Raw genomic sequence first — 72,089 nt, forward strand, 5'->3', positions numbered from 1 at the left:
ATGCATTGAAAGAAATAGAAATTAGAAAAAGAACCCACTAACTAGCTAAAAGAGTAGAGGGGATTGGAAAGGAAAGGAAAGGAAAAGAAAGGAAGGGAGAGGAGAGGCTGGCCCCCATTGTATCACAGGGAGAATGTGACCCTTCACTCACCCCTCCCTAATCGCAGCCCCTTATGACAAGAGACATGTACATCCAAACACACCTTTGTAAGCTTCCATCTATGAATAAAATATGTAATTAAATATTACTAAATTAAAATCATAATTTATTAAAATTTAATTCTACTTAAATTATAATTAATTTAGTATAATTATATTATAAATATTGTGTTGATGGTATCTAATATTTTTGTCATTTCGACTAAAAAAGAGTTGATTTAATGGAGGGGACCATGCTTAAGCATTAGCCATTAAGGTGAAGATTAGGGCAAATGATTAAGTGAGATAATAGTGGCATCATAGAAAAATTTTTCATAGTGGTAGGGTAGGCTGCCCTTACCACTGTTTGAGTATTTATTTAATATTATTTTTAACATATGTTCTCATTATATAAACATTAAAATAATAAATATTTTTTATAATAAAAATATTATTTTTTTAATGAAGAAAATGCTAATAAATTCCACAGCAAGAAAAAGACCTAAAAGGGCCTTGACAAGAGTGCCCTTGGACTGTCCATTACAAGAAAGTAACGTTACCTTGTTATTCCATTAGCCATTAGCCATTAGCCATTAGCCATTAGTCATTAGTCATTAGCCATTAGCTTACCCAAGAAACTAAATCAGACCCCATTAATTATTGATTATTCAAGATATGACCCCTAATTAATTATACCCTTAATCCATAATTAAGGGGTTAGTCAATACCTCTACTGTGGAATCAGTAAAACCAAATCTCTCTCCTCTCTTCTTGTTTAGTACACTCCCTCTCTCTCTCTCTCTCTCTCTCTCTCTTTCTTCCCTTCTCTTCTCTATTCTACGGGGAGGGATGATGAGCGATGACCCTCTCCTTTAAAACCCGTAACGGACTTTCCTTAAACGCCGTTACTCTCTGCCCCTTTTTGACTCACGTGCCTTCTAAAAATATTCCCTTTTCATTTAATTATGGTTTTAGTGCAGCCCGTAACCTTGTCAACAAATACCGTTCACGGCGAGCCCAGTAACGGCGTTGACAACCGCCCGGCCTCCATCGACGGCGGAGATGACGGCAGTAAAGCTCCTAGACTCCCTCGCTGGACTAGGCAAGAGATTCTTGTCCTCATACAAGGGAAGAAAGTGGCCGAGAATCGAGTCAGGAGAGGCCGGACTGCCGGTATGGCTTTTGGCTCCGGTCAGGTTGAACCCAAGTGGGCATCGGTTTCATCGTACTGTAAAAGGCATGGGGTGAACCGAGGACCTGTTCAGTGCCGCAAGAGGTGGAGCAATTTAGCGGGTGATTATAAGAAGATAAAAGAATGGGAAACTCAGATACGCGAGGAAACGGAGTCGTTTTGGGTGATGAGGAATGACTTGAGGAGGGAAAGGAAATTGCCGGGCTTTTTTGATAGGGAGGTTTACGATATTCTTGATGGAGTTGGGGGTGTTTCACCGGCCACGCCGGGGCTCTCTCTGGCTCTGGCTCCGTCGACGGAGCCGGCGGAGGACGTGGAAACGGTTTTCGATAGCGGGAGGAGCGCGGCGGCTGAAGATGGACTATTTTCAGACTTTGAGCAGGAGGAGGCCGGTGGGAGCCCGGACAAGGAGGCGACTGCTGCTAAGGAGGTTCCACCAATTAAGGCGGCAGCGGTGGGAGTTGCTGCTCCTGTACCAATTTCAGGTAATTGGACTGGGAGGCCTCTTGGATATTTGTTTATGATTTTGGGCTGTTTGGCTTTTTTGCTTTGTTTTTTCTCCTTTTAAAAGAAGAAGAAGAATTTATCTGGGGTTAATGCAATAATTGTGGTTGGTATCAAATCCCAATTCCTTATAGGGATTATCTTACAATTTCTTTTTTTGGCATTTTAGCAGAGATTTTAGGTTTTTTTAGGGATGAATGATATTGTAAAGTTGTTGGTGGGGCTCTAATTACTGAATGGTGGGAGTTGGCTCCAACTTTCTACTTCGTCTGGGTTTAAAGGAACACACTACATCGTTGTTCTTATCCATCTCCCATCATTTACTATCTCTAATTTTTTGGGGGGTTTGGCAAATTTTGCTTTTTGTTAGCCTCCGATTCAGATAAAAATTGCACCTTTGTAAAAAATTCTTGCTAATAATTGATTCTTTTTATGTTTAAATTTTCTTTTGATATTCAGAGCAGCAGTACCAACCAGAACCAGCTCTACAAGCAGATCAAACTCAAGGTAACATGATTGTGACACGTGTACGTTGTTTCTGATTGTTTCCATATTTGATTAAGAACTATATGCTTTCTGGTTATGACTAGAACTAATAGTTCATATGGTCAAACATTTTGACAGTGCAAATTTTAATCAAATGTAAATTGCATTTCAGAATTGGCAATGACAATTGTTTCCGTGAAAGCCAAGTGAAGCACATAAATGAATGTAGCAAATTGAAAAGTAATAGTAATCTAACTATGGATATATTGATCAAGTGTCATGACTGGTCTGTAACTCCATGATCTATGATCCCCTTTGTAGATTTTGAGTAGAGCCTTCAATCCAGCATGTCATGGTCATTTTCAACCAATTCAACATCTTTTTCTAGGTTTGTGTAGACTCTTGGAAACCGACTCTCATCTATGCATATCACAACTATTGCATGATACATTTCTGTAGTCTTACTTGTACTTTATCTGATGGTTAAATGTTAAAAATCAATACAAAAGTTTGATGTTTGAGGGACATGCGAGCATGTGACTGAGACTACGTGCACTTTTCATACTGCTAACAGTACCTTTCAATGTCAATCATGGTTAAAGTCCATAAATTGACTCAGTGCTTCTAGGGACTAAACCACTCTTGTAATTCTGCTGTTCTGATGGATCAACTGTGCCAATTGAGCTTAGCGTGAGATGGGTTCTAGAAGTCCTTAGGTCTTTGAGCTTTCTCCTTCCCAGCTGCATAAAAAGCCAATGCCAATGCTGTTTTTGGTGCCATTGAAACTTGACCTGCTGTTGCTTCACATTGCATTGAAATGTAATTTTCTCAATATTGATCCATGGTTGCACGAATCCTAGCTCAACTTCTTCCCAAGCTTAAGGTGCTGTTGTCTGCATCCTGAATAATAAAGTGCTGAACACGTGTTGATTATTGATAATGCCAAACTTCTTTTTATTATTGTTAATGACAAAAGCGTTTTTCAGACCCATTTTTGCTCTCTGCAGGTACAGCAAATGAGAAACAGCCGGCTCCCAATACTGTGGAGGGTTCTGCTTCACATGAGAATCGAAAACGGAAAAGGCTTCCAACAGACAGTGATGAAGAAACAACCAATATCCAGAATCAGTTGATTGATGTCTTAGAAAAGAATGGTAAGATGCTGAATGCTCAACTTGAAGCACAGAACAATAATTTCCAGCTGGACCGGGAGCAGCGGAAGAACCACGGAGATAGCTTGGTTGCTGTTCTTAATAAGCTTGCAGATGCTCTTGGAAAAATTGCTGATAAGTTGTAGCAGAAGGCAATCTGAAGACTGTACATAATGGAGTTCATAGTTGAGGTTGAAGATTTGTGTAGGAACACATTCAAGATGGCTGGAGATCTCATCTTTCTTTTTGTTTTATTCCCATTCTCTGAATATTTTTCTTTAAATTTCGACACTGTGGCTTTGCGCTGCCCATAGGATTCATACACAGAATAAAGTTTATATTTCTTAAGGTACACACCACATTCTGTTTTAGTGTTAATTATGCAGAGATTTTATTTTATATTGGATCTTAATTCCCTGTTTGATGTGCGGGAGAGTTGTACAGGTTACTAATTAATATTATCTTTTATTTGCCGTCTCATAAATTGTTATGAAATCTATACTGCAACTTGTATTTTTCAGTAAATTACTTTTTATATATTTTAATAAATTATCAATAAAAAATTATTTTTAATAGAACAATATCAAAATGACTTTTTTAAAAAATATATATATTTTGAATTTTAAAAATTATTAATACTATAAATTTTTTTATACATAAATTGTTAAAAGCTTTTTTAATATTACAATCAAATGACAAATAAATTATTTTCTTCAAAATAATATTTTTAAGAACTCATCCTGGCAAACCAAACAAAACAAAAAAAACCATCCAACAAACGTTGAAATTTCTTCTCGTCTTTAATAATATGATTTTTTTTTTATCCCATCAGCCTATGATATTTGGGGCAATGTGTTGGGCGTTGAATCAGCCTGTATGAGTAGCTTGGTCCAATGAATGCTTTTCTTTCTTAAGCGACGTTTGGGCTTTCATAATCCCAAGTATTATTTGATAAGCTTATCTATGTAAATGGCACTGCAGATTGCACAATCTCAGGAAACTACAACTTGAATTTTGCTAATGCACCATCAAATCAAGCCTGAATATCATCATCCTACATAAAATGCAGCAAACCAAATGGGAAGACGCACTTCTACTTTGTGCACAACCCTGTTCAAGGGGGAAAAAGGAGCTGACCAGTGAACACAAACATGTTGAAATAACAATGAGAAAATAATATGAGATTTTGAGTAGAGATCTATTGACCAGAATCACACAATCTTCACAGAGCATCAAGGATCAGATTCATCTGAGCCTGACTTTGTTCGATACTTGCGACTAGCCTTTTGGGCACCTTCGCTTTTGTTGATGGCATCTGCTTCTGTCTTGTCCTCCTCCACTATATCAGCTTCAGATCCTTGCGATTCCCCAGCTGCAATACCGACAGGTAAGACTCTCTGCTGCAAGGATTGATTACCATCTTCTTCCTCATCTTGCTTAACCTTGCTGCTGAAATTTCCTGCTTTGAGTTCACCTGCTTTTTTCTTGGGAATAAAAGTCACTGATTTTGGAATTGGAAGGTCACCTGAAACATCCTTCAATGCTGATTCTGATCCTGTGGATTTTAGATCTTCGACCAGCTCAAGAAAACCCACCAGTGTATTGGATTTCCCTTCAACCTCACTGGATGAATTAAAACTATAATGGGTATACTTAGAAGAATTCTGTAAATAATCTGGAATGCCATATCTCTTCTGGCTTGGCATGTATTCATCATCTGATATCATACTGTTTAGTGACGAAGTGTCCACAGAATTTGCTTGAATTTTTTGGGATGCTTCTTCCTTGCAAACAATTTTACAACCAGGTTCAAACCTGACACGTTTAGAAACTGATTTGTTGTCTTCCTGCTTAAATTCTTTCCTTTTCAATATAGACCTCAATTGCCTGCCACCTTCATTAGATGCTTTGTCATGGGGCTCTTTAACTTCTGTATCACAATTGTGGTTAAAATTCAATTTCTGAGCTTCAGCTTCATCTTCTTGCAGCCTAATTTTTGCTGCCATGTGATTAGCACGTGGGTCTTTGCCATGCAATGACTTGGGAAGTACATTATGAATGTTAAAATAAGACTCTTGATCAGTAACATTCTTCATATACAGACGCTCCCCAGCATTTTCTCTACCTGAAGCCACTTTATCATATTGATCTTCCTCCTCCTGCATCCAGTTGTAACCAAAATCATCAAACTCTGTTAACGGTACAAGAAGAAGGAGGAGCAGGAGGTAATAGAGAAACATAATCCAAGAATGAAGTATCTAAAATTTTAGTTGAAAAAGGTACTTCAGTATGTCAGTTTGCAAATCTGAACTAATATGCATTACTTTTTTCCATTTCATGCATCTCCTTGTGTGAATATATGTGTAATCGTTTGAAAAATAAATTATTAAACACCTAACATGCCACCATAATGTCTAGACATAAGCTCTTCTCCATCCCCATCAAGTAAAATCCTTAGATCACACATGTATCACATTTCAATGTCTGATCTTGGGACATTAACATTAAATTGTCTAATTTGGATGCTGTGTTAACGAGAAGTAGTGGTAGCTTCCTGACTTAATGGTGCCACAGTGGGTGCCTGAAATTTCTAGTTCATACAATGACTAAGAAAGAAAATAGATTTTTTTTCCCCATCTAGAGGTTAAACAATAACACCTTCAAATACAAGGAGCTAGTTGTCCTAAATATAAAGGCTTCAAGATTTTTCATTCCAAAGAAATGTGTTCATTTTCTGCTATCATAGACATATTTAAACGTAATTTAGTTACTTTCACCAAACACTTAACAAACTTTCATCAATCGACGATTACTACTTGAAAATTCTAGATACTTTTCCACAGAAAATCAATCAAAAAGCATAATTTAGCATATCGAACAAAACGATATCTAATCAAGAAATAGAGAAAACGCGACTATACCTCATTATCGAGAGTACGGTCCAATCCAATCGATGATCTGATATCCCATTCATCTAAACCATCAGTGCCCATTCTTCTGCTACGCAACGTATTGGACTCGTGTTCACCATCATCGAGGTCGTGTTGGAGCTCTCTACGAAAACTCCTCCGCCGATCCCTTATCAGCTCATCAAACGACGAAGAGCACGGTATTTCGTCCCTATCAGAGGAGCCGGTGTCTCCTCTCCTCCATTCTCTTCTCTCGACCTCGTCGTCGGTGAGAGACCATAGAGTCGATTGAAGGGAGGAAGGACGCTGGGAGGATGAAGACGTCAGCGATCCGAAAATCTTTTTCACTCTGACTCTGAAGCTATCGTCGCTGGCTTCTGAGGCTGCCATTCACGATTGTTTGATCTTTCCGATTTGGTGGACAATAGCATTAACCATTGCGGGTTTTTTTCCTTCCCCTCTGTGGGGGCCGTTGTGGTAATTTGAAATTCGGGCCAATGAGCCCGAAATTCGGCCCACCATATACCTGCCCAAATGAGTCAATGACACCCAGAAGATTTTTGAATTAAAATATTTTGGCATTTCAAATTAAGCATAATTAGTAAATCAAAAGGCAACATGTATTAAGATTGTAAGAGGAAAAGCAAGAACTGAAATTGTTTACTTTAGGTCTCCTTGTTCATATGAGGTGTCGTTGTCTGTGGGTCATTTTGGCCCCTTTTCCTAATTTTTGTTCTACTTTACAGTTAATTAATGTGGACTACAATTAGTTATCATTTTGCTTTTCTAGTCTAATCTACACATTCCATGTTTAGGTCTTGGTTGCCGCTTACTTCCCTCCACATGTTTCCTCCCTTTCTCTTCTTTGCATTTTGATAAAAATAATTAAATCACTTAAATTATAATAAAATAATTCTTAATTTAAATAAATTACTCTGTTTTATTTTTAATTATTAATGCAAAAAAATAATTTATATTTAAAATAATATTTTTCAACAAAATAATTTATTTTTATTGTTTAATTTTAAATTAAAAAATAAAATTTATTATTAAATTTTTAAATAATTCTTTTTAAAAAATTGTTTACTTTCTCATTTCAGCAGAAAACAATTTTTTTTTTAAAATGGCTTACTTTCTCGTTTGACCATAGTTGGAATACTGACACTCAAACTACAGTCTAGTCCTTACAGGAGAGCCGAACTCAAAACCTATCAGAGCTCATTATGCAAGTTGGACTATTAGCACGCAATCTAGCCCGCAATCGAGCAGATCAAACTGACCGGGATCCAGACTCATCAGAAAAGAACCTAACTTATCTTACGTGATCGAAAATAGGGGACAGGTCTATACCGTGATCCTATCGGTACGAGTGCCGAAAGAGAATTAAATAGTCGTCTGATGATGGAGAAAAGGCAAGTACATTCGTACCTATGACTTTTTCTGACAGTGATAGATGTCACTGTAATAGAGTAACGGTTCTGTATTATCAAAAAATAAAGAAGAAAAATGAAATAAAAGAGGGAGGCGCTGAACCATTTAAATTAAATTTACTCATATACACCTAAACTCTACTTTTTTCTAAATCTCAAATTATCAATTATGAAAATATTTTTTTATTGATTAAATTTTTTAAATGTCTCAAACGTTAGAAAATATAAAAAATATTTTTCTAAAAATATAAAAAAATATTTTCTATAGAACAAACAGAATTTAAATATATAAACTTTTATGTGATTATTGCAACAAAAATGTGGAGGGTAGGGGGAGAGATTCTCTTTGATGATAGATGGAAGAGGAAAATTATGAATGAGAAGAGTAACACAAGAAAAAAAAAAAAGAAATGCAAATGGTCAAAAAGTAAACAACATTAGGCCATAGTTGTCATGATCATGTTAATTTTTTTTTTCCCCTTTATTTTTCACTTTTCAAATAGTCTCTACAAAACCCTTAGATCATGATTTAATTCCATTATTTTTCTTATTTTTTCTAATTAAAGTTGCCTCCTCCATGTGCAAAAGGAACTAATTCTTTTTTTCCTTTTTCTTATTTTGAAATGAAGAGAAAAACTATTGGAGTCCATAGGTGGAATATCTCTTTAAGATTTCTTTTTTCAAATTAATTAGCTTTAATTTAATAATACTATATTTTTTTAAATTCTAAATTTAAACATTATCAAATTAATGAAAAGTAATTTTTTTTAATAAATGATGCCTTTGATATAAATGAGGAAAAAATAATTAAATCAGTAATTCAAATGAAAAAAAATCTTAAAAATGATTTAGAGGTGTTTGGTCTAAATAGCTTATAATTTAAGATTATAAGTATTTTTATATTTTAAATAATTATGCGTTGATATTAGGGGCGAGCAGTATTCGGTTCAAATCGAAAAAATCGACCGAACCGAATCGATTTGAAAATTTAATTCGGTTTTTTATACATTTTGGTTTGGTTCGGTTTTTAATTTCAGAAATTTCAGTTATTTCGGTTCGATTCGGTTTTGATCAGAAAAAACTAAAAAAACCAAACCGATCCGATTAGTGATAATAATATGTTTTTTCAATAATATAGAGAAATTAAATCATATTAAGATTAAAATATTTTAATTAAATTTTAAAATATTAAAAATAAAGTGTAAAAAATAAAAAATTTATTAAAAATTGAAACCGATCAAACCGAACCGAATCGAACTGAATCAGATCGGTTCAGTTCGATTCGGTTTTTGACCAAAATCGATTCGGTTCGATTTTTATAAATACTAAAATTTCAATTTTCGATTTATTCGGTTCAGTTCGATTTTGAACCGAACCAACCGAATGCTCACTCCTAATTGATATAGGTGTTTATAAATGATAAATAAAAATTGATAATTTGACTAAAAATAATTTATAAGCACAATTATTATAAAAATAATTAAAAAATTATATATTTTTTTAATTAAATGAATATATATATTATAATTTTAAATTTTTAATAAAAATATTTAAATAATTTAATTGGTCAAATTAATTTATATATAGAATATTTATAAATATCAAAATAAAAAGCTGGTTTGACTAGCTTAAACAAGGCCAAACACCTTTAGATAACTACAGAGGTGGAGCTATGTTTGGGCTGAAATTTTTTAATTTACTTGGAGGTATTTAGATAATTTTTTTAAAATTATAATAAAAAAATTATTATTAAATTTTTTAATTTTTAAAAAATTTATTAGTTAATTTTTATTTAAAAATCATCTAATTAAAAGAAATTTATATTTTATAAATTTAAATTCTTTAATTTTTTAATAAAAATTAACTAATAAATTTTTATTAAAAAATTAAAGAATTTAAATTTATAAAATATAAATTTCAATTTGTTTTAAATACTTACATTATTTAATTCATATAATTTTTAAAAATTAATTAGTTAATTTTTATTTAAAAATCATCTAATTAAAAAAAATTATATTTTATAAAATTAAATTTTTTTATTTTTTTTATAAATTTTTTTATTAATTTATCTTGAATATTTTTATTATTTAATTCATATAATTTTAATTATACATATTATTTGGATTTTATAATTTTAGTATTTATACTATTTAAACAATTTTTTTAAAAATATCAAAATCTAAAATAAATTGATTAAAATAGATTAAATAATTTAATTTTTATAAAATATAAAAATATTTTAATAAAGTGATTTTAATATAAAAATAAACTAATAAATTTTTTAAAAATTCAGACAAATTATAATACTTCGCTTATAAATAACTCCTAATTCTATTTTTATTAGAACTACTTTCACCCATATGTTTTTCTCCATTTCTTTTTTTTTCATCTAAAAAAATTTTTTTACCCTTTAAAATTTTAACTCTAAGTGTTTTATTTATTTATTTTTTAAATATTTATAAAATAAATTATTCACTTCTCATTTAATTTATTTCTACACATTGTTTTATTATTAAAAAGTGATTTTTTCCATAATTTTATTTTAATTTAAATATCAACTTAAAAATTACCGTTAATAAACGTACGAACAAAAATTTTATTAAGATAAACGGAATTAAAAGTATTGCTAAAAAATAAAATTGAACTCCAACTTAAATTTATACATCCACTACTGAATAACTTAATTACTATAAAAAATATACTCATTAACGAAAGAAAAATTTATTATTAAATAAAAAAGAAGATTTACAATTTAGTTCTTGAGTATTATCATTATTAACAAGTCAGTCCCTATATTTTCAAAAACTTATTACAACGTCATTATTTTTTCTCTTCGTCAATAAAATAGTCTTTCCATATATTTCTGCCATTAAAAATATAGCAAAAAACTAAATCACCTCCTCATTTTCCTCATCCTCCTTTTTCTTCTTCTTCTTTTTTTTCTTCTTCTTCATTGATTCTTCCTCCTCTTCTTCTTCTTCTTCTTCATCGATTCTTCCTCCTCTTATTCTTCTTTGGTTCTTCTTTTTCTTCTTCTTCTTCTTTGATTCTGTAACGACTCGGAAACCGGACCACTACCGGCGCTAGAATCCAGATCGGCTTAAGGCCGCCGGGACCCGTAGCAAGCCTAACATATATCCTGTATAGCTGGTATAATCCCACACATGATCAAACATTCCATAAAAACTTTAAAACATTTACCATACTAAGCTTGACCTGAACATACAACATACTATAAACATATAACCCACACCAGAGCCCTCATCAAAACCCTAGTGTGGTCAACATTACATAAGTCAAGCCTAGTTTCTTATATGATATTATTAAAAACATAACATACTGATCATGTATAAGAAAGGATTAACCATACATTAGGGCCAAGTACACAACTAATCCTCAAGTCACTACATTAAATCATTCTTACAACATATCTCTACCTTACATTACTTTACATCAATTTACATCACATATCCACTACTAATTTATTACATAGCCATAACCTTTACCCTTGACGTCTTCTTGGACTACCTCTGACCTGCAAACCTGGGGTTAGGGGAGAGGGGTGAGCTAGAAAGCCCAGTGAGCAGAACAAGAAAAACAGTTTAATAAATCATATGCTATCATGGAATGCGTCACAGCACAAACATTTCACATCACGGATGGACATGACCCAAAACTCCCTCTAATCTATGCCCGGCCCTCGAAGGAGCTCCTCAGGACTTCATTATCATCATGGTGCTCGGCCCTCGGTGGGGCTCCTCAGGACTTCATTAACATATCATAATTAGGGCTAGTGGGTCGCCTCGGTCCATCCACATCAACAACAAATTATGCAATGCAGCATCTTCGTGAAATCTAATGCAAGCAACCTAATACATATACCTGGTATTCATGATGCGTGAACATGCTTAAAACATCTGATTAGTTAATTCTACTCACCTCTGGCAGACGCTGGACTGACTCTGCAATAGCTAACACTGCTGGCCTCCTCGGTTCCTTAGGTCCGATCCTACACAGGTGGACTCAAATGAGGGACCAAACACACTCTAACAAGACTCAAAACAACTCATAAATAACTCCCCAAAAATATTACCAAAACATGCATAGAAAACTCCCAAGAAAGGGCTGGATAGGGCACTTTCGGTGACACCTTCGGCGGCCGAAAGTCCCTTCCAGAGCCGAAAGCCATGCACCTTCGGGGGCAGGTTCGGCGGCCGAAGGTTCTCCCAGATCCGAAAGTCAGGCACTTTCGGGGGCACTTTCGGCGGCCGAAACCCCACAACAGATCCGAAAGTCCTAGCCTTCGGGGGCATGTTAGGCAGCCAAAGGCTGCCTTTCATGCAGGTTCGGCGGCCGAACCTAGTTCCCTCCGAACGGCAGGTCCGAATCTGTCAGAAGCAAAACTAACCCCAAAACAACCCAAGACCTCACATGCTCTCTCCCAAACATGCATACACACTCCCACATGCATATAGGGCATAAACTAGCTTAAACTCCCAACAGAAACATCACATAAACATACATTGGGTACGAAAATCCACATAAACCCTAACATGCACATCTACCCATACACAAGCATCAAAACTTCTTAAAACTTCATTAAAACATACAGGAAGGCAAGGATCTACACTTACTTCTTGAAGATCGAGAGTTGGTGCGACCCGAATGTGGAGATGTGGAGGACAAGAGCTCCGAAGGTCTCCAAGTTTCAAAATCTTAATCTAAACTTAAAACTCTTCAAAACAACGATAAAACTCATAAAAACTTTGGAGGTTGAAGGAAAAACATGAAATCAACCAAAGGAGGGCATGAACTCACCTTAGCTCGAGAACGGGGAGAAAACTCGCCCATTTTCGGTCTGGAGGCCTTTTATAAGTGGCTAAGCAGAACACCTTCGGAAGCCAAACTAGCTCCCAAAACACCCCCATGTTCGGCGGCCGAACTTGAGGTTCGGCGGCCGAACTTGAGGTTCAGCGGCCGAACCTGGGTTCCGCCTCCATGGCCTTTTCTTTCAAAACTTCGATCTCTTCAAAACTCAATTTCTTTTGCATTAAAACCATAAAATCATATGAAAACATTTTAGAAAACACCTTTCACCCTTCTAGAAGGCTCCGGCATCTTTGAATTCCAGATTCCGATGGAGATTCCGCCGGAAAGTAGGGATTTCGATGCCGAAATCTAGCCGGGTATTACAGATTCTTTTTCGAATATTCTGTTTATTCTTCTTCTTTAAGGAGGAGGAGGAGGAGGATGAGGCGATTCTTCTTCTTCTTCTTCTTCTTCTTCTTCTTCTTCTTCTTCTTCTTCTTCTTCTTCTTCTTCTTCTTTGAGGAGGAGGGACTATTTCGTTGATGAAAAAAAATGATAAGAACGTTTTAATAGATATGAGAAAAGATAAGGATATTTTAATAGATTTCTGAAAATGTAGAGACTAACTTGTTAATAGTAGCAATATCCAATAACTAAATAAGGGACTGATTTTTTCTTCTTTTTTCTTCTTTTTCTTCTTCTTCTCCTACATCATCATTGATGACTGCTGGGCCTCATCCACCCTGGGTGAGGCCAGGCCAAGTGAATTAGCTGGTCCAAAACCCATAAAACCCCTTAGGCTGACCAACTCAGCATCTCAGGCCTCGATCCAGACACGCCGGGCTGGATGGGTCACTTGCGAGCCCGGATCCAGCAAGAAGAAGCCCAACCCGGTGATGTGACGTGAGGGAGAGGAGCTAGTCCAGTCACTTTGTAGCCCTGCCCGCACGCACGTCGGGGAAATTAAATGGCCGCCTAGCATAGAGAGGGGGTCTAACACGTCCGTACGTACGGGCCTGAGTGACATAGACAGGTAGCACAATAGCAGGGAGACCGGTAGATGTCACGAGCAGGTAAAAAGGAGAAGGGATCTTCTTTTTTGGGGGTCTGCTTCTTCCTCGGCTCCATATTTTTTTTATTTTTCTCTGCAACTCTGGCCTATCCATACTATACTAGTCTATGAACCTGACTTGAACGTCGGAGGGTCTCCACCGGGGCATCCCCGATAGACCCCTGACTATCTTTCCTTATTTTGCAGGTCCTTTCATCAAATCCAGCATTGAGGGATCCATATGATGGAGCAAGAACAAAACCAGATCTATCATGGAGTAAGAGGAAAATCAGATATATCAATTGGCGCCGTCTGTGGGGACGAAAGAGATTTTACCATCTCTAAAGTTCCTAAATTCACCCATTGAAATCCACATAAGGTATGAAAGTTTGTGCGAAAAGGAAGCTGGAGGCTTACAGTAACCCAGCTAAAAAGAAAAATTCATTATGTTCGAGAATATTTTGATAGTCTTTCAAGAAGTTTGTTTTAATGTTTATTGGATTTTATTACTACTAACTTTTTCTTTGAAACCCGGTGAAGTGAAACTTCATATCGAAATATTTATCTATGAGTATAAAATTTTAATCCTCTCTGTAAAAAGAAAAAAGAATGAGTGATGTATATATTTATTGAAATCGTGAGGTCAGCCGTGTATATGTTGTAAAGGTGAGATAGGTCAGCTATAAAGTCCCAGATTAGCAAGTTAGAGAGAAAATTAATAAATAAAAAATAGGCGAGGTCGGACTAGCATTTCAGATCGGATAGGGCACGATTCATGGCCATCCAACTTGGTTGCACAGCAGCGCCCCTCAAGTATCGGGGCAACATGGAGACAATAAGAAATGATCAAATGTCCAGGCTGACCGAGGTGGATGAACTCAGACTCTATATGTCGTCCAGCTTGAAGACGAGGTGAACTGAGATACCCCTGGTCGGCATGGTCGGCATTAGTCCGTCTGACCGGCGAAAGGGCGACTGATCAAGCACCACTAGTAGGACCACTAATGGTTTCGCTGGTCGGAGCATCGAAAGGATGCTTGATCAGAGCATCGAGGGATCTGCATGGTCAAGCCCGTAGGTCGGACACTCAAGAGCTGGATAGGTTGGTTGGGTTACCAGGTCGGCAAGCCTTCAACCTCTGATTGAATAAGCCAGCTCTAGCACCAGGACGCTTGATCGGAGCATCGAGGGATCTGCATGGTCAAGCCAGTAGGTCGGACAATCAAGAGCTCGATAGGTCGGTTAGGTTACCAGGTCGGCAAGCCTTCAACCTCAGATTGTACAGGCTGACAATGCCACCCGATTGGCAGATCTCAAGAGAGGGCTAAACAGGTTGGGTTCACAACAACCTTTTTGCTAAGGCACTAAAAAGAGAGAGAGAGAGAGAGAGAGAGAGAGAGAGAGAGAGAAATGGAAGAAAACTAAAACTAGCCAAACCCACCATCCCAACTTCTACACACAGAGAGAGAGCAAGCAAGAGCGAACAACAATATACCATTACCTGATTACCACATATATTGGACACAAAGAGAGAGAATCAGATGGAAAAGTGTACATTTAGAGAGATGGAGGGGAAATGAGCGTATGCCTTGTCGGCAAGGAGAACTTTTAGAGCAGGGTTTACAGGACTTTGGATTGTCACTTTGCCATTGGTCCGTACTTCTAATGGGTTGAATTCTGAGGGGCAATACCTCCCAGATCTAAAGAATGGCCTTCATGATGAACTTGGTCTTTTGAATAACTGGAAATCCACTGATCAGACACCATGTGGGTGGATTGGCGTGAACCCGCACTCACCCAATTTTCGAGAACCCGCACTCATTCGAGGCGGTGCTCGTCACACTTTGGACAATCATGCCAATTGATATTGAAATAAGGAACACATAAGATTGCCACATGTTTGTTACTTGTCATTAGCATAATCATTGTTAGAGAAATTTATAAGGCCTTAATCACTTATTTTAAATACCCATGGTATATATATGCTCCGGTCACTCAAACTGCATCTTGTTGTGTATGCTCATTATTTTGCTTTAGAATTCCGAGACTATCTTTGATTACTGCAATTGCTTTTGATTAATTATTATTGAATGCAAAGAATTTCATAGATTATTAAAGATATGCTTTGTATGTAAATAATAACGTTAAATTTAATTAAAGTATACTTACTTGAGTTTAGATATCTTGACAATTGCTTATATAACATTAAAATTCAAGTATTGTCATGAAAATTTTATTAATTAATGTTAGCATAGACATCCCTAAGAGAAAGATCATGTATTTTATAGACTGAAAAATCTTGGAGAAATTTACACATTCAAAATATTATTTATTGAATCTCTGAATTGCATGAGTTAATATTGTTAGTGAAAACTAATATTTGCATTCATCTTAAATATGAAGCTAAGTGCCATGTGCGGCATATTATTTATTGATGAACATTATTGAATTAACAACGAGCATTCTCATTATATATGCTCTGTGCAACCTCTTATTTTGCAAAAAAAATTCAGAAGAAAGAGTAAGGCCAATGAGCCTGAATCTTGCGCAAGACCTCAGTGAGGTAGGTGACCGGCCTCAAAAAATGACCCCTGGCACCACAAAACCGGCTGAGATGATGAAGCGACAGTAAGGCCAATGAGCCTGAATCCCATGCAAGGCTAGAGAGCCTGGCAGCGACAGTAAGGCCAATGAGCCTGAATCTTGCACAAGACCTCAGTGAGGTAGGTGACCGGCCTCAGAAAATGACTCCGGCACCACAAAACTGGCTGAGATGATGAAGCGACAGTAAGGCTGCACAAGACCTCAGTGAGGTAGGTGACCGGCCTCAAAAAATGACTCTGGCACCATAAAATCAGCTGAGATGATGAAGCGACAGTAAGGCCAATGAGCCTGAATCCTATGCAAGGCTAGAGAGCCTGGAAGCGATAATAAGGCCAAAGAGCCTGAATCTTGCGCAAGACCTCAGTGAGGTAGGTGATCGGGCTCAGAAAATGACCCTGGCACCACAAAACCGGCTGAGATGATGAAGCGACAGTAAGGCCAATGAGCCTAAATCCCATGCAAGGCTAGAGAGCCTGAAAGCGACAGTAAGACCAAAGAGCCTGAATCTTGCGCAATACCTTAGTGAGGTAGGTGATCGGGCTCAGAAAATGACCCTGGCACCACAAAACCGGCTGAGATGATGAAGCGACAATAAGGCCAAAGAGCCTGAATCTTGCACAAGACCTCAGTGAGGTAGGTGATCGGGCTTAGAAAATGACCCCGGTACCACAAAACTGGCTGAGATGATGAAGCGACAATAAGGCCAAAGAGCCTAAATCTTGCGCAAGACCTCAGTGAGGTAGGTGACCAGGCTCAGAAAATGACCCCGGCACCACAAAACCGGTTAAGATGATGAAGCGACAGTAATGCCAAAGAGCCTGAATCTTGAGCAACCCATTAGTGAGGTAGGTGACTGACCTCGGAAAAAGACTGCCCGCACCACAAAAACAAGCTGAGAGGACGAACTATTCTTTCGCCTTTTATCAAAAAATACCGTATGCTCACAGCAAACAGTGACATATGATAACAACGCACAAAAACAACACATAAGAACACAGTTCCAATCTCACATAAAAGATTGGGGCACTAGACCACAAATGAAAAGTTAAAATCCGACCTCCCAAAGGAGCTCGGGTCATAAGGTAAAGAGACTTTGATCTCACACAACAGCCAAAAGCGCCAAAGCGTCATGTTGACCTCAAGAGGGTGCTGGAATAAAAAATATGAATCTGACCTCTCAAAAGGGCTCGGATTATAGGCTAATAAGATCTCGATCTCGCAAAATAGCCAGCGTATAAAGAAATTAAACTAAAGTGCCCCAACGCCCGTATCATGTAGCAATGCGGCCTACTAAAAGCCAATACAAGGCTCACGGACCCAAAACGCCAAAGCGCCATGCCGATCTCAAGAAAATGAGCTCGATACTGGTAAAGTCAATAGGCAGACTAAATTAAGGCGAAGCGAATCCTAAGCAAAATACATACCGAGATAGAGAACCAAACAAAAGACCAAGGGCAATCATGAGAGGCACTGGCCTTGAGAATTGACCGCTGGCACTAAACCAGCTCGGCTAGCTAGAGAAAAGTCTAAGCAGCAAAGAGCCTGCAAAACGCTTGAGGGCAGATAGCCCGAAAAACACTCAAAGGTAAAAAACCCAAACAACCGAGACATACCCGATAACCAAATACTCAGATAAAGAATCAAGGGAACAGGAGTAATGTAAAAGGCTGAGTAAACCATTCTAAATGATCGGACAGGGCAGCAGAAAGCCTTGACTCATTGGATACAAAAGAATCGAACCCTAGTATGGTCAAGCCCAAAACAGATAGTCTAACCTCTTTGACCCGGGGTCGATCTCCCTAAAAGCCCAGAGGGGCCAGACATATCTCCATGCTGAGCCTTATGTCTGTACCAGCGAGACTATAAGCTTATAAAAGAAAAGTTAAAGCTGAACCAACAAGCAGACAGGCTGAAACATAACCTGTATAAGGCTAGACAAGAAAGCAAGAAATTAAGTCCGACTTCACAAAAGAGCTCGGGAGCTAGTGAAGAAAATGAAGTCTCGAACTCCCGAGCTCATAGCACAATTAGTATCACAGGCTATAGGCACAAAAGCCTAAGCAAAGAACAAAATTCAAGATCCCGAATGCTCAGTATAGATGGACTCACAACAAGTAAACAACCAAGCAGAATAAAGCTAAGTATGGAAGAAATAGCAGAGAGCCGAGCTCCCTATATGAAAAGGTCCACAAATGCGGAACACAAAAGGATAAACGAAAGTAAAAGGCCATGTTCCCAGCCTGGATAAGCTCGCAGTGAAAAAAAAAAACTTAAAAAAAATAATCTGAGTATAAATAAGACACAGGCCGAGGTGAAATATCATTCATCATTGAATACACATCTCTAGATCGCCATACATTTAAACATCAAAGTAAAGAGGCAAGAAAATAAAAAGGCAAGGAAAGGACATTTTGACAAGAGCCGTTCTAGGGCAGCGCGGTCATAATAGAGATTTACCCCCTCATCACTCATTGAATAACTGCTGAGGAGGTAAAGGGGCACTTGATGACCGCTGGGCCTCATCCACCCTGGGCGAGGCCAGGCCCAAGTGAATTAGCTGGTCCAAAACCCATAAAACCCCTTAGGCTGACCAACTCAGCATCTCAAGCCTCGATCCAGACACGCCGGGCCAGATGGGTCACCTGCGAGCCCGGATCCAGCAAGAAGAAGCCCAACCCGGTGATGTGATGTGAGGGAGAGGAGCTGGTCCAGTCACTTTGCAGCCATGCCCGCACGCGTGCCGGGAGAATTAAATGACCGCCTGGCATGGAGAGGGGGTCTGACACGTCCGTACGTACGGGCCTGAGTGACATAGACAAGTAGCACAATAGCAGGGAGGCCGGGAGATGTCACGAGCAAGTAAAAAGGAGAGGGGATCTTCTTTTGGGGGGGTTTGCTTCTTCCTCGGCTCCATATATTTTTTTATTTTTCTTTGCAACTCTGGCTTATCCATAATACACTAGTCCATGAACCTGACTTGAACATCGGAGGGTCTCCACCGGGGCATCCTCGGTAGACCCCTGATCATCTTTCCTTATTTTACAGGTCCTTTCATCAAATCCAGCATTGAGGGACCCATATGATGGAGAAAGAACAAAACCAGATCTATCATGGAGTAAGAGGAAAATCAGATATATCAATCATCATCATCTTCTTCTTCTTTTTCTTCTTCTTTTTTAAAGAGGAGGAGGAGGAGAGACTATTTCGTTGATGGAAAGAAACGATCAGGACGTTTTAATAGATATGAGAAAAGATAAGAACGTTTTAATAAATTTCTGAAAATGTAGGGATTGACTTATTAATAATGGTAATATTCAAGGACTAAATAAGAAATTTTATTTGAGAGCAAATTTGGATTTTAAAAATTTTCTCCCTCATTCTTTATCTATTTTTAATAAAAAAGAGGACGGAATGACTATTTCATTGACAAAGAGAAAAGATAAGGATATTTTAATAGATTTTTTAAAATGCAGGGACTGTCTTGTTAATAATGATAATATCCAGGACTAAATAGTAAATCTCCTTTAATTTTAATTAATAATAATTTATTTTCATTTAATTTTTTTCATTTAATATTTTTAAAATGACTCAATTTCTGTTAGATTTTTAATTATTTAGAATAGAAAATAAAAATTATTTAAAAATGAATTAAATAAAAAATTAAAACTTAATTAATTAATTATTTTAAGTAATAATTTTAAATAATTAAGACAATTCAAATGAAAATTAATTATTATCTAAATTTAAAAAATAATTGTAAAATATGTTCTAAAAAATATAAAAATATGAAGAAAGGTTAATCATTATTATAATAAGACTTATTGGCTCAAAAAGTCTCAATTTTCAACAATTTAATTTTGATTAAAAATAAAATATGACACATGACAGCTATATGAAATTATTTTATTGTATTTTTACCTAAAATCTATATAATCAACTACTTAACTCTAGTCTAATCCATATTTAACCGCAACCCAAATCTCTAATTAGCTTAAATTTCTAATTTAAAACCCTTAACTTATCGCAAATCGATATTCCAGAGGAAGAGAAACTTTGTCATTCCGCCATTGTCCATCTTTGCCATAGAGATGATGTCCATGTGTGATTCTTCATCAAGTGGGACTAATGTCGAGCAAGTTCTTTATCCTGTGCACCATATCCATGCCCAACTTCTAACTGCTTATACAAGAAAGGATCTTAGGCGAATGTTCTATTGTTGTCCATTAAGAAAAGTAATAGGCTTTGAATGCATGATTATTTTATGGGTTATATTGTTGTCCATTAAGAAGGGTAATAACCTTTCAATGCTTGAGATGCTTTTTTACTAAATATTTTCTCTTTTATTTCGCTTTGCTTTCTGTACATTGTGTTTATTATGAATAATTAAGATGTGTTCACATGATTTTATAGTTTCTTTCATCTATTGATGGGAAAATGTTGATTTTTGTACTAATGAAGATAGAATAAAATTAGTTTGTATGAAACTTTTAAGAGATGTATATAACTTCTTGAAAAAATGTGAATTTTGTAATATATTTAAGCTTAAAATTTCTAAGAGAACTGATGTGATATTACGTTGCAATAGAAATTGGGTAATTTACGATTTAGTCCCTGGGTATTACCATTATTAACAAGTCAGTCCCTGTATTTTTAGAAATCTATTAAAACGTCCTTATGTTTTTTCTCCGTCAACGAAATAGTCCTTCTGTCTATTTTTGCCGTTAAAAATATAGTAAAAGACTATATTACCCCCCATTATTTTTCTCCTTCTTCTCCTCCTTCCTTTTCTTCTTCATCAATTCTTCTTTTGCTTCTTCTGCTTCTTCTTCTTCTCCTTCTTCTTCTGCTTCTTCTCCTTCTTCTTCTGCTTCTTCTCCTTCTTCTTCTTTTGCTTCTTTTTCTTCTTTCTCTTCTTCTTCTTCTTCTCATTCTTCTTTTTCTTCTTTCTCTTCTTCTTCTTCTTCTCATTCTTCTTCTTCTTCTTTTCTTCTTCTTCTTCTTCTTCTTTTTCTTCTTCTTCTTCTTCTTTTTCTTCTTCTTCTTCTTCTTCTCCTTCTTCTTCTTTTTCCTCTTTCTCTTCTTCTTCTTCTTCTTCTTCTCCTCCTCCTCCTTCTTCTTCTTCTTCTCCTTCTTCTTCTTTTTCCTCTTTCTCTTCTTCTTCTTCTTCTTCTTCTTCTTCTCCTCCTCCTCCTTCTTCTTCTTCTTCTCCTTCTTCTTCTTCTTCTTCTTTCTCTTCTTCTTCTTCTTCTTCTTTTTCTTCTTCTTCTTTTTCGGAGGAGGAGGACGACGACGACGAAAGAAAAGACAGGGACTATTTCGTTGACAAAAAGAAACGATAAGGACGTTTTAATAGATCTGAGAAAAGATAGGGACTATTTGGTTGACATAAAAAAATGATAAGGACGTTTTAATAGATATGAAAAAAGATAAAAAATATTTTAATAGATTTTTGAAAATGTAAGGACTAACTTGTTAATAATTGTAATATACAAGGACTAAATAAATGGTTTTATTTGAGGGTAAAATTGGATTTTAAAAATTTTCTCTCTCCTCCTTTATCTAATTTTAACGGAAAATAGGACGGAAGGACTATTTCGTTGACGGAAATAAAACATAAGGACGTTTTAATAGGTTTCTAAAAATATAGGAACTGACTTGTTAATAATGGTAATACCCAGGGATTAAATCGTAAATTACCCATAGAAATTCACTCAGAAATGAATGAGAGATTATATATATTGGTATTATCTGCAGTGAAAATTTTAAAATTTTACTACATGCCTTCTAAAATAGTAAATGAATTTCAATTGTGTATTTTTAAAAGAGTTTTTTTAATATTAATAGAAGAAATTAGTTGAAAAGATTTATAAGAAAAGTGTTAGCTTGTATTTAAGAAGTTCAATATTGAGGAGTTTATATTTGTGTTAATATTACTGTTAAAAAAAAATTGTGGTGAATATGTAAAAAAATGGGAGATTTATAATTTAATTCCTGGGTATTGCCATTATTAACAAGTCAGTCCTTATATTTTTAGAAACCTATTAAAACATCCTTATGTTTTCTTTCCGTCAATGAAATAGTCATTCCGTCCTCTTTTCTGTTAAAATTAGATAAAGGAAGAGAGAAAATTTTTCAAATCCAATTTTACCCTCAAATAAAATCCTTTATTTAATCCTTAGATATTGTTATTATTAACAAGTTAGTCCTTATATTTTTAAAAATGTATTAAAACGTTTTTATCTTTTTCCATATCTATTAAAACGTCCTTATCATTTCTTTTCGTCAATAAAATAGTCCATATCTTTTCTCATATCTATTAAAACGTCCTTATCATTTTTTTCATCAACGAAATAGTCCTCCTCATCGTTTTTTTCCATCAACGAAATCATCCCTCCCTATATTTTTAAAAATCTATTAAAACGTCATTATCGTTTCTGTTTATCAACAAAATAGTCCATATCTTTTCTCACATCTATTAAAATGTCCTTATCGTTTCTTTTTATCAACAAAATAGTCCCTATATTTTCTTTTCTCCTCCTCCTCCTCAAAAGAAGAAAAAGAAGAAAAAGAAGGAGAAGAAGAAGAAGAGAAAGAAGGAAAAGAAGAAGAAGAGAAAAAAGGAAAAGAAGAAAAAAAAAAGAAGAAAAAGAAGAAAAAGAAGAAAAAGAAGAAAAAGAAGAAGAAGAAGAAGAAGGAGAAGAGAAAGAAGAAAAAGAAGAAAAAAAAGAAGAAAAAGAAGAAAAAGAAGAAGAAGAAGAAGAAGAAGAAGAAGAAGGAGAAGGAGAAGAAAAAGAAGAAAAAAAAAAAGAAAAAGAAGAAGAAGGAGAAGAAGGAGGAGAAGAAGAAGAAGTAGAAGCAGAAGAAGGAGGAAGAATTGATGAAGAAGAAAAGGAAGGAGGAGGAGGAGGAAGAGGAGAAAAATAATGGGGGGTAATTTAGTCTTTTACTATATTTTTAACGGCAAAAATAGACGGAATGACTATTTTATTGATGGAGAGAAAAGATAATGACGTTTTAATAGGTTTTTAAAAATACAGGGACTGACTTGTTAATAATGGCAATACTCAGGTACTAAATTATAAATCTCCCTAAAAAATTTATGGTTAATATGTTTTTGCATCAGGCTATAAATTGCAATTTATTCCTTTGATTAGATGATAGGATCAAATCTAATTCAAGAGAAAAAGCTTTGTTTGATGTATATTTTAACAAAATAGAAATTTTAGATATAAAGGAAAGATAAAATCAAGTTTCTTCAAACAATTCAGAAGCTGCAATGTGATAAATATACGACAATTGCTTTTGAGAATGATTATGTCTACAACGTGGAACAAAAATTATGAGTAACAAAAGAAAATTTATTGATAAAAAAATACACGATCCGTGAGCTAAGGGAAGATAAAATCAAGCTTCTTCAAACAATTCAGAAGTTACAATGTGATAAATATATGACAATTGCTTTTGAGGACGATTATGTATACAATGTGGAACAAAAATTATAAGTAACAAAAGCAAAGTTATTGATAAAAAAACAAACGATCCATGAGTTAAGGGAAGATAAAATCAAGCTTTTTCAAACAATTCAAAAGTTGTAATATGATAAATATGCCAAAGAGTCGTGTAATATAATAGTTAGATTTATTTGTGTAATTTCTCTATACTTGTTACTTCTTGGTATTTATAATGATAAATGTACTTGCAAGATACGAGTATTTCAAGATGTATCTTCCCTAAATTTTCAATGAAAGTGTTGCAAGGTTGTCTGAATTGTAAAATTTTTATTTTTGACTAATTAAATGGTAATTTGATACTTACAATTATGTTATCAAATTTGGTAGATGACCTATATTTAAATAGAGTGTCAAAACTAAAATATCATACTCTTGACAGGTAAAATTCAAGGATTGTTTCAGGTTAGAGGTTCTTTTGTAACCTAAGCATTCCTTGAATTTATTGACCATTAGTATCAAACCCAATGACAGAGGACTAATATAGAAAAATAATGATGTATACCTTCTATCACTAGCATTCATATTTTATAATTTTTTCATACTTTAATTTTTTGAAGACATGAACTGATCTAAAAACAAAATGACAGAGGATCCTATTGAATCTTGTTTTTAAAAATAGAATAATCGAAAACAATACGAAATGGATTCCAACCCTTAAGAAAGCAACCTGTTTTAATATTGAATCCAACTTTTAAACAACAAATTGTATACCGACAAATAATAATCCTATTCTCAAGTATATAATAACAGTTATTTGTTCAAAAATAAGAGACAAATAACATTAAATTGCTGCAAAATAGTAGATAAATTCACTTTGCATACTAAAATAGTTTTTGTTTTAGTAAGTACACAAATTATTGGCTATATGTTAATAATATCCAACCACAAAATACTAAAATAAAGTGGTAAAATGTAACTGCAACTAAACCATAATAGACCAAAAATAAATTAGTTGTACATTAACAGGCAAATAACAAAAGATAATATGAAATAGTTGTGTACTCTAGTACTAAGGTCTTTTAACAGGCAAATTATTTATCTACACTGATGAAATATGGATGTTTTATTGAAATGCATTTTGGAAATATGGTGATTGTGATCTAATGGCTGGGGAAGAATGGCTTGCATTACTACTTTTCACTCTTCTAGCTGCAGTAGCAACTGATGCTGATTTATTAATAAAAGTAACAAATGACTCCTCTAGTATCTATACACAATACATAAACAGCCATTAATTATTGTCAAATCAATATAACAAACAATACCTCAAAGAGATATTAAATGTATAATAAATATTGTCACTGGTCTTTGAAATAAATATTCCATATCCTTGTCTTATAACTCTTCTGTCCATTGCATTTTGTCTTCTAATCTGATCTAGAGATGCATTGCTTATATTGGTCTTAGAAATAGGTATTGTACCTTATCTTTTTTTTTTTGTTCAATAAACTTGTCTTTGGTCTTTCTATCTTACCCTATAAATAAGTGTACAAATAGATTATCAAAGTTTTAAAATTGTTAATAAAAAAATGTATATAATTGATATATCTTCTGATCTTATATGGCTTTTCTACAAGTGGCTTATCTTTATCAGAACATCCTTTCCTATTATGTCCTGATTTTAAGCAATATTGACAAATCATCACCACTCCCTTCTTACTTACCTTGCCGAAACTTGTCTTTGGTTCTTCATATGCATCATTCTTCCTATTTCTCTTAGGTCTTCTAGGCATTTTTTTATGGTGAAGATGTTTAATTGGATGACCTTCTATATTTGGCTACATTTATGATCTATTCAATAGGTTTATAACATGATTGTATACCTCATTGTATTGTGTCTTACTATAATAAGGGTCTATATAATCCATAATTTCATGTTTCATGAAGTGAATACATGAAATCTCATGTATACATGGGATGCCACTCAAGTCCCATTATCTGCATGAGCATGACTTGTTCTGCATACTGACAACAAAAACACTCTCCCCATTTGCAACTTGAAATTTGTTCCCTACTCTGACAGTCTATAATTTGGTGTCCAACTTAGAATTTTCAATTTGTTTCCTTATTATTGGATAGATTGCATCTTCAACTTTGGCAATAGTATATAATTTTATGTACATTTTCTCCATAAGACAACTTCTAATATTCTTAAGCATTGAAATTATAGGCATTTTCCTAGCCTTTTATATATATATATATGAATTAAAAATCTCTACAAGATTGGAGGTCACCACATCACATTTAGGCTAGCAATTAATGAATGCTTTGCAAGAAAACTCTTGATTCTGATTCATAAAATCTTCATATGCTTTCACACTTAACTCTTTCATTGCATTTATGTGCTTCTTAAAGGCAGCCTCATAAGTTGTATAAGCAGCATTCCAGAACAACTTCTTGAATTCCTCTCCCTTATGCATCTTTTTCCAATTTGCATATATATGTCTTACACAATTACGATGCTCTGCATATGGTACTAAATCTTTTATTGTATTAGCCAATCCATGTAAATCAAATTTGCAAACATGAATCACCAAATTTGAAACTGTCAAAATTACATACAAATAAATCATTATTGATAGTGATTTACCTTCTGCTGATCAGATACTAGTATTAAATCAAGCCCACCAATGATATTGAGATCTTCAAATAATCTGGTCAGACACCATCTCCAACTATCTTTATTTTCTCCTTCTACAACACACAAAGAGATAGGAACATTTAACTATTTTCATCTCTAGCAACTCCACATAATAGTGCTTTACCCATACTAGTATTTAAAAAACATTCATCTAGACATATACAAGGTCTACATCTTACCAGATAACCCTTTCTCAAGCTTATAAACCTAATATAAAATCTCTTGAACACTGGACCATGATTAGCACCAGTAGCTTCTGTTTGAAGTTCAAATTTCCCTTCACCATCTACCTTTTTAAGTTTAGCAATGTAAGAATCCAATTTTGCATAAACACCATCAAAATTCCCTCTTAAAATGGCCAAAAATTTTGTCCTTGCCTTGTAACAAAATCATTTATTAATTATTAATGCATACTTTTCTTGCATATCGGTTATCATCTCATTGATACTATAATTTGGGTTTCTTTTAAACCTATGCAATAGTTTTTGAGCTAGCCAATGTGAAGTTGTAAGCCTGTTTGTTAGTATTCTAGAACAATAATTACTTCTTCATTATAAATGTCCTTTTCCCTTTTTGCTAAGATGCATATATCACCCATGGACATGAACCCTTGCATCTTGCTTCCATTTTTAATTTTTTCATCTTGCTCCATCTAATGTTATAGCCATTAGTAATGGCATATTTAGTAACACAGTCTTTAAATTGCTTACCACTATCAAATATTATCCCTACTTTAAAAGTCAAATTATTGTGATTGCAACTAGGTTATAGACTAATCTCTTTTTCTTTTGCTTTCTCATGGGATCAATGTTGTTCTCATCACTGCTATATGGTGTATCAAATCCATCATCCTCCTCTGAATTAGATTGTTCACTATCATTCTCAATCATTTTGTTATCTGTCTCAATCGTGATTCAAACTTTTCACATAAGCCTTTATCAAATGTTCTCTTATTTTGCATTGCATGAAGAAATTCTTCATCATCTGTTTCATAATCTCCAACTTAACTTTCTTCTATTGAACTATCTTACTCATATTCCTCTATTAATACATACTCACCATCATTCGAGGAATCATCACTGTTATTATCAAATGGAGCATCATTTATCTGAACCTCTATTGCTGCTTCTTGGAATTGTGACTCACTTGCTTGTATAGTAATTGGCACATCAACAACGCTAACTTTCCCAACATCATTAGTATTATTCTTATTAAGACATCTTCTACTGCTAGACCCATAATGCTTTTCACATAATAATTTATCTCCCTCTTCACTATTTGCAGTTGTAGGCTTGCATTCAATGAATAGTTTCAAAAACTCAAATTCAGTACCCTTCAACCACATTTGTTTTACTTCAACATCATTTTTCACCAAAGACTGAAACTCCCAGTCACCCCTAGGCTTATAGTATCTTATTTTTGTCACTTCACAATAGTATAATTCCATACATTTACTCATAATATTAGTAAAAATCAAATTCTCATATTTTGTCCAACTATTTGGTATACAAATACCCCCTGAATACTTGGCATACTTCCTTTCATTTAACTTTTCTTTCACATGAACTTTAATAGGAAAACTGTTACAAATTTCAAATATATAATATAATATTTTAAAATAACCTAATTAGTCTATCAAAATACAAATAAAAGGTTCAATTAACAAAAACCAAATGAGTCATATTAGAAGCCTTAATTATAAATACCAATACTGTGCAAATTAGTAATCCAATTACAAATTTATGTCAAGTATTGTAAATAATACATAAATACAATAAAAAATACACAATGCAGTACACTATAACAATAAAAATATGCATCTCACACATTTTCTTGAAGCTATCAATATAATAACATTTCATAAAAATGCAAATCAATTTTTTTTGAAAGTTGGTCGAATCTTACCTTGTATGCTTTTCCTTCAAATATTCATTTTAACTTCTTCGCTTGCCAGCCATTTTGGAGGACAACGCTCGTGGGTTTGCAGAACTCGCTCCTCTTTCTATATGGACAATGCTTACTGCTAACGAGGAAGAATGAGTCCTCTATAATGTTTGCAGAACTTGCTTTGTCTCTCTCTGTGGACCATGCTTACTGCCAACAAGGAATAATGGATCCTCTGAAATGTCGTTTTGCAATAGGTTTAGGGGTTTTAATTTAAAGATCTCAATTTTTTAAATTAGGAGTTTAAGCTAATAAGGGATTTGGATTGTGGTTAAACATGAGTTAGACTTGAGTTAAAAGCTGGTTATGTGGATTTTAGGTAAAAAATAAAATAAAATAATTTCACGTGATTGCCATGTGTCTAATTTTTTTTCTGGTCAAAATTAAATTGGTGATTTGCTATAATTATTACAAATTTAAAAATTAGAGTTTTTAATTTTATCCAAAATTAGAAATTTAGATTATAAATATAAAAAAATGTAAATTTTGATTTTTTGAGTCAATAAACTTATAATAATAAAAATCCAAGTTTTAGTTATTTATTATTATAAATAAATGTGAAGTATTACATTTGAATGTCAATAAATGTAATGCCTTTACAACTATTACAATTAAATATTGTAAAAAAAATTACAATTAAAAATTAATAGAGGTAATAAGAAAATTAAAGATAAAAATTTGAAATTTATAATTATAATAGTTAATTACAATAAACGTATAAAAAATTTTCATTACTCATTTTTAACTTTTTAATTATATTCATTTTTATTTTTAAATCAAGACCTTAAGTTTTATTGAAATAATTAAATTATTATTAATAATATATGGTTTGCATTAAATATTAGAGATGATTTAAATTCTCATTTGGAAAAGTAATTCTCATTTAAAAAAATAATTAATGAGAGATTAATTAATTTATATATTAATAATATAAAAAATAAAAGTAAATAATTTTCTAAAACAATTAAAAATAAAAAAATGTATAAAAATTATGAGATAAAAAGAGTAAGTATTATTAGATAATTATAAAATAAGAATAAGTATTTATAAAATATCAAATTAAAAAAATTAAATTACAACTTAATTAATTAATTAAATTAAGAAAGTTCAAATTCAGATGAATTATTATTTAAATTTTAAATAATTAAGAAATGAATTTTAAAAATTATATACAAAAATAAGGAGAAACAACCAAATATTAAAAAAATTATTTTAATTATTAGATTTGAATGATAATTGATAACCGTTGGACTTCATTCCCCTCTAAGTAGGGTCAGGTCTGCGAAAGTAAAACATGCCCAGAATTTGGGGCGTCCCTTGGCAGGCCTGCTCTGCACTTCAGATTTGGGTTCCAGAACACGTAGCAGGCCAGGCCGGGCTGCCGATGAGTCCAGACCTAGTAAGAAGAAAGCCAGCCCGGTGATAGGACTTGAAGAGGAACAGCAGGTCCATTCTTTTCGCAATCCTATTCACACGCACACTGAAAAAATTAAATGGCCGCTTGATATAGGTGAGGGGACTGACACTACTGTATATACAGACCTGTCTGACAGAAATAGATATCACTTTAACAGAAAGGCCGTTAAGCGTCTCTCATAAGCAAGAAAATGAATAAAAAGAAGAAGGATACCCTTTTCTTACTAAATTTATTCGACTATCGTAAACCCTATTTTTTATTTATCTTAGAATATCAATAATAAACATGGCTTAAATCTCTTTTTCATGGCTGCAATGGTTATGTTAGCTTAACGATGATTTCTTGATCTATAAAAAACTAAAGATGATAAAAAATTGAAAATCATTATTATAATAATTAATTACGATAATTTTATAAAAAGTTTTCATGGCTAATTTTAATATACTTAATGAAATTTTCTCCTAAAAATTTTAAAAATACTTTCTAAATCTTCAACACAATAAAATTAGTATATATTTCATTTTTAATTATTTAATTATATATATAATTTATTGAAAAAAAAATCTATGAATCAAAGATAATCTAATTATAGTTTCTCTAGATTTTATTATAGCGATGAGCCACTCCAAGGAGTATCCACAAAAATTAATTAATAAAAATATTTTTTAATTAAATAAAAATTAAATCTATTTTTAAACATAATAACTTGCTTTTTTTTCGATAAATTTTAAAAATTTTATTAATAATGTTGAATTTTGATATATAAATCTATTATCATCATTTACTTTTCTACATTATAATTAAATAATACAAAAATAATTTTCAAAAAATAATCTCATATATAAATTATTTATTTTAAAATATTAAATTTATTATTTTAAATAAAATTAGGTTTTTTTTTCTTAATTTAATATATTTGGGAGAAGTTATTTCGCTGTCGCATGTCATAACATTAGTAGTAGAAAATTTAGAATTATTTCTTTTCCTTTTCTTGCTGGGACGAGCAGTGACTTTCATTTGCTCGTGGCGACCAAGGCAGTAATGGAGGGAAGTATGGGCTGGGCCCCTCTGCTTCTTCGCTGATGGTGTTTTACAGAAGCATTTTCAGATTCCATGTCCCTCCCTCACGCACTTATTTTAGCGTTTTTGCTTTTGAGGGCCTGGTTGATTCTACCAGATATATTTTACATATAAAATTTTAATAAGAATATATATATATTAATTTATTATATTAATAAAATAATTATAAAATATTATTAATTTTTAAAAAAATTTTAATTTATTAAACAACGTTTTTTTTACCAATAATTATAAACCCTTCAAATTTACATTTTAATTAAATAGATAAAAAAAATTCAGTAACAATATTTCCAATTCAATTTTTTATTATAAAAGTCAAAGCTGCGGCAGTGATTGGCATTTGGCCCTATACCATCCATGTATTAATCACCAACTTTTGGGATAGTTTATCACACGCGCCGATTACATGAGTTGGTAAAACCGGTCGTCCTCGTTTTCCATGACGGGGGACGAGGTGACCATTGTCAGTGGTGTAGAGTCAGCAATATTCTCTTTTTTAAGTAAATTCAAACGACACCGTTCTTAAGTCTCTCGATGCTGTCTCTGTTTGATATAGCTCCGCTATCGACTCTGTTAAAATCGCCATATTCTTCTAAATTTTGCCTCGCAAAACTGAAAAGCAAGAGAAAAAGAAAATAAAGGAGGAAAAAAAAAAGATAAAAAAGAAAGAGAAGGAAACAGAAAAAGGGAGCTCTCTGTTTTACGCTTTTATCTATGCCTGTGTCTGTCTTTCACATTTGGTTTGTATATTTCCAGGCTAATGATAATGAAGTTGCCTAATCGATCTCCACTCAATTCCCAAGAATCCCATAAACACAACCTCCTAAATCCTAAATCTCTCGTGTTTTCCTGCCCATTCTAGGGTTTCTTGCTTTCGCCATGTTTGCTTGTACTGTGCTTTCCTAGGGTTCTTAAATCAACCAAACAAAGAAACAGAACAGGAAAGGAACAAAAATAAGCGTTTGAAGCTCTGGAACGCCGCTAATCGAGCTCTTATATCTTCGGTTTGTAATTATCTATAAGTGGTAGGGTTATATATCTCTCTTTTATTTTTTGGGGTCCCTTGGTGGGTATCGTGCCGATCGGCGTTCAACTATAAATCAAGATCTGAGCTTAATTTTGATGATTGGAGGTGGTTATGACAATAGATTAGCTTCAGTTTGCCAAGATCGAGCATTGTTGTAATGGTTGTTAGAATTTATTGTGAGGTAGAAGAATCGCTATTTCAAAAATGTCTTTCGCTATGCTCGACGACTCTCCTATGTTTCGCAAGCAGGTCAGTTTCCTTCTCGCTCTCTCTCTTCGCTTTGTTGGACTCGAAGGAATCTCAAGGAAATTGTGTTTTTTTCTGTTTGAAGAAAGATATAATGCCCTATGTTTTTTCCTTTTATATTTCTTTTTTATTTCCAAAAAAGCTAATTAGCAGCTTGATTGATTGCTGATGAAGTGCTTAACCGAAATTCAAAACCCTTTAGCTCAATATAAAAATGGCGCCTTTCTTCTTCTTCTTCTTCTTCTTCTAAATTAGAAAAAAAAAACAATGAAATAGAGGGTGAGCAGTAAAAGTATATGCATTTTGCATAGCCAATTGCTTGCATAAAGAGGGTTCTTGGATTGTTGTTTTCTGTGTAATCTTTAAATTGCTGCCATGTTTGTCTTTTTTATATCTTTTGGCTGCTAAGAGTTTGATGATTTAAGGAAAGTTTATTTAGTTGTTTCGATAAAAAGGAAAGGCGTGTTTTGTTCAATAAAGATTAAATATCTTTTGTTTTATGGTAGTTTTATTAATCCTTTATTACTGATTTGGGAGACAGTAGTAAATCCATACTATGGATCATCAAATGTTTTTTTTTTTTGGGTAAACTGAAATAATTGGCTTTCTTTTACGATAATTTCTATGAGGATTCTTTCACTTATTTGAAAATTTTCAAGGCCCAATAAATAACTTTTTCCTCCCAGACGTTTTCTTAATTCATGCTTGATCTTCACTCATGATTCCCTTCTAACCATGATTTTGTATTTTGATGTGTTGTCGTACAACAATCTATTTGTGCATTGTCTGGCAGTATAAATAGCATAACTCAGTCTTAATTTTATGAGATGCATGCGGACAACATTGTCTAATTTGCTAAAATAATGGCTACTCCGTCCTACTGTTATATCTGCTATTGTTACTCTTTTGAAGATGATGTTTTAAGCAAATTGTTCTCATCATATCAGTTATACTTGTGTTTTGTTTAGAATATATTGATTTTAGTTGGTCCCTAGTATAGTGCAATTTGATAATTTATTTGGTGAATCAGATACAATCCATGGAGGAAAGTGCTGAATTGCTAAGGGAGAGGAGTTTAAAGTTCTACAAAGGATGTCGGAAATACACGTATGTGCTTTTTATTTCCACTAGTATCTATAAAATATCGCATCCCACTTTTGTTTCTCTATTAATTTACAGATTTGACTATATAAATTAGTACATCTTCTTAGATTGAGACCCTATGAGCCATAGAACCTTAAATTTTTAAGGAGCAGAGTCTCCGGGTGGGGGGCTGGGGAGAATGGTAATATTTGTCCTTTGTTATTTATTTAACTTATGGTTGCATGAAGGGTATTGGTGTTATCAATTTCTTTTTCTGTACTATTAATGACTTGTAAGTTTGTACTTACTTTTGGGTATTGCTAAAATTACATGCTTCAAGATGCTAAATTACACAATCTTAAATCTTAATTAGGTTTGCAACTAGTTGTACTGTCATTAATGCCTTTCAATTCAACATTAGTGATTTCTTTCTCTGTATTCTCTTTTACACATGTTAATGTCTTTCCTCCCTCCCCCTCTCTCTCTCTCTCTCTCTCTCTCTCTCTCCCTCTCACTGTTTCCCTTCTGTATCCTTCCTGTAGTGCAAGTGCAATGAGTTTGTAAATGATTTTTTTTATGCTAGCGTTTTGTTTCACTTGCAGTGAAGGACTAGGTGAGGGATATGATGGGGACATTGCCTTTGCTAGTGCTCTGGAAGCTTTTGGTGGAGGACATAATGATCCTATTAGTGTGGCTTTTGGAGGTAATTTTATTTTGCTTGGATTTTTTTTACAGTACTGCCTTGTTTTTCCTTTTAATTTTTTATGTGATAAGTTAGCAATGGCTAGTTTTTGTTTAGATACGAGTGATACTATAGAATTATTGATGAATATGTGTTTGCTAATGTAGGCCCTGTTATGACTAAATTTACCATAGCCTTGAGAGAAATTGGGACATACAAGGAAGTTCTTCGATCTCAGGTAATTCTGATGTGTATTCTTTTCTATGTATTTTGTTAAATATTGTGGCAATTTCAATAAATATAATGCTGTCCCAGTGGCAGATCTATAATTTTTTTTTTTTAAAATCTGGGGTCAATGTATAAGAACATATAATAAAATACTATAAAGATGTAAGAAAAAAAGTTGGTATATTATAATAAGAGTTGACAAAACCTAATATCTTGGAAACTATTAAAATTTTACATCTTTGTTAATGCTATTAAATGCATATCTCTATATAATTAACTCGCAGTCATGCATTAATTGATCACACATTCATTTATACAAGTCTTGATAAAGTTCATTATTGAAATAGTTACAGCAGAGTTTCAAAAGAAAGTAAACTTTTGAATACACAATTTGCTCTTTTGTCTCAACAAATTTAAATTTCATCAAAAAGAGAGTTAGGGATCAACATAGACAAATACACACACCCACACACACAAGGACAAAAAAAGAGGGGCCAGTTGACCCTCTATTTCTAGCAATGCATCCACTACTGGTTCTTAAGGAATCCCCATGCTAGTTCATTTGCTGTCTTGGTCAATACTTTAGATTGTTGGTAACTTGATTGGACTAGGTTACAATTTTGTAAATAATGATAGCATTTCCACTTATTGGTACTTCTGTCTTATGATCAATGACTTGAGCAAAAAAATTTGTACTTCAAATTGTGTGTTTCTTAAGTATGGTTCCATAATTTTTATTGTCGTCATGATTTTACTTTGAATGAGCCCTAAACAACTTACATGTCTCAACTCTAAAGAACTAGGGTAGAAGAGAGAACTTTGATGCAGATTTCTTTTAGCTTTCCAAGTTATCCTTTCCTTTGGAATTGGTATCTAATAAAAGTGAAGGCCAGTTTAAAGAAGCAATAGCATCCTAGTTTTCTTTGGAGTGGAAGGTGTATCTAGACCAGTTTGATGTTGGGCCTTGGTCTGATTCAGTTTTATTTCTTGAGAAATTATATTGTGTAGGGAAACAGAATCCTGTGCACCATAATTCAAATGAATTACTTTTATTTTCAGATCAAGATCTTTATTTTCTTTGTTCCAATTTTGCTTATCTGATATGAGATTGTTATTATTTCCTTTTTCAGGTTGAGCACATGCTGAATGACAGATTGCTACAATTTGTCAATGTTGATTTGCATGAGGTCAAGGTAATGTTAAGGCCATTTCCTGCCCCAATGATAGTTAATGTGTGATATGCAACCCAAGGGGAAATAAATGGCAATCTTTCCTTTTTGAAGTAGAAAATGCATTCTGCAGTGCTGTATTTGACCACTTCCTTTTTCATTGACTTGAAACTTTAATTACTTGGGACATATTTCTTGGGAGTTGCTTAAGTAATTAGTTTTGTGATCTTTCTCTTTTATAGGCTCCATATTCTCTAAGCACCTAACTTTCTCATTTAGCAATTGTATGAGAGATCTTGCTCAGGAGTTAGGATTTGCTGTTTGAATATTGATTGTTGCAAAAATCCCCCTCTAATTTTTTGCTTAGAGGATCCCCCTTAGATGATCATTTAATATCTCCATAGTGTCACTATTCCCCAATTTATGCAAATATCCCTTTGAGTTTGAATTTTAAAAAGGTATTTGTTTTGTGCAGGAAGCAAGGAAACGTTTTGACAAGGCAAGCCTTCTTTATGATCAGGTGCTTTTCTCTTGTTTCCATGTTGGATTGCTCATAATTTTCTCATTGCAGTTAACATCATTTGCATGTACATTGGAATGAATTTTCAGTATTTTAAATACAAAATCACGGCCTTCCCTTTTTACGAGGTAGTCTATGAATGAGATAATTTTTATTATTGCCTCAAATTTTAAGAATATTCTTCCTCATTGAAGGCTATTATGCTTTTTTTTTTTTTTTTTTTTTTTAATATTCTAGTTGGAACTGGATAACTTACCCTTGAGACATTTAAATTGATATTTTTTTTGTATGAGTTATAGTTATGGAAGAGTTCTGAACTCTGAGCTTCCTAACCTCTTTGTGGTTAAGCTTTCTATGCAAACGGGATCTTGTTGAACTGGCTTAGGATTAGGGAGTCAAATTGTACAATTATCTGCAGAAGGATGGGTTTTACGAAACTTTTTAGTTTGCTTAGATTCAGATTTCATAACTTGAACTAAGATATTTGGATTCTCAATCATATAAGTAATCAAATTCACTTGTAAGCCGTTGAAAGATCTTGGAGACCCTGGTTAATTGACACGTTTTCATGGTATTACATAGGCTCGTGAGAAGTTCTTGTCACTGAGGAAGGGCACAAAGACTGATGTAGCTACTCTGTTAGAGGAGGTATTGTATCAAATGTTCTTTTGATTTATGCATCAGCACATCCTTGGCCGTCATTTCCCTTTTATACTTTTCTCATATTGTTTCAGGAGCTTCATACTGCAAGGTCTGCATTTGAGGAAGCACGTTTTAATCTAGTAAGCAAACATTTCAAACTAGCTGTTTTATGGTTTGAATGATGAACAACTCAATAATCTGTTCTCTTTCTGAATTCTGTCTAGGTGACTGCTGTTTCTAATGTGGAAGCAAAAAAGAGGTTTGAATTTTTAGAGGCTGTCAGTGGGACAATGGATGCACATCTTCGTTACTTCAAGCAGGTAATTAGCATTTGGGCTTCTGTGCCTCCTTAACATGCTTTAGTCATCTATGTTCTTATGAAAATTCTTCTGTTTTCCATGCAGGGGTATGAGTTGTTGCATCAAATGGAGCCATATATAAATCAGGTTGTTTATATATGTCTATTCTGTGTATTATTTTTCTTTTAGATCGGAAGAAATTTGGCTTTTGTATTTGTCATTATGTTGTAGAATGTAAAATATCGAGTTATTTTCCTTTGGAAAGATGTGCTTTGCTCATTACAATAAGCATTGAGAAGCAAACCAAAAGTTACTGGTAAAAAGGGAAATGGGGGAGAGGAATGAAAGGTGCCCCCTCTAACTTTAGCCATTTTTAACTGTCAAGAAACCACTCGACCTGAAAGCTGAAGCTTGTAAGTGAGGGCTTTAAGAATAGTTTTATATCTCTAACACACCCGTGCATGCGAATGCACAGTAATCTTAAAGGATGAACAAGCACAGAACCACCTTGCTTTGTGTTGAAATATTTAATTTAAAAAGGTAGAGAAGAACAGGATTTAGACTCTGGAACTTTTGGTCAAAAAGGCTCTAATACCATGTCAAGAAGCACTCAACCTAAAAGTCATGCTTGTAAAGTGAGGATTTTTTTTTTTTATCTCTAACACTCATTGCACAATAAGTGCTATGGCTACCTGTGGGTATCCATTAGGGGTAACCAAGAGTAAAATCAGGACTACAATTTTTTGTGACAGTGAAAATTGTGTATGTAGAATGCGCAAATGACTATGAACCAGGAAGGTTGATGTGGTGAATCCTTGGGCTTAGAGGAGGCACTGTTGTTAGATGTTGATAAATTGACCAGTGAGGGGTATCCTTGAAGTGATGTTCAGCTTTGTATCTGAAGCTGAAGCTGAAGCTAACGCCTGAATTTTTATTTCCTTTCTAAGTGCCTTCAAATATTGGGGTCAGTTGTGATTAACTTGTTAAGAAATTGGAAAGTATTTATCGACCAAGGAGGAAGAAAAAAGGTTGAAGATGATTTGTATGGTTGGTCAAATTTTTCTAAATGAGCTTTGCTTATTGACTTGTTGAAATAATATGCCACTTGTCATTTTGCAGGTTCTGACTTATGCTCAACAGTCAAGAGAGAGGTCCAACTATGAGCAGGCAGCTCTCAGTGAAAGGATGCTAGAGTACAAAAGGCAGATTGATCGTGAGAGTAGATGGTCTTCCAATGGTTCCAATGGATCTCCTAATGGGGATGGTATACAAGCCATTGGTAGAAGTTCACATAAAATGATAGAGGCAGTAATGCAATCTGCTGCAAAGGGAAAGGTACATGAATACTTTTAAAGGAGTTCAATTTGTTCTTTGACTGTCTACTTCTGAACGAGCTAGCAAACTTTCAGGTTCAAACCATTAGGCAAGGTTATCTATCTAAACGTTCCTCAAACTTGCGAGGTGACTGGAAGAGAAGGTTTTTTGTACTTGATAGTCGGGGAATGTTGTATTACTATCGGAAACAATGCAGCAAATCATCTGTAAGTAATTTACGTGAAAAAAAACAGTTAAAGAGCATGCGATCCACTATTTTCTAACTTTCCACCTTTATCACTATGTTTGATTTTAGGGTTCTGGTAGCCAACATTCTGGTCAAAGGAATAGCTCGGAGCTTGGATCTGGATTGTTGAGTCGTTGGTTATCTACTCATTATCATGGGGGAGTACATGATGAGAAATCAGTTGCTCACCATACTGTGAACCTTCTTACATCAACAATCAAGGTTGATGCTGACCAGTCAGACTTGCGATTCTGCTTCAGGATTATTTCACCAACAAAGAACTACACTTTGCAGGTATGATGTAAGATATGGCTTGGATATAAATTTAACTATGCAACTTATTCTGTCTGAATTATAAGGGTGAAAATTGATGTTTAATTTAGTGATGTTTCCAGCATAGATCCTTAACAATGATTATTTATACTTGTCAGTGCAGGCAGAGAGCGCACTGGATCAAATGGATTGGATTGAAAAGATAACAGGGGTTATTGCTTCATTACTCAGCTCGCAGGCTCCTGAAAGGGTAATTTCAATAGCTTTTCATCATTATTGGCTTTGATTAACTTGTCATTTTGATGGTTATTGTCCAATTAAATTTCAGTGTCTGCCTGCTAGTCCTATGGGAAGTGGTCATCATAGGTCTGCCAGTGAGAGCAGTTCATTTGAAAGTGCTGATTTTGACCACTCTGCCGTTGATGAACTTACCTCTGAGAGGAGCCTTGCTGGTGCCCATCATGAACGACCATCAAGAATTTTACAACAACGATCCAGTGCAGAGAAGCCTATTGATGTTCTGCAAAGAGTATGCGGAAATGATAAATGTGCTGATTGTGGTGCCCCAGAACCAGATTGGGCATCCCTAAATCTTGGTGTTCTTGTTTGCATTGAATGTTCTGGTGTTCACCGTAATCTTGGTGTGCATATATCAAAGGTAACCTATTCCACTTGAATTATTTTGCCTTGACACTGTTTCTTTGTGAGCTATGCTTTCAGTGTGGGTGCATCATGCCATCAAAAATCGGTTGGATAATGATAATGGGAAGTCCCTTTTTATTAATTTAATAAATTAAGCAAGCTACATCAAGTTACAATAATAAGAAGATTAGTAGTCTTGACAGCTCTAGAACTTGTACAGACTTCGAAGATATCTTGGTAGGATTGTTATGGATACTCTTCATCACAGAGTTATCTTGTTATGCCAAAAACTTTGGTTTGGTAATGATATTTCATGTTAGTACTGATGTTGACTCATTGACCTCTTATTCTTATTTTGAATTGAATTGCAGGTAAGATCCCTCACACTGGATGTCAAAGTATGGGAACCTTCTGTTATTAGTTTGTTTCAATCTCTGGGAAATGCCTTTGCAAACTCAGTCTGGGAGGAGCTACTGCAATCAAGAAGTACCTTTCAGGTTGATCTCATCCCCACAGGGTAAAGAATCCCCTTCAATCCGAATATACTTCTCTGTTATTTGCCAGTGATATGCATCTTGCTTTATTATTGATTGCTAACATTCCTTTTTATTCTGCTGCTGAAGCCCACACAAGTCTGATAAATCACAGCCACATTTTATCTGTAAACCCAGTCCGGTTGAGTCTATATCAGTAAAGGAGAAGTTTATCCATGCAAAGGTATATTATCAAACTTCTGGCCTGGTTTTGAGTTTTATTTTCTTTTTTATTTGGAGACGATTGCCCATAGATTCAAGGGGATAATGTGACCTGAGCTTTTTATGCTTTTTTCATACAAATGTTTTTATTCGAAATCAGCGCCATAATTTAGATGTGTCCCCTATATATATATATATATATATATATATATATATAGAGAGAGAGAGAGAGAGAGAGAGAGAGAGAGAGAGAGAGAGAGAGGGATTCAGCAAACTGAACATTTGGTGGCTCTGACAATGATATTTTAGCAGACTACAGTTAGTTCCCATTTGGTAATGTGAGCAAAGATGCCTTGCTGTATGCTACTGAACTTTTGTGTTTTTACGAAAATGTTGGAAGTCAAATCCTCCTCTCCTTTTTCAATGACAGTATGCAGAAAAACTGTTTGTTCCCAAACCTAGAGACAGCCAATATCCTCATTCAGTGTCACATCATATTGTGGAAGCTGTACGTGCTAATGACAAGAAATCTGTGTACCGTCTTATTGTTAATCACGAAGTAGATGTCAATGCTGTATATGAGCAAGCATCTTGTAGCTCTTATCTAACCCTGGCTAAAGTGATGTTACTACAAGAGCAGACGGGCCTTGACCACTGCTCTAGCTGCTCAACTGGGAATTCATTGGACAGGTCCTCCACTAGTTCTTTAAATTTGGCTGGTACTGGTGAAGGTCAGATCTTGGAGGATCTAGATGGGTGTTCCTTGCTTCACCTTGCTTGTGAAACTGCGGATATTGGCATGCTAGAACTCCTTTTACAGTATGGTGCAAATATAAATTCAACTGATGCAAGAGGTCAGACACCATTGCATCGATGTATTATTAGAGGCAGAGCTGCATTTGCAAAATTGCTCCTCTCAAGGTGACTTTTACTGGTCCTTGCTTTGCCAATCATCATTGATTTAGATTTTTCTTTCCATTGTTTTCTTTTATCTATTTTGTGCACATAAATAGTGTTTATATGTGTGCGTCACTTTGTGTCTACCTATCAATTCTCTCTGCACACAAGACATATGCACACCCATACACGCATGTACACAGAAGAAAGCGGAAGGATAGGGATTTCTATGACATCCTAATCAAGGGTCTGAATATACATTTGCAGAGGAGCAGATCCACGGGCTGTGAATGGGGAAGGTAAGACCCCTCTTGAGCTCGCAATAGAGACAAATTTTGCTGATGCTGATGTCATCACTTTCTTATCAGACTCAAATGGGTGACATGCTTAGTAAAGGATAATAATTAAAGATGAAGTACAATGAGGTTGGGGAGTTAAAAATTGATAATGGTATTGCTTTTTTCTGTAAGTATATTTTATAAGTTGAAGAGCTTGTTCTCCATTGAAGATGTCAGCAGTGTGGAAATAGAGTGGTAGGTTGGCATGCCTGCCCCATGAGTATCTATGCAATTAGTCCCTCATGGTTGTATTTTATACTGCCCCATTGTGAGTTGAGAGCAGCTTGAAGCTTCTAGAGAAGGGGCTCTTTTTTAATGTTATTTGTTTTTGATTAATCAGCATGCTTGGTTCCTTGTGTGGTGGAGCTGCGAGGATTTAGCTTTAGGGCATTGGTGTATTTGTACATTGGTTTCTTTTAGTGAAGAGTTCTTGTTTCTGCAACTCTTTCAATGCATTATTTCATTTTTTTTTTTTTTTGCCTTGATGCATTTGAGACGAATATACTCGTGTGGAATGCTTCCATCACACATTTGCTGCGTGATAAATGTGTCATCTTTTTTTCAATACTTTGATTGAATTTGAATTTCAGAAATTTGTCTTCTCAATTTATCATCACAATAATTATTCTAGTATCAATTTTCGTCTGTAACGTCTCAGCTTTTTGCAAGGCATAGAGAATTGATTTACATTTATTGCAAGCTAGTGACTTTTAAATTTTATTTCCTTATCAAAACTATGCGACAGGAATTATATATATTAGATTGAGATGCCATGTGTTTTGCTTAAGATGATTTATTTGTTGAACTATTGTAAGAGAATTGTTGGTGATTTGATTAGACTTTTGAGAATGAATTGAAAACTTTTTTGTGCTTGCAGGAAATTAAAATGGTAGTATTTTTAAAAAAAAAACAAACATAATTCCCCCTTCTTTGGAATGAAAGATTCGATAAAGAAACAGAATAATTCACTTAAAAATAATTATAAATGATTTTATAAGGAATCATATGATTTCTTTTCTTGCGAAATGGATTATCCTAAACATTTTATTGATTAATAGTAAGAGTTGGACCTTCTCCTGAAAGCTAGACATAAAATAAACTGTTGTAGTTAACAAAGTATAAAGTTCACTGATCTTAAATGAAATCTTATCAATCTAAATGGGAAAGTGAGCATGAGAAAACTGATTGAATTTATCTAATTATTTAGAAACTTTTAGCATATAATAAGCACAAAAGCTTAAAATAATTAATTTTATTGGAGTAACAGGTTGCACTACTAGGCTTTAATTAAAAAAAAAAAACTACAAAATGTTTCACAACTAATGATCATCAGATTCTTTATAAATTTTATCAAAATATCATAGCATTAAGAATATTCAAAGAAAATATAAAACAAAAAAAGTTATATAAAAACCTTATTGGAATGGAGTTTTTTAGTAGTAATTTTTTCTAATAACCATTTGATCGTGAAATCTCATTCACTTTAAAAAAATAATAAAAAATATTTATCAATAATTTTTATTTTGTTATAAGTTATTAATAATATAATTAATTTATTTTTTTTATAAATTTAAATATTTAATAAATTATGATTTTAGTGCAGAAATTTAATGATTAATTCCGATTAATATAAAAATGTAATTACATATTCAACACATAAACTACTAACAAACAAGAAAAGGTGTACATATTCCAAAAAAGATTAAGATGTATATATCAAATAAATTTATTATTCTTATTATTACCACAAATGAAAATATGATATCACATATTAACTTTTAATATTTAACTCAACATAATAATAATAATAATAATAATAATAATAATAATAATAATAATAATAATAATGAAACAAGGTTTAATGTATCACCTCCACCCATTTTTTTCTGTGCATCTATTTGCAATTTAAAAAAAAAAACTACCATATGTATATATCCAACTATTTCTCATGAATTTTTGGACGAAAATTTGATAATAATAAAAAAAACACAGAAAATTTTCAATATCAAAATAAACTTTTCTGAACTCATTTTCGTTTTGTTTGTTTTAATTTTGACTAAAAATATTAGAGAATGAGAAAGAGAACCTAAATCCAAGTTAGACTTAATAAGTAATTTGCTTTTAACCACCGATTAAATTTGATTAGTTTTTTTTATCAACTCATAGCTAACACTATTTCTATAATGCTTTTATTTATTTATTTATTCTGTGTTTTTATATCTAATGACTAGGTGGAATCAATAAACATAAATAACTAAAAATATAATAAAAATCAATCAATATTGAAATAATTTTATATAATAATTAAAACTTGTATAAAATGCAGATAAATATAAAGATATATAACTTTCCACTTCCACATCTTTAATCTCCGGGAAAAAATAATGGCAAGAAAAACATCCGGCACTGGGGCATATGGTCATTTCACACTAAAAAAAAACCCAGTAAAAGTCGAAAGACCATAGGAAAAAAAAAAAGGTTTAAACCCATTTTCCTCAAAAGACGCACGCATACGCACGTGCTGTTCCTTTCCTCGTCGCTGTACTGTACACCAAAAATTTATACTGTTTTTTTTTTTTATTTGTTTAAAAAGAGGAGAAAATAAAAAAAAAAATAAAAAAGAAATTTGAGAAAAAACGTGTAGTGGAAATGGAAAGCAATTATTCTCACATGAAAAAGGAAATAACTTTACTAATCCCACGATAAGACAGCCTATTTCTATAATCACACTATTAAATATTTATTTTCCAAAAAAAAAAAAAAAAAAAACCTAGCTAAGCTCGCACAAATTCCCGTGGTTCCACATCAACGGTCGAAATCTCATCAAGAAGAAAACCAACGGTGAAGATAAACATGATCCTCTCTGTCGCACACGGTTCGATGTATCGCTTTCGGCCTCGTGATAGGGACATCAAGACACTCTTCTGCCAACGTGGCAATGGACCCACCTCCTCTGTATTTCAGTTGTGGGGTCCCTCTCCTCTGAAAGGCGGGAAGACGAACCCAGTTTTGTCCTCCCCTCCACACCAGAATGGTCCTTTACAGACAAGTGTACAGGTTTTTTTTTTTTAAAAAAAAAAAAAACAAATATTAATTTTTTTTCAAGGAAAAATATTTTTTATTTTTAATAGTATGCAGTACTTGTGCAAGTGATAGAGAGACGCAGGCTAGTGGCTGTGTGTGAGTCTGTTTCTTTCTTCACCTAATATATTTGAACTTTGTCTGTCTACTCATTTAGAAGAAATGATTTGGGTTCTTTGTTAGTATTGGTATTTGCTCAAGGAACAGGAAGGACATGACTTCTCTCTGGCTTGAAGCAGCAGCCTGAAACTGGAGGAAAGATTTGATTTTTTTGCTTCTTCTGTTTTGGGTTCTTCACAGAGACGTTCCTTGAATAAAATGCTCTACATTTATGTTTAATATGGAAGTATTTGCAACTTCGGTCTTTGATTCATGTAGAAAGAAGACAACTTTAGTCTCCAAGAGATTGGAATAGGTGACGTTGTGATTCTTTAGCGTCTTTCTCGTGAAGATTTTGAGTTGAAATTCGATTTTCATCTCCCGGTTATTCCTTATAGTTTCGGTTTTGGAACCACTTGAAAGCTTCTCCTTCACTCTCTCGGATTTTCATATTTGCGTTTGAGATTTGAGGTTCTTCCCTCCCCAGCAATTTGAAGTGTTTTAGCAGAATCTCTTTCATTCATTCATTTTGAAGCTGGAGTCTTGTTTTGGGGTTCTTTTGGTTTTGAGCTTCTGCTATCATTTATAGGATCTTGGTTCTGTGGGCTTTTTATGGTCCTATGGAGAAAAGAAGATACAGTTCCCAACTTACCAGCAAAGTCACAGCTCTGCTTTTGCTGTTGAGTTTTTGCTTTCACCCCATAGTTGTACAGTGCCAAGAAAGTAATATTAAGATGACAAGGCACCTCTCCTCCGAAACTCCGCCTTCCAGGTCGCCCCAGTTTCACACTGGACTCAAAAGAATTCTTCTTAGCATCGGTTTAGGAGTCTTAACTGGATTAACAGGAGCCGTTCTTTGCGCTTGTGTGGTCCGTTTTTTTGTCCGCTACATGAACCGAACTCCAATCCTCAAAGGCCCTGTTACATTTTCCCCAAATATCGCTCCAAAAACTCTTCAATCAGCTCTTGCAAGCGAAAACCAGTTACTGGGTTCCAGCTCAAATGGTAAGTATTACAGGAAAGTGCTAGATAATGACCTCACAGTTGCTGTCAAGAGGCTCGAACCATTTGAGAATGGTTCACCAGAGAGGCAGAGCAAGGCTGTCAAGCGAAGGATACAGCAGGAGCTGGAAAGGCTAGCCAGTTTGAGGCACAGGAATTTGATGAGTTTACGGGCTTATGTTCGAGAATCTGATAGATTTTCTCTTGTCTACGATTATGTCCCAACTGGGAGTCTTGAAGATGCAATGAATAGAGTGAGGGATAATCAGTTGCAGCTCGGATGGGAAGTTCGGCTTCGGATTGCAGTTGGGGTTGTTAAGGGGCTTCGATATCTTCACTTTGAATGTGTCCCTCAAATTTTGCATTATAATTTGAAGCCCACAAATGTGATGTTGGATGCTGAGTTTGAGCCGAGGTTGGCAGATTCTGGGTTGGCTAAACTCATGCCTAATTTGGACAGAACCACATCTGGCTACAGTGCTCCTGAGTGCTTCCAGAATTGCAGGTACATGAACTTTTTTTCTTTTGGCCTTAAGCCATTGTCAACTTCTAATTCTAGTAATTAAATTGATAATTGAATTTATTTGTTTCATGTTTTCCATCGTAAGCTCAAGTTTCTGCTGGATTATGGAGCTTGAAAAAAGTTTGATTATTTCCATAATGAACGTATATGTTGTACTTTAAAGTTTTGGTCAGTTCAAGTTAGAGAGGCATTTTTTTATCTCTTTCAACATTAAATATGCTGAAGCATTATATTCTAAACTAGAAGATTTACTCAAGTCAAAGTGGCAGTTCATCAAGCTACTGTACAAGTATTGCTTTGTTCTTTCTAGTAATAATTATCTGTCTAGAATCTCTGCTTAGTCCTGACCTTTAGCTTTAATTTATTTCTGGTATGTGTTCTTTGCTTTATGGTATTGTTATTTATTCATTTATTTCATACTTGTCTTGTTTAACTCAGACCTCACATAGTGCTCACAACTCACATTATACTCTTTTTTTTCTTTCCAAATTTAACTAGGTATACTGAAAAGAGTGACATCTTCAGCTTTGGGATGATATTGGGTGTTTTATTAACTGGGAGAGACCCGACCGATCCATTCTTCGGGGAAGCAGCCAGTGGAGGTAGTTTAGGTCATTGGCTTCGGCATTTGCAGCACGCAGGGGAGGCAAGGGAAGCACTGGATAAGAGTATTCTTGGGGAAGAAGGTGAGGAAGATGAGATGCTCATGGCAGTGAGAATAGCTGTTGTTTGCCTGTCAGATTTGCCTGCAGATAGGCCTTCAAGTGATGAGCTTGTCCTAATGCTATCCCAACTGCACAGCTTTTAACAGGAATTGTAAGTATATTTGCCAAACTGTAGCCTGCAAATTTTGGAAATTTGATTTTTTTGCTTTAAGGGCTTTGGTCTGCCATTCTTATTCGCTAAAAAATTGCGGAAAAAGGCCATTTTTGTTTAGTTTCCACTGCTTGATGAAATTTTTATGATTTTCATTTCTATCACAGCATATGGTTTTATGTAATTGATGACTTTGTGACTAAAGCTGTAACTCCGGAATCAAGATTGATATAGTCAAGAGAATTACTAACCACATAGAAGAGACTATTCTATCGACGACTACTCCGTGGGACACATCTCTATTATTGTGTTCTCAACTAATTATGGTGGGGCTTTGTTGGCTATCTTTATTTGGACAAAGCTTTTTTAAAATTACAGCTCCTTTTACCTTAAAGAAAAGTTCATGCACCCTTCTTTTTATCCACATGGGCCATGCTAATATTAAAGCATTGCATGAAGGTTTAAACTTTTTTGCCTCAAATCAGAACTTTGATGTAGTGGTGTTTGTTGATTGCTTGCTAGCAAAATGTCAATGTTTTAAGATAGTAGCTTTTCATATTTAGCTTCTTTAAGTGTCTGTTTCATGAGTATTGCATTCAGAAACCTTCATATGTATACATGTTTGTATTCAAACTCTCTCTCTGCAAAAATTAACATATGGGTATGTGCGTGATTCGCCTGATTTGATTACTGTGATATTGTTGGAGAGCTAGGGTTTGAATTAAGCTTAGTACTTGCTGAATTGTGTGACAAAATGTCACCCCATGAAGCGTGCATGTCTGGGGAGCATGAAAAGAATGTCAAAAAAAAGATGGTGGGATGCAGGATGTTGTGACCTGCAGAGAGTACAGAGAGATCTCAGTCATGCTGCTTGGGTCCTGAAGTAGCATGCTTCAAAAGGGTGACTGTTATGGTCCCGGGTCACAGACTGTATCCTGTTGTTATGGATTTGGTCTATCCGTTATCCACTATAGAAGTAACCGGATAAAAAAGCCTGGGTTAGAAAACCGGGTAAGAATTCACTCTCCTGGGGGATTATTGGCATGGTCAGATTATGCTGAATGGATGATTATTCCATGTCTGCAAACTTTATTGTTTAAATGAAGCAGGGTTGGAGTTTAGTGTGTAAAATAATTTGTTGATCAAAGGTATTTGTATTTGGTTAGTTGTGTTGGGAGGATGGGAAAATGATAGTGATAGGGACATTGTATCAACCAATTTCTAAATCATGCCCATCTCAATCATATATCAACTATGATTTTAGCGGTTGTTTGATCACGCACACCATCAACGTCTATCTAGGACTGGATGTAGAATTCAATTACCACTTATCTGTAGCCTTACCAATTTTTTGTTGTTTTCCCATAATTTTAACTTTTCATATAAGATGATGAAATAATTCACTTTTATCTTTCTTTTTTTCCTCTTAAGAGAAAGTTTTATCGTCCAAACAAAACAGTAAAAAATAAATTTTATTTTCCTCATTTAAAAAAGAGATTTATTATTTAATTTTTAAGTATTTTTATTATTAATAAGTATTTTTAAAAATTTATAAAAATATTTTCATTTTTTTTTATTAACAAAATAGTTTTTTCATTTTTTTTTCTTTCAAAATAATTGAATAATGAGAGAATTTTTAAAATTTAATTTTGTTTTTAAATAGAATTTTTTATTGAGTCTCTAGTTATTATTATTATTAACAAGTCAGTTTTTAAATTTTTTTAGGAAGAAAGAAGAATTTAATGACAGAAATAGTCGGAAGGATTATTTTATTGATGGGAAGATTATTTTGTTGACGGAGAAAAAATAAAAATGTTTTAATAGATTTCTGGTAAGCTAAGAATTAATTCGTTAATAATAGTAATATTTAGATATTAAATAATAAATTTCTTTTAAAAAAAATACTGTTATAAATAGAAGAATTATTTTATTGATCTTGGAAAAAAAAAATGTTTTAATAGGTAAGATCTCAAAATGTTTACCAAAGTTGTTTCATTTTTTATAACGCTGCTTTGAAGCTGTCTCGACGGCCAACGGCAAATATGACGAGCCAGCAGTAAGCAAGCCCAAGGGCTGGATCCACTATTGATGATGGTTTAGCCGAAGCTTGATTAAGATCAATATTCAAAGCCCATTGGATTACTGATCGATGCTTAACTTGTCCGGACTTGTGATTTTCATTGTCAAGGATGTCCATATTTCCTATATATTATTCTCCAAAATTTTATGAATTCATTCAAATTATTGTGGGTAATTATTTTTCTATTCAACTTTCGAAAAAGATTATAATATTATTAAATTAAAAATTCATTTATATATAATATATTTAGAAATATATAAAAATGATTTAAATAATTAACATTGAATCAAATTATGATAATTTAATTTATTTTGATTTGACAATTTAAATAGTTGGATTTAATTTTACTAAGTAAAAAAATTGCAGATTGTTATTTGATTTGATTCCTAATTTTCAAGAGATTAAAGATAAATAATAATAATAATAAAAAAGTGATAACCGAATATACACTTTTTCTAGAATGTACAAATGTTAAGTAATAATAATAAAAAAGGGCTGGATCCTATTTTGTTATATTTATATATTATAATTTTTTATTAATTAAATTTAATATTTTAAAATTATTTTAAATATATTTTAATATTATATGTAACGCTAAAAATTAACAAAATTATTATATTGCCAGTGAATATCAAATTACTTATACTGCGTTAGACAGTTTAAAATTAATCAGATAAAAAAAATTTTATACTTTATTTTTGATATAATTTTAATTTATGGTTTTAATGTTGGATCAAATATACTTATTGTTATTGGAGATTTATACCATTATCAATTTATCTTTTTTATTATTAAATGTATTTAAAAAAATATTATTTATATTATTATTATTAATAATTTTATAATAATAATTTTAGTTAAAATAAAATTAAGAAATCGGTTTTTTTTAATGTATTTCATATATTTACTATTTAATATTACTTTTAAAACTATCAAAAAAATAATATTATTAAATATATTAATAATGAAACATTAAAAAATAATTTAAAATAATTTAGCTTAAGAATATAAAAAAATAAAAAAATAATTTTTTAGGATACTTTTTCTAAATCATTGTTTTAACTATCAAATATAATACTAATCAATACCTTTTATAAAGCGAATTTTTGAATTAAATTTTAGATTATTTTTAATATATAAATTAAATTAGAATTTAATCGTCTAATCTGAATCTATTAAATATTTAAAAATATATATAATTTATCTGCAATCGTATATTCGAGTCTTATTTGTTCTTCTATCTCTTACCAAAAACTTAAAATTTTATTAATGTAATTATCAAAAAATTTTATATTATATTTTTTTATAAATTAAACTATATTATATAAAAAAATTAATAATTCTATCTTAAAATTTTAAATTATTATCAATTTTATATTAAAATTTAACGTGTTACAATAACATAGTATTAATCTGACAACGATATAGCAGTTTCGTTAATTTGCAACAATATAATTAATAATAATTAAAATAATTTAAAAAGTTAAAATTTAATTTTAAAAAATATAAAATGTAATTGCAATTATCAAAATATAAAAAATAATTTTTTTAAAAAAAAAATAATTTCTTTTAAAATAACTTATTTTCTATTTAAATAAAAATTTTGTACCTTTGTGAAATAAAAAAGAAAAAAAAAAGAAAAGAAAGAACACGGAGAGGGTACAAGGATGGGCAGAGGAGGTTGGTAGAAGAGAAGGCGTGTTTGGAGTAGAATGAAAAAGCAAAAAAGAAAGAAAAAAACAGGAATCATTGAATTTGAAAGTCGAAAAGAAAAGAAAGAAAGATAAGATATGATCTGGTTGTGACTGATTTCACGAGTTCACAAATCACGAATGCAGTGGGGTTGTTGGGGAGCCTAGCCTCACTGTCCTCTTTCAGCCATCTCATTGCTCTCTATGTTTTTATGCTCCCCCTATCAAGACAATGAGTTACTCTTGTAAATTTACAATGAAAAGCATATGCCACACCTTTAAGAAATAGTAACCTAAGTTATTTGAATGAGTTACATCCCACCTATTTTCTCAATATAATATCACTACACTAATTGTATTATTTGTAAATTTTTAGATTTGTAAACTTAAATGTCTCAAATATTCAAATATGTCTTAAAATATGAATTTAATTAAATATAAGGTGATGAAGTAGACCCATTTGGTTTTATCAATAGTATCAATACATACCATACCCAAGGACTCCTTCAATAAATCAACATAGCTACTAGGCTGTACCAAAGCATGCAGGTGTCAATAGAGGAAAAAGTCTGAGGAATGGTCCACTGCAAGATACAATATTAAAGAATTAAAACTTGCAAATTTAAGAAAATTCATTGTTCGAAAAAAAAAATAAAAAATAAAATTAGTGGGTCCGAATAAAAAAAATTGAAAACTTTCTATTTTTGTCAAAGAAAAAAACTGATATATTTAAGATGGCAGATTATAAAAAATAAAGCACAATTGATAATATGGATTATAAAGAAAATTAGAATACAGGAGTGCTTCGCTTTGAAGGTAAGAGAATATGTTGTCTTGTTGCCATCAATATGAAGGAAGGAGATCAATCTGAAAAGTTTATAGAGTTCTTGAATATCTTTGATCAACACTTGGATAATAAGGGAAATAATGTGATCAGTAGTAGTTTGGATCACCATCAAGGAATCACCTTCCACCATAGTGTCCTCTAAATTGTGATTATGTGCTATAAGGAGAGCTTCTCGACAAGCAAGATATTCTAAAATAAGAGGATCAGAAATATTTTCAAAAATCTTACAATGACAAAACCAAGGTTTCCCACTTGAATCTCTAGCAAGAATAGCCGAAGAACCTTTGGGTCTATTATGATCAACCACAATATCAAAATTAACCTTGAAAATGTTTGGAGGGGAAGGAGACCAATGAATAGACATATTATTAGAACCAAAATGAGGAGAAAAGTGCACATCACACTCCTTCAAAGTAATAGAGAAATCTTCATAGTGATTAAGGGTAATCATAACAATATTCTGGACCTCTTGGTGATTATTTTGAAAAATAATAGCATTTCTGCTCTTCCAAATTTGCCAAAGAAGGAAAATGGCTATTTGTGGAAGGAGCACCAACTCCTTCCGAATGAGATAAAATGTAAGAGAATAATTTCTCCCCATAATCCTTAATACTCCATGACTCGAGGAGAGTGGAGCGAAAATGCAAGGGAGAGTTGATCCACACTGCTGCCGCTCTTAGATAAGAAACGAACATATGCTTTAAAGTTTCTCGCTCCCTACACCACCTGTAAGAAAAATTCATTTGTGAAAATATGTAATTAAGGAGGTCATAGCAAGGAAGATGTTCTTTAAGAAATAACCATAGAAAGATATACAATTTAGAGGGCGAAGATATTTTTCAAATATTTTTTCAAAAGGATATCATATTGCTTGGGTTAGTTATGTTTGGATCTGTTGAAGAATATGGGCGTTGAAGTATCTTCCATGTAACCTAGTAACCCGATTTAACAGAATAGTGACCTTGCCTGTTAAAATGCTATATCAATCTATCTTCTTGCATAAATATCGAAATAGGGATGAAGAGCATATTAAGAATATCTTCCTCTAAGATCTGTTTCTCCAAGAATGTGAAGAGTGGTCAATTAATTACGATACCTAAATAATGTTGTGGTTATGGCCATCTTTAGTGCTCAATTTAGAAGGAAAAGAGTTAGGAACCCAAAGTTTCTAGTTGCACATAATGGAGTTACCATTTCCCACATTCCAATGTATACCTTCTTCAAGGACTTATCGTCCCCACAAGATACTTTGCCAGCCCTAAGATGGAGATCCCCCAGATTGGGCATTCATGAGAGTGGTGGAGTGAAAATACTTCTCTTTAAGGATTCTAGCTAACAAGGAAGAAGGGTTTTGGATGATACGCCAGCCTTGCTTTGCAAGAAAAGCCATATTGAAGCTTTGAAGATCACGAAAACCCAAACCATCTTTGCTTTAGGATTACACATCCAAAAGATCCAGTACATCTTTCTAGAGTCCCCCTCTTGCCCCCACCAAAAATTTGATATCAAAGAATTGCGCTCTTTGCAAAGAGAAGTGGAAAGTTTGAAACAAGACATAACATAAAAAGGAATGGGCAAAAGCACTGATTTGATAAGAACTTCTTTGCCTCTTTTTGAGTAAAGTTATTTCTTCCAACTAGCAGTTTTGTTTGCTATTCTCTCCTTGAAAAGAGAGAAAATTTATCTTTTTGATTTAGGAATATTTGAAGGGAAACTAAGGAATTTATCGGGAACATCTAACTTATTGATGCGCAAAATAGAGGTAATGCTTCGTCTAACATTTGAAGGAGTATTCGGGCTAATGCAGAGGCTGGACTTTGCCAAATTAATCGTTTGTCCACTCTTTGAAGCATAGGAATGCAAGATGTCTTTAATTTTTAGCTTCTCTAGAAGTATCTTTTGCATAGATGACTAAGTCATCTGCAAAAAGTAAATGAGTAAGAGTAGACCTAGATTTGGAAAGTTTAAAACCCTGCAGACCAGAATTTTGAATCATATGTGATAGCCTTCCACACAAAAGAGAAAAAGGTAAGGAGAGAGAGAGTCCCCCTGTCTAATACCTCTTGAAGGGTGGACGAAGCCCAACTTATGGCCATTAATCTGAATCAAATAGGAAACTGTAGTAACATAGACCATGATCCACTAAATCTAAGTCTCATAGAATCCGAAGCAGCAAAGCATATGTTCAAGATAAGGCGATTCCATGCAATCATATGCCTTGCTAACATCCAATTTAATCACCATACCATAATTCTTGTATTTTTGTCTCAACTTTAGGGAACATATGACTTCATGGTTAATCAGAATATTATTAGAAATCAGTCTATTCTTCGTGAAAGAACTTTGCTCCTTCCATATGAGAGAATCCATAAAAGGTTGTAGGCGACTAGTGAGGACTTTAGAAATGATTTTGTATAAAATGTTGTATAGTCCAATAGGCCTTAGATCACTCATGGTTTTGACTTGCTTGACTTTAGGGATAAGAGAGATGATAGTGTGATTCATTCTTCGATCCATGATCCCTATTATGAAAAACTGTTGCACAATATTACAAACATTAGTACCAATAATATGCCAATATTTTTGAAAAAATAAACCTGTAAATCCATCTTCTCCAGGCACTTTAAAAGGGTGAATAATAAAAGTTGCAGCTTTAATCTCATCTTGTGAAATGGACTTAATCAAATGTGCATTCATTTCCTCTGAAACTCTTGAACAAAAGTTAGTGGTGATACTATGAAGATTTGTCGGTCTCTTAGTGGAATAAATATCAGTAAAATAATTCAGAGCTATGGTTTGGATAACGCCAACAACCCTAGGGATCTGTAAAGCCTGCAATAAAATTCCTTTTCCTTCTCTAGATCGCTTTAGAATGGAAGAAAATAGTATTTTGATCCCCAACTTTGATCCAATTATTCTTAGCCTTTTGAGCCCAAAGACTTCCTCATTTTGAATTTCTGTAGCAAGTTCTTTTTCAATATAGCGAATGCCCTCAACGTCCCAAGGGGAGGATTGTTTCACCATGGATAACTCCGATTGGAGATAGTTAATTCTGCTTCTCAAATTTTGATGGTATGATCTATTCCACTCAACAATTTCTCGTCTATAAAATTTTAATTTTGACATTGTAGAGCTCATACCACAAGAATTGGACATTTGGTCTAAGAGGAAGAAATTACTTGCTCGAAGTTGAGATGACAACACCATCTTCCATCAAATGAAAGAGCTTCTTTGATTTAGGATTATTTGGCTCCGAAGTGAGTAGGATAGGTCTGTGGTCAGATCTGATATCCTCAAGATGAAGCACTTGAGCATCCGGATAGGCTAAGAACCAATTGTGAGAAGAGAGACATCTGTCTATCCTTTCTTGGATATTATTTGAGTCGGTTCTTCAATTATTCCATGTCAAAGGAGGCCCTATAAAATTAAGATCAACAAGTTTAATTTGGTTAACAAAATCATGAAAAATAATAGTATTGCAATCAATATAGAAATTGTCTCCCAACTTTTCATTACTATTCAAAATTGCATTAAAATCACCCAAGAAAATATGTACATTAAAGAGATTATTGGCATAGTTAATGAAAAAATCAAATCGATCCTTTATGGAGGAGACATCACTATTCATATGCAAAATAAAATGTCTCAAGGAAGTGTAGCTTGGTCGTCTTACATAGCAACATAAATCATAAAGTGTGTCTATTTGATCACTGTCATTGAGAGGTGAGATGTAACAGCCCGGAAACCGATACCCCTCTGTAACGGCCCAAACTGCTCGGCGCTAGGATCCAGATCGGCTTAAGGCCGCCGGGACCCGTAGCAAGCCTAACCTGCACTCTGTGTACCTGATCAATCCCAGACATGGTCCAACTCGAACACTAGCTTTTAAAACCTTCCCTGTAACACTACCAAGCTTAACCGTAAAACCACAGCCGTCAAGGCCTACACCAGTGATCTACTACTAAGCTGAAAACATAGAACCCACTCTCTTAGGGTCAGCATATTACAGGCTAGCCTTACTTTCCGTTATGGGTCAAGGGGTTTTATACCCTTTCTTCCCTCTCAGATGGGTCAAGGGGTTTTATACCCTTTCTTCCCTGATCACTGGATTTTTATAAACACATCATATGTTAAGCCTAGCTTGACACATTTCTCATCAAGAAACGTAAAACAGGACACATGCATACACCAGGGATTCAGCATACACTGGGTAAAGAACAACTCTCGACATTATCTCATTAGACTCTATTTCTTTACCACATGCTCTGTCCATGCATAACCTGTATACATCATGCTAAAACATCATGTCCATACATCATGTCCACGACTATACTATACACACATACATAACATAACATAACATCACTTTCTCTTTACATCATCAACACATATATATCAAGCTTCTTTCATCCATATACATGCCACATGCCACTCTAGCAAAACCTAGCTATGCTCTTACAGCCAAACACTGCAACCCCTGCTTACACTGCTTTTCCCATAGCTCACTCTGCTGAACTCTGCTGAACTCTGGCCCTGCAAAACTGGGGTTAAAGGAATGGGGTGAGCTACAAGAGCCCAGTGAGTAGAAACCATAAAACAGTTCATTCATTACATGCTTTCATGGAATGTGTCATAACACAAACATCTCACATCTCAGATTAGACATGATCCCAGAACTCCCTCTGTCGGTGCCCGGCCCCTATGGACTCCCAGGTCACTACATGTACTAGAGCCCGGCCCCTAACTGCGGAGCTCCCAAAGGTCTTATCTAGACATAACAGGTTGCGGGCTACTGAGATCGCCTTGGTCCATCCCATCAACAATAATAATGCAATGCAGCATATTCGTGATCTCTAATGCAGTACAACCTAGTATCATATGGCATCCATGATGCGTGTCTCATGCTCATACTGTCACTATCTTCACCATTAGCGTTAAAACATGCATAGTTAGTTCTACTCACCTGAAGCCAAGCTGTGGCTAACTCTGGGCCAACTCTCACACTGGAGCTAAACACCTCGCCTCAGATCCGATCCTACACAGGTGGACTCACATGAGGTGCCAAACAACTCTAACATAACTCTAAAACATCTCCCCAAAAATCCCCCTAAAACACCATAGACATGCATGGAAAAACATGCAAAGGAAGGCAAAACAGGGCACCTTCGGCGGCACTTTCGGCGGCCGAAAGTCCTCTCCAGAGACGAAAGTCAGGCATGTTCGGCGGCAGGTTTGGCGGCCGAAACTCCACTCCAGAGCCTAAAGTCCAAACCTTTGGGGGCGAGTTTAGGCGGCCTATCCCACCTCCTCAAGGGTTCGGCGGCCAAAACCCCTTTCGGCGGCCGAACCTGAGTTCCTCCAGAACCCAGATCCATGCACCAACAAGTCTCTCTAAACCTTCCTAACCCTCTTAACATGCATATCACCTCGTAAAACCATGCACAAACCCTTAAACACATATATAGGAGCTTAAACACCCTTAAACGCCCACACACAACAACACAGAACCACATCGAGCAAACAAAGGCAAAAAGGATGCAGAAATCCCTTCATGCACAACTCATGCAAACCATGCAAACCTACCCTTTATCCCTCCATAAAACGTGCTTAAAACACCATAAAACATAAGGATCAACACTTACCTCTTCAAGAACTAGAGTTGGTGTGATCCTAACTTCAAAACATGGAGAAATCAAGCTCTATAAGCTCCAAACTCCAAAACCTTGCTCAAAGCTCCCAACTCTCTAAACCAAGGATAAAACTCATTAAAAACCATGTAAGAACTTGCAAAAACCATGAAATCATCTCAAGGAGGACATGAGCTCACCTTGGGTGGGAAGAGGAAGAAAACTTACCTCTTGAACCGACCTAAGGGCTTTTATAGGTGGCTTGGTCAACCATCTTCGGCAGCCAAACTTGCACCCGCAACTCAGCCAACTTCGGCGGCCGAACCTAGCTTTCGGGGGCACAAACTCTACCACCTTCGGCGGCCGAACATACCTTCGGCGGCCGAACCTCTGTTTTTCCCTCCTTGACCTTTTCTCGTCAAACACTTAAAACCATGTTAGAAAACCTTTAGAAAACCGTGTAGAAAACTTCAGTTGACCCGTGTAATACCTCTCAAAACGAATCCGACATCCGAGACTCCACCGGACGGTAGGAATTCCGATGCCTGAACGAGCCGGGTATTACAATCTACCCCCCTTATAAAAACATTCGTCCCCGAATGTTAAAACAACAAACAAACAAGCAAACAAGCAAACGAAACTGAACGCCTCTATAGAACTGCACATGCTTCCACTGCGCACTCTGATCCTTGCTCTTCTTTCTTCATCTGGACTACACTGGCGTCGTCTTTAACTCGCAACAGGCTTCTGCTGCGCTACTCTGATCCTTCTCTTCCTCCTTCTCTTGCTCTTACTTTTCTTTGCTCTCTTCTGCCTCTGTCCTCTCCTAGGCTCACGGCTTCATCCTGCTAACCGCTCAAACCTGAACAAGAACTCACTTTAACAACCCCTCCTACACACCCTACGAGCCTGACAGCTGACAGCGAACTTCTAGGCATTCTACTGGGTCCCCTCTGACACCTACCTCAGATCCATCCTGAACTCCGGACTACCGTGCGCTGCAGACGCAGGTAACCCCAGCATCATAAAGAGAAAACCAAGCCATCCCCCGAATGACATCCAGACACTCAAGTCTCGGACCGTCAAGTCGAGTGGCTGGCATCTACTCTCAAGGACACTGGACTGAACCTGTGCCAGAGATGAATCCTACCCGGGTCTACCTAACCCAAAGAGGACACGCTAAGCCGAGAAGCGATCAACTCAACCGCTCAGAGCTCCTAGAGCAACTAACGAAAAAGAAACACGAGAGCTCACAAAACAACAGAACAGGAACAAGTGAGCATACCTGACATCACTGTGTCCGCTGTGTCTGCTCCTCCTCCTTGGTGCCTGGCCTGAGCCCCATTCCTGGTAGTTACCCACTGGGAGTGTACCACCCTGGGCGCAGTAGGACACTCACGCGCAAAGTGCCCTTCCTGTCCACACTTGAAACATGCCGTAGTACCAATTCGACAAGGTCCGCGATGCAGCCTTCCGCACCTCAGACATCTTCTAGGGCCTGAGTCAGAACTCGAGCCACCACCAGCACCAGCACCGAGACTAGCCTTTCGTCTCTGCCAAAACTTGCCTTTCTTCGCCTTTCGAAGGCCTCTAACCTTCTTTTTCTCTCTTTTAGCAGCTGTGCTCAGAAGGGAGGGCTCAACTTCTCCTGAACTTGAGATCTTCGAATCCTTCGTCTGCCCATCATTTTCCGACTTTCCCATACTTTCTTCATCCATATTCACTTGCACACCTACATCCCTCCTTTGCACATCCATCCTCTCCACTCTCATGATGTCTCCAGCCATTCTTCCTTGCTCCATTCCTTCTAGCGACCTTGCAGGGTTCCTTGATGGTTCCTTACTGCCAACTCCTCCTGACTGCACTCCTGGCAGAACGGGAGAAAAGATGGCCGTACCTTCCCACTCAGATGGATCTGACTCCACAAACTGACTAGCACCTTGCATCATCCCTCTTCTGAAACACAACAGGCACACAAGCATACATCAGCTTCACATCATGTGATCCATGTAAAACACACAAAGCACATGAAAAGCAGCCTCACATAGGGTCCATGTAGCAAACACATGAACTCTAAAACATAGATGATCCTGTCACCAAAAGCCCTCAATCTAGCATAACATGCCCTGACCAACTGTGCCAAAGGCCATACCTGGTCTCTCAACTCATCTTATATCAGAACATAGCATATCCAGGACTAAGGGACCAGTCAACATCCATCATACCAACAGAAATGCACCTGCATCAACCATGGCATTACACATCAGCAAGCAAGACATGACTCCGCATCCTATCCTAGTGGACATGAGCTTTCTCTCGATCTTTCTTATTGTGCTTGCCCTCCTAAAGACAAAAACCTCTTTCCGATGTGAGATACCTCTAATCCCTGAGCATCTTTGCTCATTACACCGTACTCAAGAGGCCTTATGCTCTGATACCATCTGTAACAGCTCGAAAACCGATACCCCTCTGTAACGGCCCAAACTGCTCGGCGCTAGGATCCAGATCGGCTTAAGGCCGCCGGGACCCGTAGCAAGCCTAACCTGCACTCTGTGTACCTGATCAATCCCATACATGGTCCAACTCGAACACTAGCTTTTAAAACCTTCCCTGTAACACTACCAAGCTTAACCGTAAAACCACAGCCGTCAAGGCCTACAACAGTGATCTACTACTAAGCTGAAAACATAGAACCCACTCTCTTAGGGTCAGCATATTACAGGCTAGCCTTACTTTCCGTTATGGGTCAAGGGGTTTTATACCCTTTCTTCCCTCTCAGATGGGTCAAGAGGTTTTATACCTTTTCTTCCCTGATCACTGGAGTTTTATAAACACATCATATGTTAAGCCTAGCTTGACACATTTCTCATCAAGAAACGTAAAACAGGACACATGCATACACCAGGGATTCAGCATACACTGGGTAAAGCACAACTCTCGACATTATCTCATTAGACTCTATTTCTTTACCACATGCTCTGTCCATGCATAACCTGTATACATCATGCTAAAACATCATGTCCATACATCATGTCCACGACTATACTATACACACATACATAACATAACATAACATCACTTTCTCTTTACATCATCAACACATATACATCAAGCTTCTTTCATCCATATACATGCCACATGCCACTCTAGCAAAACCTAGCTATGCTCTTACAGCCAAACACTGCAACCCCTGCTTACACTCTGCTTTTCCCATAGCTCACTCTGCTGAACTCTGTTGAACTCTGGCCCTGCAAAACTGGGGTTAAAGGAATGGGGTGAGCTACAAGAGCCCAGTGAGTAGAAACCATAAAACAGTTCATTCATTATATGCTTTCATGGAATGTGTCATAACACAAACATCTCACATCTCGGATTAGACATGATCCCAGAACTCCCTCTGTCGGTGCCCGACCCCTATGGACTCCCAGGTCACTACATGTACTAGAGCCTGGCCCCTAACTGCGGAGCTCCCAAAGGTCTTATCTAGACATAACAGGTTGCGGGCTACTGAGATCGCCTTGGTCCATCCCATCAACAATAATAATGCAATGCAGCATATTCGTGATCTCTAATGCAGTACAACCTAGTATCATATGGCATCCATGATGCGTGTCTCATGCTCATACTGTCACTATCTTCACCATTAGCGTTAAAACATGCATAGTTAGTTCTACTCACCTGAAGCCAAGCTGTGGCTAACTCTGGGCCAACTCTCACACTGGAGCTAAACACCTCGCCTCAGATCCGATCCTACACAGGTGGACTCACATGAGGTGCCAAACAACTCTAACATAACTCTAAAACATCTCCCCAAAAATCCCCCTAAAACACCATAGACATGCATGGAAAAACATGCAAAGGAAGGCAAAACAGGGCACCTTCGGCGGCACTTTCGGCGGCCGAAAGTCCTCTCCAGAGACGAAAGTCAGGCATGTTCGGCGGCAGGTTTGGCGGCCGAAACTCCACTCCAGAGCCGAAAGTCCAAACCTTCGGGGGCGAGTTTAGGCGGCCTATCCCACCTCCTCAAGGGTTCGGCGGCCGAAACCCCTTTCGGCGGCCGAACCTGAGTTCCTCCAGAACCCAGATCCATGCACCAACAAGTCTCCCTAAACCTTCCTAACCCTCTTAACATGCATATCACCTCGTAAAACCATGCACAAACCCTTAAACACATATATAGGAGCTTAAACACCCTTAAACGCCCACACACAACAACACAGAACCACATCGAGCAAACAAAGGCATAAAGGATGCAGAAACCCCTTCATGCACAACTCATGCAAACCATGCAAACCTACCCTTTATCCCTCCATAAAACGTGCTTAAAACACCATAAAATATAAGGATCAACACTTACCTCTTCAAGAACTAGAGTTGGTGTGATCCTAACTTCAAAACATGGAGAAATCAAGCTCTATAAGCTCCAAACTCCAAAACCTTGCTCAAAGCTCCCAACTCTCTAAACCAAGGATAAAACTCATTAAAAACCATGTAAGAACTTGCAAAAACCATGAAATCATCTCAAGGAGGACATGAGCTCACCTTGGGTGGGAAGAGGAAGAAAACTTACCTCTTGAACCGACCTAAGGGCTTTTATAGGTGGCTTGGTCAACCATCTTCGGCAGCCAAACTTGCACCCGCAACTCAGCCAACTTCGGCGGCCGAACCTAGCTTTCGGGGGCACAAACTCTACCACCTTCGGCGGCCGAACATACCTTCGGCGGCCGAACCTCTATTTTTCCCTCCTTGACCTTTTCTCGTCAAACACTTAAAACCATGTTAGAAAACCTTTAGAAAACCGTGTAGAAAACTTCAGTTGACCCGTGCAATACCTCTCAAAACGAATCCGACATCCGAGATTCCACTGGACGGTAGGAATTCCGATGCCTGAACGAGCCGGGTATTACATGAGACTTCCATGCTAAACAAAGATCTTTTGCAATGCTAACTGGGTCAACCAAGATAAGATAAAAAAAAAAACACAATTGTTCATCCATTATTTCATAGCTTTATATTTATTTTTTGTCTCCATAAGGAAGACTATATCAGGGGAATGGAATCTACAAATCCCTTTGAGGTTGTGAATTGTCAAGGGATTCCCTATACCCTAACGATTCCAACTCAAAATATTCATCTAGATACTGAGGGCCATTTAGGGCTGGCTTCCTCCACTCTCAGAGTAGATGTCCCATCCACAACATCTTTCTTTGCTTCCCTAGAGCCTTCATTGTTGTTCCTGTCTCTTTTTTCTCCAGAATGAAAGCCTTTCTTGAAGCATATGTTGACACTCATCGCATTTTTAGGTGTCAATTCCTTAATTTTGAGAGAAGAATTTGTGAGTGGTCCTCCTCTAGCTCTTCTTTTCCAATTCTTCCTGGGTTGTAGAGTGGGTTGAGAATTATGTTCCACTTCATCTTATGCATCCAAGCTTCTATTATGTTTCTGAATACCTACATTAGCTTTTGGAAATAAAATTATGGTGAGCTTGATTAATTCTTCAAAAGGCATCCATGATTGAAAATCAAAGTGCTTCGGTGGGATTATCAGAGTGGAACATCGACTAGCCAAGAATAATTTCCTCTTTTGCCATACCGACAGCGTTGTTGAGCTACCAGTAACTTGATCATTTGGGAAGGGCCCATGAATCTGCTGGGTCAAATTTTCAAGGAGAGTTGGACCCAAGGTTGGAACATTTTGTTTACATATCCCTCCACCATCAATTCTTGTTGGGCTGTGTGTCCTCGGTACTGAGGTTGAATTGGTCAAAGTCTTTGAAAAGCATCCATTATTAACAATTAGCCTATCAAGCAATAAAAGTTTTGATTTAAGTCCATCTCAGCCTAAATTATGGTTTAGAGAGGCCTCCTTAATTCGTTCTTGGAGTTGAATTGACAGTTGATCAAGAAATTGGCCTTTTGAGAGAGTTGATGTAACGACCCGAAAACCGGACCGCTATCGGCTCTAGGATCCAAATGACTTAAGGCCGCCAGGACCCGTAGCAAACCTAACATACATCCTGTATACCTGTTAAATCCCATACATGATCAAACATAAACATAAAACTTTAAACTTATTTTTTCATTTACCAAGCTCAACCTGTGCATGCACAACTCATTAACATAAAACCCCACACTGGAGCCCTCATCAAATGCTCCAATGGGGCAACATCTCTTACATTAAGCTTGGTTTACATAAACATCATTAAAACTTTTCATTAAAAAGATCATGAGATAAAGGGATTAACTTTACATACTAGGGTCAAGCACAACTCTAAACCTCATTAAACATTGTTACATTACATGACTGTTCAACACTATTCATTACATCATATTCTTTCTCATGTCCACTTACTAGCTATTACATACATAAAACTTTCTACTCTAGCTGACTTCCCGGACAGTCTCATACCTGCAAACCTGGGGGATTAAGGGAACGGGATGAGCTACTAGAGCCCAGTGAGCAGAATAGTAAAACATTATATTTAAAAACATATTATCTCATGGAATGCATCACATCACAAACAAATCACATGAAGGATGAACTTGTCACTAATAGCCCTCTACATAACGTTCCAAGGTGCCAGGGGCGTAGAATGGGCCTCACTGGTCTTTTTCTTACATTAACATATCATAACATAACATTCCTATATGCCAAGGGCGTAGAATGGGCCTCACTGGTCTTTTTCTTACATAGTACCAGGGGCGTAGAATGAGCCTCACTGGTCTTTCATACCATATCATCACCATATCATATCATATCATAGGAAGGGCTAAAGGATCATCCAACATTCATCTACATCATCATCATATTATGCAATGCAACATATTCGTGAATTCTAATGCAAACATCCTAATATATCACATGATATGCGTGATGCATGAACATGCTCAAATTTATTTATTTGCTTTGGAAATAAAAGTCCATTCTACTCACCTCAGGCTAGATCTGAAAAGACACTGAAGCAGCTATCTCACTGCTGGGGTCCTCGGTTCCTCGGGTCCGAACCTACACAGGTGGACTCAAATGAGGGACCAACATACATAAATATGACTCTAAACTACTCCCCAAAAACCCCCTAAAACACCTTAAAACAATCATAGAAATCATGCAAAGGAAGGCTGATCAGGGCACTTTCGGCGGTAGGTTCGGCGGCCGAAAGTCCCTCCAGAGCCGAAAGTCATGCACCTTCGGCGGCACTTTCGGCGGCCGAAGGTTCCTTCCAGATCCGAAACTCGTGTATATTCGGCGGCACCTTCGGCGGCCGAAACTCCTTTCCAGAGCCGAAAGTCCACTTTCGGGGGCAGGGTTCGGCAGCCAAAAGTTTGCCTCCACAGGCAGGTTCGGCAGCCGAAAGGGCCTTCGGCTGCCGAACCTGGGTTCTCCCAAAGTGGCAGAACCCAGCCATTCTATGCACATTTGCCTCCCAAACCTTTCAACTCAAATCCAACACTTCCAAAACATGTATACACACATACATAAGCTTGTAGGGGTCTCAAACTAACCTAAACCCCAACACAAACACATCAAACATACTTATACAATATACATTAACCATAAAAGCACATAAGTCTTAACTCTAAACAACTAACCTAATCATGCATTTCTACCCCATGAACCCTCAAGAAACTTAGTCAAAAACATGAAAATAGGTGAGGATCTACTCTTACCTCTTGAAGATCGAGAGGAGAGGCGATCCAACTCCGAGGTGGGAGAGATCTAGCTCCTTGGGCCTCCAAACTTCAAAAACTTGTTCTAAACTCACAAATCTTCAAAAATCAAGTAAACGCTTGTTAACACTTGAAAGATTTGAGGAAAAATCATCAAAATCAACCACAGGAGGGCATGGACTCACCGTTGGCCGAAAATAGGGGAGAAAGCTCGCCCATTTTCGGCCATGGGTCCTTTTATAGGTGGCTAGCCAGACCACCTTCGGAAGCTGAAGGCGACTCCAAAACGCATACATGTTCGGCGGCCGAACATGAGCCACATTCGGAAGCCTAACGTGTCCCCCTAAACTATCCCACGTTCGGCGGCCGAACCTAGAAATGCCTCCATGGTCTTTTTCATTCAAAACTCCATTTCTTTCTTACTTAAAACCTTAAAATACATTAAAATATTTTATGAAAACATGATTTTTCCCTTCTAGAGGTTTTCGACAATCGAGATTCCGCCGGACGGTAGGAATTTCGATACCGGAGTCTAGCCGGGTATTACAGTTGAGAACTTGACTTGATTTAAAGTTAAGGCCCGATCTGGAGGTTCTTAGTCATCTTCTATTCTGAAATATGTATCCCCTTTTCCCCTAAATCTTTCACAAAATCACTTGGTACACCCGCATTAAAAGCCTTGGCTTGCAAAAAGGAAATCATAAAAGGGAAGCTATCAAAAAGCAGATCAGTGTTGACTTGTTCCTTTTCTTGCGAAGTAAGATAATCTTTGAAGAGAAGCTTGATTTGTGTTGGGGGGATGAGATTAGGTAAGGGTCCGTTGGAGGCCTGTGGTAGCGTTTGGCTTGATGTGAAAATTGAGATTTTGTCTCTGATTTATAGGTTGCTTGTGTTAGATGAATTGCCAAAAAAAGATGGTGGTATTCTGGTTTCGGGGGAACTATGAGAAAAGTGGTTTTATTGAATGGTGGTTTGTGGTTCTGCAATGGTAGTAGCATTATCGATGGTTGGATTGTTTTGAAAATTCATAATCTTTTTTTCGGTCGACTGGAAGAAAGAGGAAGTGGGTTTAAAGTTTCTGGCATTTGAATGAGAAAGAGATTAGTTTCTTGAAAAAACAGGGGCCTTGAGCCAAGCATCGAATGATTGCTTCCCAATTCTTGTCCTTGAGTTGTCAAGGTCTGAAACTTATGTGCAATTCCTCCCAGATGGCCAAAAGGACCACAAGAATAACAAAAATCGGGAAGCTTCTCGTATTTAAAAGAAACCAATAGAGACTTCCATCATTATTCCTGTTTTCTAGTGAGAAAAGGTATAACGACCCGAAAATCGGACCGCTACCGGCGCTAGGATCCAGATCGGCTTAAGGTCGCCGGGACCCGTAGCAAGCCAAACATTCATCCTGTATACCTGTTTAATCCCATACATGATCAACAATTACATAAAAATTTAAAACTTTCTCATTTAATCATTCATTCATTCATTCATTCATTCATTCTTTCACCAAGCTTAACCTGTGCATGCACAAATCATAACATAAAACCTCGTACTGGAGTCCTCATCAAATACTCCAATGGGGTAACATAACATACATTAAGCTTGATTTACAATAATCATCATTAAACATTTAAGATCATGTACTAGAAAGGGATTAACATAATACTATGGTCAAGCACAACTCTAAACTTCCATAAGCATCAATACATTACATTTCTATACTATACTTTTACATTACATCATATTCATGTCCACATCTAGCTATTACATAAAACATGACTCTACTCCTGCTGACCTCCTGGTCTACCCTGTACTTGCAATTCTGGAGGTTAAGGGAGAGGGGTGAGCTATAAAGCCCAGTGAGTAGAATAAATAAACATTCAATTTAAATTTCATGCTTTCATGAAATGCAACACATCACAAACCAATCACATCAAGGATGGTATTGTCACCAATAGTCCTCTACATTCCAAGGTGCCGGGACGTAGAATGGGTCAACCGAACTTTCTCTTAAATATAACATATCATACATTCCAACGTGCCGGAACGTAGAATGGGTCAACCGGTCTTTCTCTTACATAGTGCCGGGACGTAGAATGGGTCAACCGGACATCCATACCATACCATACCGTATCATATTACATTGTATCATATTGAGGACTAAGGATCATCCAACAACCATCCACATCATCATCAAATTATGCAATGCAACATATTCGTGAATTCTAATGCAAACAACCTAGAATGTCACATGGCATTCGTGATGCATGAACATGCTCAAATCTATATTTATTTGGTTTAAAACATAAGTGTTTATTCTACTCACCTTAGGTTAGCTCTGACAAAACACTGAAGCAGCTGTCTCACTGCTGGGGTCCTCGGTTCCTCGGGTCCGAACCTACACAGGTGGACTCAAATGAGGGACCAAACATCCATGAACATGACTCTAAAATACTCCCCAAAAACCCTCTAAAACACCTTAAAACAATCACATAAATCATGCAAAGGAAGGCTGAACAGGGCATTTTCGGCGGCCGAAAGTCCCTCCAGAGCCGAAAGTCATGCACCTTCGGCGGCACTTTCGGCGGCCGAAGGTTCCCTCCAGAGACGAAACTCATGCATGTTCGGCGGCATCTTCGGCGGCCGAAACTCCCTTCCAGAGCCGAAAGTCCACTTTCGGGGGCAGGGTTCGGCAGCCAAAAGTTGGCCTCCACAGGCAGGTTCGGCGGCCGAAAGTCCCTTCGGCTGCCGAACCTGAGTTCTTCCAAAGGGCAGAACTCAGCATCTTTCATGCACAAATGCCTTCCAATCCACTCACACATGCATTTACCTATTCTACAACAAGCAAACTCAAGCCAACAAGCATATAGGGGTCTCAAACTATCCTAAATCCCAACTACAACACATTAAACATGCATAAACAACCCACATTGCTCATAAGCATAACATAAACCCATAAACTCAACAATAACCTAAGCATGCATTTCTACCCCATAGATCTTCATAAAACTTGTTTAAAACATACAAGGAAGGTTGGATCTAAGTTTACCTCTTGAAGATCAAGAGGAAAGACGATCCTAGCTTGGAGATGGGGAGAAATCAACTCTTTAGTCTCCAAGCTTCAAAACTTGCTCTTTTGCTCAAGTATCTTCACACCAAGTGAAAACTCATAAGAAAATCATGAAGATTCGAAGGAAGAAGCTCAAAATTGATGAGGGACGGCGGAGGACTCACCTTGTGTAACGACCCAAAAATCGGACCGCTACCGGCGCTAGGATCCAGGTCGGCTTAAGGCCGCCGGGACCCGTAGCAAGCCTGACATTTAACCTGTAAACCTGTTTAATCCCATACATGATCAACAACATACATAAAAATTAAAACTTTTCTTTCATACATTCTATCATACACCAAACTCAACCTGTGCATGCACTGAACATAGTCATAATCATAAACTTGACCCCTCTGTGGAATCTCATCAATGCCCCCAATGGGTGGCATAACATGTGTTGAGTTGGTTTACATCTACATCATAAAACATCTAAGATCATGTATTAAAAGGGATAACAACATCCATAGGGTCAAGCACAACTTCTAATCCTCAATATCATTATACATAACATGACTATTTAAACTTTACAATTTATCATGTCCACTTTCTATCTATTACGAACACATGACTTTACTCTTCTTGACTTCTCTGTCTAGCCCGTACCTGCAATCCTGGGGGATTAGGGAAAAGGGGTGAGCTACTAGAGCCCAGTGAGCAGAATAATAGAAAACAAGATTTAAAATCTCATGCCATCATGTAATGCAACACATCACAACAAATCACATCTCGGATGGTATTGTCACCAATAGTCCTCTACATTCCAAAGTGCCGGGACGTAGAATGGGTACAACCGGTCTTTCCCTTAACATAACATATCATAACATTCCAATGTGCCAGGGACGTAGAATGGGTACAACCTGGACTTTCTCTTACATAGTGCCAAGGACGTAGAATGGGTACAACCTGGACTTCCATACCATATCATGCCGTAACATCATCATATCATATGAGGACTAAAGGATCATCCAATATCCAATCCACATCAACATCATAAATGCAATGCAACATATTCATGGATTCTAATGCAAACAACCTATTTCATCACATGGCATTCATGATGCATGAACATGCTAAAAACTTTATAATTTATTTGCTTTAAATCGTAAAGGTTTATTCTACTCACCTCAGCTAGCTCTGACAATGACTGAAGCAGCTGACTCACTGCTGGGGTCCTCGGTTCCTCGGGTCCGAACCTACACAGGTGGACTCAAATGAGGGACCAAACAACTAGAACATAACTCTAAAAACATCCCCCAAAAACCCCCTAAAACACCTCAAAACAATCATGCAAACACATGCAAAGGAAGGCTGAACAGGGCAGGTTCGGCGGCACCTTCGGCGGCCGAAAGTCCCAGACAGAGACGAAAGTCTCTTTTCGGGGGCAGGCTTCGGCAGCCGAAAGGCTTGCCTCCCCAGCCATGTTCAGCGGCCGAATGTCCTTCGGCTGCCGAACCTGGTTTCTGCCAAAGGGCAGAAACTTGGCTCCTCTTGCCTCCAATGCCTCCCAAACCTTATAATCATGCATAATCCTATTCTACAACACACATACTCAAGCATACAAGTTCCTAGGGGCTTCAAACCAACTAAAACCCCATCTACAACACATCAAACAACACAAATCCAACATACATTTCTCATAATCCAACAAAGACCCAAAAACTCATAAAACCCTACACATGCATTTCTACTTCAAGAATCAACTTAAAACTTGTTAAAAACATATAGTGAGCTCAAGATCGGCCCTTACCTCTTGAAGATCGAGAGGAAAACGACCCTAGCTCGAAGATGGGAGAGATTTGAGTTTTTGAACCTCAAAGCTCCAAAACTTGCTTTAAACTCGAAAATCTTCACAACAAGGTGAAAACTCATAAGAAAAACATGAAAACTCAAAGGGAGAAGCTCAAAACAGAGGAGGGGCGGTGGAGAACTCACCTTGGCTGAAAACGGGAAGAAAAGCTTGCCCGTTTCGGCCATGGGGTCCTTTTATAGGGCTGTCCTTACCACCTTTCGGCGGCCTAATGTGCCCCCACAGCGCATGCAAGTTCGGCGGCCGAACATGAGGTTCAGCGGCCGAACCTTGGCTGATTCAAATAAGGCTTTCGGAGGCCTAAAGCGCTCCCAAAACCTCCTCACGTTCGACAGCCGAACATGACTTTCGGCGGCCGAACCTGGCAAAGTCTCCAAAGCCCTCTCTACTCAAAACTTGGATTTATTTTCATTAAAAACCATAAAATACATCAAAACACTTTATGAAAACATGGTTTTACCCTTTTAGAGGTCTCCGACATCCGAGATTCCACCGGACGGTAGGAATTTCGATACCGGAGTCTAGCCGGGTATTACATTCTCCCCCCCTTAAGAACATTCGTCCCCGAATGTTCCTCAACTAGCACATAGCATGACATACACATATCATACATACAAAGCACATAAAACTCACAAGGAACAAGCCTCAGAAAAGATAAGGGTATTGCTGGAGCATGGAGTCCCGTGTCTCCCAAGTACATTCTTCCATATTGTGGTGGTTCCAAAGGACTTTCACCATCGGGATTTCCTTGTTTCTCAGCTTTCTGATCTGGGTGTCTAGGATCCGTACTGGCTGCTCAACATAGGTGAGATCTTCTTGGATCTTTACATCAGGCTCACTAAGAACCTTACTCGGATCTGACACGAACTTCCTTAACATGGAAACATGGAAAACCGGATGGATTCTTGCCATTGAAGCAGGCAAATCTAGCTTGTACGACACATTCCCAATCTTCTGTAAGATTTCAAAGGGTCCGATGTATCGTGGGGCTAGTTTACCCTTCTTCCCAAAGTGAACCACTCCTTTCATTGGAGACACTTTGAGCAATACCAGATCCCCCTCCTGAAACTCTACTTGCCGTCTGCGGATGTCTGCATAACTCTTCTGTCTGCTTGCAGCAGTCTTGATCCTCTCTCTGATTACGGGTACCACCCTGCTGGTAATCTCTACTAGATCAGGCCCTGCCAAGGCCTTTTCTCCAACTTCTTCCCAGCAAACAGGTGACCTGCACTTCCTTCCATATAAAGCTTCATATGGAGCCATCCCGATGCTAGCATGATGGCTGTTATTATAGGCAAACTCCACCAAAGGTAGATGCTGCCTCCAAGAATTGCCAAAGTCCAGCACACACATTCTGAGCATATCCTCGATAGTCTGGATGGTCCTTTCGGACTGTCCGTCCGTCTGGGGGTGGAAGGCAGTACTGAAATCCAACCTGGTACCCATGGCATTCTGCAGACTCCGCCAAAACCTGGAGGTGAACTGGGGCCCCCTATCAAATACTATTGAAACAGGAACCCCATGCAGCCTGACGATCTCATCCACATATACCTGCGCCAACTTGTCCATAGAGTAGCCACTCCTGACAGGGATGAAGTGAGCAGATTTGGTGAGTCTGTCCACAATCACCCATATGGAGTCCAATCTGTTGGATGTCGCCGGTAACCCCACTACGAAGTCTATAGCTATATTCTCCCATTTCCACTTTGGAATAGGTAGCGGGTTAAGCATTCCAGCCGGCTTCTGATATTCCAACTTCACCCTCTGACACACTTCGCAGGCTGACACAAACTGTGCCACTTCTTTCTTCATCGCTGGCCACCAATAAACTTTCTTCAGATCTTGATACATCTTGGTGGCTCCGGGGTGAACGCTGTATCTTGCATTATGAGCCTCCCTCATAATGTCTCCTTTTAGCCCTATGTCATCTGGTACACACAATCGACTCCCATAGCGGAGGATCCCCTTACTGTCAAATCTGAACTCACTGTCCCTGCCTGACTGAACAGTCCTGGCAATCTTCACTAACTCTGGGTCCTCATACTGTTTCTGAGCCACCTGCTCCAGAAACACAGGTGTCACTCTCATTTGGGCCACTAAAGCACCGGTACCAGACAACTCCAACTGTAGACCTTCATCAATAAGCTTGCAAAACTCCTTCACCACTGGTCTCCTCTCAGCCGAGATGTGGGATAGACTGCCTAGTGACTTTCGGCTTAGGGCGTCTGCCATGACATTCGCCTTACCCGGATGATACTGAATCTTGCAATCATAATCACTCAGCAGCTCTACCCATCTCCTCTGTCTCAAGTTCAAATCTCTTTGACTCAGGATGTACTGCAGGCTCTTATGATCTGTAAAGATCTCACATTTTACCCCATAGAGGTAGTGCCTCCACATCTTGAGTGCAAAGATTACTGCTTCCATCTCAAGGTCATGTGTGGGGTAATTCAACTCATGCTTCTTCAGCTGCCTAGAAGCATAAACAATCACCCTCTCATTCTGCATTAGTACACAACCCAGTCCCACACGGGACGCATCATAAAAGACTGTAAAGTCTTCATCACTAGATGG

General features: G+C 36.2%; 5 protein-coding genes across 8 annotated transcripts; 3 read left to right on the forward strand and 2 right to left on the reverse strand.

Annotated features, from left to right (window-relative positions):
* Positions 1 to 790: 790 nt before the first annotated feature.
* Positions 791 to 3,825, forward strand: LOC110621286 (trihelix transcription factor ASR3). Of its 2 annotated transcripts, none has more exons than XM_021765509.2 (3): positions 791 to 1,815; positions 2,294 to 2,341; positions 3,307 to 3,825. In XM_021765509.2, the coding sequence occupies exons 1-3, from the start codon at positions 1,104 to 1,106 to the stop codon at positions 3,615 to 3,617; spliced, it is 1,071 nt and encodes a 356-aa protein (XP_021621201.1). In that variant the 5' UTR covers positions 791 to 1,103; the 3' UTR covers positions 3,618 to 3,825. The 2 variants fall into 2 exon arrangements, with proteins under 2 accessions (XP_021621201.1, XP_021621202.1); XM_021765510.2 differs by having other exon boundaries at positions 803 to 1,815; positions 3,328 to 3,825.
* Positions 3,826 to 4,463: 638 nt separating this feature from the next.
* LOC110621725 lies at positions 4,464 to 6,820 on the reverse strand. The gene is made up of 2 exons (XM_021766012.2): positions 6,393 to 6,820; positions 4,464 to 5,630 (listed from the first exon to the last, which is right to left on the reverse strand). The coding sequence occupies exons 1-2, from the start codon at positions 6,768 to 6,770 to the stop codon at positions 4,704 to 4,706; spliced, it is 1,305 nt and encodes a 434-aa protein (XP_021621704.1). The 5' UTR covers positions 6,771 to 6,820; the 3' UTR covers positions 4,464 to 4,703.
* A 24,626-nt stretch (positions 6,821 to 31,446) lies between these two features.
* On the forward strand, positions 31,447 to 41,611 carry LOC110621774 (ADP-ribosylation factor GTPase-activating protein AGD3). The gene is made up of 19 exons (XM_021766072.2): positions 31,447 to 32,143; positions 33,171 to 33,247; positions 33,826 to 33,926; positions 34,073 to 34,143; positions 35,264 to 35,326; positions 35,778 to 35,822; positions 36,405 to 36,470; positions 36,557 to 36,604; positions 36,689 to 36,784; positions 36,869 to 36,910; positions 37,883 to 38,098; positions 38,173 to 38,304; positions 38,394 to 38,618; positions 38,761 to 38,847; positions 38,926 to 39,255; positions 39,611 to 39,756; positions 39,863 to 39,956; positions 40,365 to 40,855; positions 41,099 to 41,611. The coding sequence occupies exons 1-19, from the start codon at positions 32,099 to 32,101 to the stop codon at positions 41,211 to 41,213; spliced, it is 2,490 nt and encodes an 829-aa protein (XP_021621764.1). The 5' UTR covers positions 31,447 to 32,098; the 3' UTR covers positions 41,214 to 41,611.
* A 2,700-nt stretch (positions 41,612 to 44,311) lies between these two features.
* LOC110621776 (inactive leucine-rich repeat receptor-like protein kinase CORYNE) lies at positions 44,312 to 48,048 on the forward strand. 3 transcript variants are annotated; one of them, XM_021766073.2, is made up of 3 exons: positions 44,312 to 45,856; positions 46,373 to 46,690; positions 46,858 to 48,048. In XM_021766073.2, the coding sequence occupies exons 1-2, from the start codon at positions 44,970 to 44,972 to the stop codon at positions 46,680 to 46,682; spliced, it is 1,197 nt and encodes a 398-aa protein (XP_021621765.1). In that variant the 5' UTR covers positions 44,312 to 44,969; the 3' UTR covers positions 46,683 to 46,690; positions 46,858 to 48,048. The 3 variants fall into 3 exon arrangements, with proteins under 3 accessions (XP_021621765.1, XP_021621766.1, XP_043815359.1); XM_021766074.2 differs by having other exon boundaries at positions 47,404 to 48,048; XM_043959424.1 differs by having other exon boundaries at positions 46,373 to 48,048.
* A 2,965-nt stretch (positions 48,049 to 51,013) lies between these two features.
* On the reverse strand, positions 51,014 to 51,909 carry LOC110621552. Its single transcript, XM_021765825.1, has 2 exons — positions 51,258 to 51,909; positions 51,014 to 51,045 (listed from the first exon to the last, which is right to left on the reverse strand). The coding sequence occupies exons 1-2, from the start codon at positions 51,907 to 51,909 to the stop codon at positions 51,014 to 51,016; spliced, it is 684 nt and encodes a 227-aa protein (XP_021621517.1).
* Between the last annotated feature and the right edge of the window lie 20,180 nt (positions 51,910 to 72,089).

Source organism: Manihot esculenta, chromosome 8 (assembly GCF_001659605.2).
Source record: "Manihot esculenta cultivar AM560-2 chromosome 8, M.esculenta_v8, whole genome shotgun sequence".
Taxonomy (NCBI): domain Eukaryota; kingdom Viridiplantae; phylum Streptophyta; class Magnoliopsida; order Malpighiales; family Euphorbiaceae; genus Manihot; species Manihot esculenta.

Bases quoted from the DNA above. Each gene is read 5' to 3' on its own strand.
- LOC110621552 (XM_021765825.1), bottom strand. From the start codon at position 51,909: ATGGGGAGAAATTATTCTCTTACATTTTATCTCATTCGGAAGGAGTTG. The intron at 51,046-51,257 runs GTATTCTAATTT...TGTATCTTGCAG, and splicing joins CTTCAAAGCGAAGCACTCCT to TGGACCATTCCTCAGACTTT.
- LOC110621774 (XM_021766072.2), top strand. From the start codon at position 32,099: ATGTCTTTCGCTATGCTCGACGACTCTCCTATGTTTCGCAAGCAG. The intron at 35,327-35,777 runs GTAATGTTAAGG...TGTTTTGTGCAG, and splicing joins TTGATTTGCATGAGGTCAAG to GAAGCAAGGAAACGTTTTGA. The intron at 40,856-41,098 runs GTGACTTTTACT...ATACATTTGCAG, and splicing joins GCAAAATTGCTCCTCTCAAG to AGGAGCAGATCCACGGGCTG.
- LOC110621286 (XM_021765509.2), top strand. From the start codon at position 1,104: ATGGTTTTAGTGCAGCCCGTAACCTTGTCAACAAATACCGTTCACGGC. The intron at 1,816-2,293 runs GTAATTGGACTG...TTTGATATTCAG, and splicing joins TGCTCCTGTACCAATTTCAG to AGCAGCAGTACCAACCAGAA. The intron at 2,342-3,306 runs GTAACATGATTG...AGCGTTTTTCAG, and splicing joins ACAAGCAGATCAAACTCAAG to ACCCATTTTTGCTCTCTGCA.
- LOC110621776 (XM_043959424.1), top strand. From the start codon at position 44,970: ATGGAGAAAAGAAGATACAGTTCCCAACTTACCAGCAAAGTCACAGCT. The intron at 45,857-46,372 runs GTACATGAACTT...AAATTTAACTAG, and splicing joins GAGTGCTTCCAGAATTGCAG to GTATACTGAAAAGAGTGACA.
- LOC110621725 (XM_021766012.2), bottom strand. From the start codon at position 6,770: ATGGCAGCCTCAGAAGCCAGCGACGATAGCTTCAGAGTCAGAGTGAAA. The intron at 5,631-6,392 runs GTATAGTCGCGT...AACTGGATGCAG, and splicing joins ACCGTACTCTCGATAATGAG to GAGGAGGAAGATCAATATGA.